Raw genomic sequence first — 60,948 nt, forward strand, 5'->3', positions numbered from 1 at the left:
TTTCCCTGTTTCTGAAGTAACTCAAATTCTTCCATTTTTTACTACCAAATATATAAGTCACAGTAATCTGTTTTGAGAGAGAAAATCTTTGCACTGTAGGTTTCTACTTTAGTAAAACAAAGGCTCCAGACATAAAGATACTGCCACCCTTGTAGACAAGGCAACTCAAAACTCCTGTGCTGGAATGCTCAGAAGGAGCCAAGTAATCTCTATATCTGGCAGTGAAAAACAGCAGGAACCTGGCCTCAATGAGAGACCCAGGAATTTTCTACAATCCTAGTTCTTGTTTCTTGAAATTTTCACCTTACTCATTTTCTTACCTGTTGGTAGAGGAGGAGAACTGTAATTGTCAGAAACAGTACTGATACCTGGATCATTCTGAAGTGGATTAGAAGTTAATGGCTGTCTGTTCCTCTTTTTCTGATTGAATAATGGCACAGGCAAACAGCCTACATTGAAGGTACCAATAAATTAGTATAAATCAGGTAAGTATATCTATTTCTAGACTAATTACCATTAATAATATGTAATGATGCATAGTTTGTCTACTTCTATATGCTAATATGCCAGATATATTTATATGCCCTTAAAATGATTTTTATAATCTTTTAGAAGTCCTAAATAGCTCACCAGTATCTCTAAAGTCCTTTCTTTTTCTATCTTATCGCTTTAATTCTTACTTTTAAGCAATTCTCTGTTTTTATCCTCAAACATTTCCCAAATCTACTTCTCTTCCATATTTCCCTCTTCTGCTTGTCTAATTTCTTAGCAACAGCAGAACACCTACAGAATATACCAAAGCTAAGAAAGAAGAAACTATGAACCACGTTTTCCAAAATTCTAACCATGTTTTAGTGTTTGACAGCCAGCTTCTGGGGCCATAGTCATCAAACTTCAGTTTAACTAAGATTTTTTTCCTAGAATTCTGATGGAGGTGGGTCTTTATCTATCTGTTGCTTTCATTGGTTAAGTAATAAAGAAACTGCTTGGCCTCTGATAGGACAGAAAATTAGGTAGGCGGAGTAGACAGAACAGAATGCTGGGAGAAAGAAGCTAAATCAGTGAGTTGCCATGATTCTCCCACTCCAGACAGACGCAGGTTAAGATCTTTCCTGGTAAGCCAGCTTGTGGTGCTACACAGAATATTAGAAATGGGTTAGATCACTATGTAAGAGCTAGCCAATAAGAGGCTGGAACTAATGGGCCAAGCAGTGTTTAAAAGAATACAGTTTCCATGTAATTATTTCAGGTAAAGCTAGCCGGGTGACGGGCCTCAGCCTGCCGCCACTCTTTCAACAGAATTCTGATTAACATGTGGGTTCAAAGGTTACAATTCCCAGTGTTGACAATTTTATCACAATATATTTAGTCTGAAACCCAAATTATAATTTTAACAAATGTCCCAGCTATCTATAATGATATTTTTCCATAGATCATTTTGAAAATGTCTTAGATAGTAGCTCTCAACTTTCCTAATACTATGACCCTTTAATACAGTTACTCATGTTGTAGGAATCCCAGCCATAAAAATTATTTCATTCCTACATCATAACTATAGTATTGTTACTGTTATGAATTGTAATGTAAATATCTGATATTCAGGATATCGGATATGCAATCCCCAAGGGGGTCACAACCCACAGATTGATAATCACCTTAATTGCCTTAAAAGAATGACAATACCCAATCCAAATGAAAATAAATACTATCACCACTTCCTCCAGATCCCAGAAGCAGGTTCTCCAGTCAAAAATAAATAAGTAAGTAAATAATAAACTTTAGAAGCTACAAGGGAATTCACAGACAAAAGACATCTTCAAAGCAAGAACTAGAAATCCTAGATAGGGCCCAAGATCTTAAGTCTCTAGTCAGAAACTCTTGACACTACCATTGTCTCGCTGCCCCATTCTCATTACACTGCAGGAGAATACTGACTGTGGAAGCGCTCTAATGAAAAACTAGAATCAGGTGGGCTCTTGAGCCAGGCTGCCAACATTAAAACTGTGCCTTCAAAGTGAATTTGAAAACAACTTCAAAGTTAAATGTGAGCAGTTTCCTTAAACTCTTTGTGCCCATGATACATACAGAGAAGCATAACATGATGATTAGGATTATGGAATCTAAAATCAGAGATTTCTAGGTTCAAGTCCTGTTTCTACCACTCAGTAGATTATTTAAGGTCTTTGTACCTTGGTTTCTTATCTAGAAAACAGAGGTGATGGTAAGAATTAAATAATACTTCTGATGAAATGTATAGAATACGGTATGCCCACCATAAATTATTATTATGATCTTCATTGTACATTATGATCACTTCCCTAACTCTCATCATTCTTGACTTCTGTCCTTATATTACCTAATAATTGACAAAATATAAATACAAAATATTAGAAAACAGAAATGCTTCTAAAAACATTTTGAACAAGTCAATCACAAAACCACAAAAGAATGTATTTGTTTCCTGCTTACAAGCATAAGTAAATCAATCACTTACATTTTGGGGAAAAAAAGCACCAGAGGAAATCTCAATAATTTTCATTCTACTCTCAGCTCTACACTACTAAATACTGTACCTTCACAAACCTCTTTACCTCTTTTGGATATGAAAAGAAAAGAGGCTAAACTAATGTTTAATCTCTTTAAAAAGTTCCTCCCAAAATGTTCCTAGAAACTATACACATCTTATGTGGTATCTGAAAAATACCTAAAAATTGAAAGGCTGTTCAATACCTGCTGTACTTCGAGTTGAATTTTCATTTAGGTTTCTCTTCATTTTCTTCAGTATCACAGCTTTGCACTTAGCATCACAAAATGAAGCTGACTAAACTTTCAAAGAAAGAAACTTGTAACTCATTATTATTAACAAGACCAAATTTTCAGCCTATTAAGTATGGGCATTATGGTTTAAAACTTTCTAAAGTGACCACTTTAGGAATTGCTTTATGACTAAGAATATGAAACATATCCCATATTTCCAGCTATGTTCAAATAAGTTAAGATGGGTGATATAATAGTTTCCTAAATATATACAGACTTTTTAGACAGTCTAAGTAATCTATTTTAGAATTAAAGACCCATTGTGGGAATTCTGGACCAAAGCTTTAAGGAAAAGGGACTAAAGGCAATGGCAAACTTAGAGAAACAAGTAAAACACTGTTTTCATTATATTTTTTTCTGCTTTTAGCTTCCTAATATATTTATATGTTAATTTAAGTTAACAAATACTTGCCCATGAAAAAGGCCAGACATAAACCCAAATAATTTCTGCTGCAAATTCACTGCCCAATGAGACAGACTGATGTGAACACAACTAAAATATAAATCAAACAGGTAACGCTAATGTCCAAAAATTATCCTAAAGCTGCGACATGTAAGGCAGGGTTTCACAACCAGACTTGCTTAAACTACTGGTTTTGCTGGGTCTCTACCGCTGAGGGACAGGAGCTACAGGCGTAGACCACTAAAGCCTCAGCTGCCAAGAGATCCTGCCTCAGTAGCATGTGCGCGCGCGTGGGGGGGGGGGGTGTATGTGTGCTTGTGGGTGTATGTGCGTCTGTGTGTGTGTGGTGTGTAGGGGGTGTGTGTTTGTGAGTATGTGGTGTGTGTATGGTGCGTATGTGTGCTTGTGGGTAGATGGGTGTGGTGTGTGCGTGCGTGCGTGTGTGTGTGTGTGTGTGTGTGTGTGTGTGTGTGTAGCGGGGGGAGGGGGCTACCCAACCCGCAGACACACCTTCCCTAACACCTTGCCTCACGAGGAGGAGGCCAGACAGGGCCTGTCTGGGGCCCACACTGAAGGAAGGGTTACATTTTCCTGTCAGAATTCATGTTCTCCCCCAACATCCCTCCCCCACCCCGCCACCTAACACAGCCAGTCAATGGGCCACGGTATTTCCCTTCTGGAACCCCCGCCAACACCACGTACAAATGGAGCCCTCGAGTAAACCTCGCCTCCCTCGGGGGCCGCGTGCTGTACAGCAACGCGGAGCAGGAAGGCTGTGCGCAGGCGTGGCAATCTGCGCATGCGCAAGATCAGAGCGAGGCCTGCGCTTGAAGGTCTCGCGAGAGTTACAGGAACCGCTGAAGTTTCTCAGCCAGAAAAGTCAAAAGCGACGCCCTTGGCGCCCTCGCTTGTGAGGTACGCAGCCGGCACAAGCATGACTCTGCCTCGTTTAGCACTTCTGTCCACAGAGAGAAACGTGTTCTGGTTATGGACGAGGCCGAGGGAGAATCCCCAGCCCAGCCAGGCTCTGCCCCAGCTATGTCAGGAAATCATGGCCTCTCTTTCCTTATGCCTTGCCCATTTTCTAGACACTAGATATTTTCTAAGATGCTGGGGGCATCCTGGGCTGTGTCTAGAAGAGAATGATTTCCAAGGCGTCAAAACAGGATGTGCCTTGCCTACTCTGACAACGCCATGGATCAGGCAGGGAATTGGTGAGCTGAGGCCAGTTTCGAACTGACCCCTCCGTCCCCGCAAAAGCAAAGAACAGAAAGGCAGAGCCAGTGATCAGTTGTCCGGGAGAGCATAAGAGCTCGGAGGCCCCAGAGGGACTCCACAAAGGAAGCTGGGTGGTAGGACAACCTGAGGCCTGAGCGCTAAGCCTCCTTGCCTGGAAAAACTGGGAGTTCTTGACTCTGTGACTTTGGGCAACTTATCCTTTCAATGTCTACATTTCCTTCCTCAATAAAATAGCAATAACAATATTTACTTCATTGCCTTAAAATATTAAAAGGTATTAAACTGTCCCAGCTCACAATAAGTGCTCAATAAAGGTTAATTCTTGTTTCAAACCGTAGCTTCCATTTTTTGGTTACTTTTAGTATAGAGCAGGTATTTAGATATCTGGGCTCAAAGACCATGTCCTCTTCCTGCCCTGTCTTCTGGCTGTGTAACATAGGTGAAGGGAAGAAGTTGGAAGTGCAGCTATGGAGGGATGGTTATTAGAAAAGGTCTACAACTACAAGATACTAAAAATAGGCTTGAAAGTCAGTAAGTAAGCGTGGTAGTAGATACTAGATTGCTAAACTATAGCAGAACTTGAATGACAGGGTAAAGAATAAACTTTGAACATTTTTAATCTGGAAAATGACTTCAACAAAATATCTGGAAAAGCTGAGTGGTGATGGTGCACGCCTTTAATCCCAGCACTCAGAAGGCAGAGGCAGGCAGATCTTTGTGAGTTCAAGGCCAGCCTGATCTACAGAGTGAGTTCCAGGATAGCCAGAGCTACATAGAGAAACTGTGCCTCAAAAAAAAAAATACGTTAATTAATTAAATCAATCTGGAAAAAAAGAAAAACTGTATTCATCGTGATTCCAGATAAAAGACTTAAAGACATGAGTATAGTAAGCTTCGAAGAAGTGAGCTTTGACTTCATATATGCATACATAAACACATATACAATATATAACCAAAAAAATAGATTTCTCATTCTTAAAAGAGACAAGAGATCAGGTATGGCTCAGTGGTAGAGAGAGTGATTGCCTTAGAATGAAGCCCTGGATTGGATCCTCAGCACAAAAAAAAATTACAGCTTTAGCTCTTCTGAGAGCTAAATCATCTAAGGGAATCTCAGGGGAGGGATTGATCAAATCAGATTGGTCTGTAGCCATGTCTCCTAAAAGATGATATTGATTGATAACTGATGTGGCAAGTCCCAGCCCACTGTGAGTGGTACCAGCTCTCCCTAGGTGTGTGGCTCTGGGAAACATAAGAAAGATAGCTGACCAGAGCAGAGAGTGAGCCAACAAGGATTCCTCCCGGGTTCTGCTTCAAGTTCCTGCTTAAATTCCTGTCCTGACTTCCTGAAAGGATGGATTGTGACCCAGAAGTCACTTCCTCCACCTAAATTGCTTCTGGCCAGAGTGAGCATTCCATCACAGCAACAGAAAGCAGACTAGAACATCTTCTGACACAGTTTCAGAACAGTCTCAGCCTAAATTTCCTTCCTACAAAATTTCTGGCTTGGCTTTGATTGGCTAGCCATACTATGAAGTCAAACTTTGCTGTCTCTTTGTTTTAAACATATAATTTTATTAAGAAATTGATCATCTCAGCACTCAGGAGGCTGCAGCAGAAGGCTCACAAACTCAAGGCCAATCTGAGCTACATAAAGAGTTTGAAGCCAGCCTAAGCTATGTGGCAAGACCTGCTCCCCCCCAAAAAAAAAAATTTATAGTGCTGCAAGTAATGCTTTAGGGGGGAGGATGTATTTTAAACATTTGTCAATAGATGATGTCAGCTAGGAAGGATTTCACTCAATATGTTATCAGTTCTCTAAACTCTCAAAAAGTAACTAATAAAAAATGAGTGGTTTTTTGCCAGGTGCTTTGGGAAGCAAAGTTAGTGCTTTGGGAAAGCGGGAGTTAAAGCCCTCTTGGAAGTTAACTTGGTATAAGAGGGTGAAAGCCTGTGTTGCTCCAGTTCTAAGCAAATGCTTTCGCTTTCCAACAAGGCTTTCTGCAGGAGACAAACTGTACACAGTAAACGAGGTAAGGATGAGAATTGCTGCTGTTCATTAATTGCCCAGGAAGTTACTCATTCATACACCTAACAGAAGCTCTAGGAATGTGAAAGTACTTCCAAATGCCGGCCTGTTAAAATTCCAGAAAACAAGCCTCAAAGTTCGAGTCACTGGTGCCTGCCACGAGTAAGTTACTGAAGTGGCGTCTCCAGAGAGAGACTAGGGCAAAGGGCAGAACACACCACAAGTCAGCAGGAAAGAAACAACACGGCAGAGTGGGAATGATTCACTGTGGTGTTCTCTTTACATTTGCCTGCTCTCATCCTCATAAAGTGTTTATGCCGAGGCAGAGAGAAAACCAGCAGCTACAGGGACTTTGTCTTAGATTATGGCAGTAATTTTGATGTATAAGCAAATTGACTTTGCTTTATATCTGCGTTATAATCTCTTAAGAATTGAGGCATTGTTTTATTAAATATTATGCAAACATTTTGTATTTTCATCATGTATTTTGTTTGTGTGTTTTGTAATTCTACACTGTATTGGCTGTTTATGTGAACTCTGAAAGAGCAAAATTAGAAGTTCAGAGGAGTCCAAGAAAAACAGAGGCACCCTGTTGTCCATGGAAAACACTGGCCTTAATGAGAAACATGGCTTCCAGGCCTAGCTCGCTTTTATGTAACTGTGGAAACTTAGTCAGGCTGCTTAGTGTTTCTTTCCGTTATCCTTGCCATGAGGAAGTCAGCCCAACCTGCTATATCTTATAAAGTGGATTTATGAATATATTAAGCAAATGTCTGTAGGGAAACATTATAGATTAGCCTACCTACCCTGTGTAGGAATGATTGCTCTATTGTGTCCAGACAACCTGGTGTTGCTAATATAAATATTCCCTGTACTTTAACATTCTTGGCCTTCTGGGTGATTGAGCATAAACTCAATATTTGGCTCAGAGTCATTTCTCCAAAGCCATATAATCATCTTATTCTGCATAAGTTCCCCTACTAAGACCCCTGCATAACAAAGCATTCTAGAAGACAGTTTTTAATGCTAGTAAATGAGATTGCTTCCATTAAAATATATGTGTAATGTATGTGTGATATATGCATATGTTATTTTTATATAGTATGTTGTAAGATATTTTCAGGCATTAAAAAGACTTGAAAATTACTAACAGTTGCTTTTTGCTTGATATTTAGACAAAATTTTTAAAAAAAAAAAAACATAGACTTACCAAAAAGTTCCTGAGAAAGACGTTAAAGATGTTTCAGGGTCACTTTTTAAAAATAATTTTAAGTTCATTGTGCCATGTCACCAAGCCCATCATTAACTGAGTTTTTGTGTCTCTGACTGCAGAAAGAACGCTGTTCAAGAGGCAGTCTGAGCACCTGTCCTTGACTGTTTGTAAAGAGACTCAAATGTCTTCAGATCGTGAAAAGTTGCTTACTTCAGAAATGTTTTTAAACATCAGTGGAAACATAAACACTAAATAAGCCACATTGTTATATTTGGGAGGACTGGGCTTGTTGCAGTATTATTATTATAAATAACCATCCTGGACAGAAAACAGAATTTTTATAGCAGGAGATGCTAACACAGTTGTACTTAGATCTGCTGACCATCTGAGGGAGTTGGAAGTTAGCAGTTGCTCTCTAGTTGATCTTTGCATATTTTAACCCAAATATGGTAAAGGGAGGGGCTACAGAAGGGAGTGTCCATAGAATAAACAGGCTCGGACGTTGTGACAGAAACAATTGTTAAATACTCGAGGACTCTGTACTTTGCACTTCTTGCTTAGATCTAAACTTGGAAACTTTTCTGAGGAGTTAAGCGTCCTTTGACCTCCTCTCTTGTGAATTGCAGAAATCAGACCAGTCTACTTGGTAAAATGACTGCTTGTGTTGCTGAAGAACCTATTAAAAAGATTGCTATCTTTGGAGGGACTCACGGAAATGAACTGACAGGAGTGTTTCTAGTTACTCACTGGCTAAAGAACGGTGCTGAAATTCAGAGAGAAGGGCTGGAGGTGAAGCCATTCATAACCAACCCAAGAGCAGTGGAGAAGTGTGCCCGATACATTGACTGTGACCTGAATCGTGTTTTTAACCTTGAAAATCTTAGGTAAGACTGTGATCTGTATTCTGTGAGAGCTTGCTTGTGTGAAAAGCAGTAGTCACTGGGAGAGAGAACATGTGCTTGCTCGAGTCAGTGGTCAGACCCGTACATAGAGCATCCTTAACCCATAAGATCACTTTCGCTTTTAATCATGCTGCGTTGTGAATTATGCAACTATCCAAACTCAGCATTCACATGCTCCACTGTAAACTTTTTACAGCTCCAGGCTTCGCTGGTTATTCTTTTTTTTTTTTTATTGTATGCCACACAGTATAAAGCAACAAATGGGAAAGATTATTATTTCTGACTCATGTCTTGAAAGACACAAATATAATAATCCTATGCATGAAATTTGTGTTTGGGCAAGCTTGGACAATGTGTGAAAATAAAAATAAGACTCGAAATTCTTCTCAAAAAATAAGAGTAAGTCAATGTTCGGTCATTTTGTAAATTAATTTGGTCACTGTAAACATGCTGTTTGTGGGAAATTCACCACTGTGCTTTCTTGTAGGGTGTGTTTATGGTAAAGTTCTAGCTGAGAAAATGATGACGCTTTGATTGATGCTTGTTGAGTGGAAGAGTGAGTGAGCATCCAGAGCCTGAGCGCATCAGGGCAGTGCGCGGCCGGAGGGAGAGATGTGTTCATCTCTAGTGGTGGGGTATCACCGCTGAGAAAAACGAGAGCTGAAGACACCTCCTCCGACCTCTCTGAATTTGGGTTACAGCTGATTTATAGACAGTTCCATGTGGTGTGTGTGGTCACCACACTCTAGGTAGATAAATACCAGCTTTTTCTTCCCTTGTCTATATCATAATATTTGTTATTGTATATGCCTTTAAGTGTTTTTCCTAGCATTATTTTTTAACTTAAAAATATTGTTAAGCATCTACCAGGTGTTGCGGACATCAGTGTACATGATGGTTTTTACGCTCGGCTGGTTGGTAGACTGCTAGCTAAGACGAAAGGCGCCCAGAGGAGCACCTAACAGCTCTATGTGCTTGCTTTCTTGTCTTGATGCACTAGGTTATGGGAGGCACTGTCCGTGCAAGTACCTAAACTCTTGTTAGTTTTTATTTTGAGACAGGGTCTTACTAAACTAACCAGGTTGGCCCTAAGCTTACTCTGTAACCTGGGCAGGCCTGAACTTTCGACCCTCCTGCCTCACACTGCCAAGCAGTTGGAATTATAGGCCTGTGCTAGCAAGACTGGCAGTACGCTTGTGTGTTGATAAATGCTAGTTAGAGAATTCCTCAGCCCAGTCTTATCACAGAACAAAAGAACGTAGATAAAACAAAATTCATCTTTGCAAAATATTTGCTTTCCCCGGAAGTTACACAGCAGTGCTATTTTGTTCACCAAATAATTTTATTAGCAAAATTTAAATTGTAGAAATACTTTTATCTTCATGATTGAGGTTATATTGGGACAATTAATATTTATTCACCTAAAATAGCTATTAACTAGCACATATATGACAAGTAAGATTTGTTGAAGAATTAATCCTTTAACCTGTGTATTAACTTTCCAGTTAGCTCTGAAGTGGATTGGGGCGAGTTTTCTTACTAAGAACAGCCAATAGTACCTGTTCAGTGACAGGTTCACATTCTCTTTCTTAGTCTTAACAGTCTTCAGAGGTTAGACAGCTCTGTCTCACGGTGGCTATGAAAATCATGAGATAAATAACCAACGAACCTCTCCGCCGTCTTCTAGGCAGCTGTCCTTTCCTACATACCCCATTTCAGTGGTGGCACCATTACCCACAAGTGCCTCACAGAGGCAACCTTAGAGCCGTCTCTGCTCTCCAGCCCCCTTGTCTGGTGTGGTAAGTTCTCCCACATACTCTTTACAGAACTCCACAGAGCAACCAGGCCTGAGTTCATAGATCTGTAATCTCTGCTACTCAGGAAGCTGAGACGACTTATCAAGATCCTTCTTTAAAATAAATAATTCAAGAAGTGGACTGAGGTTGTATCTCAGATGGGAGAGTACTTGCCTAGCATGGATAAGGCACTGGGTTCTCTCTCATGCTATAAAAATTATATATATTTTCATTGTTGTTATGATGATATATATAGGCACTCCACAAAGCCAGCCTTCCTCTGTGGACAGATAGTATAGCCTCTTACAGGACGTACATGCATCCAGTTTAACCCGAGCTTCTTCCCATGAGTTCTTCATGTGGTGACCATAGCACTGCCCCTAGCATAGAAATCTGCTTTCCCTTGCTGGATGCTCTTTTTAAATCTACTATCCAGAACAGATCTATGCAACCTACTGTTGCAACACAGCTATTATAGCAGTGTGGCTACTAATGCCACCCAAGGTCTGCCCCCTGTCTATTCTTGCAGTCTGGTCCTGTGGGACTCTTCTTATGGTAACTGGACCCCCCCAGGCATGAGAATTCAGAGTGTCCACTATCTTTCAAAACTTAAAACCTTGACTCTGAACATCTGAGTGGGTAATGGTGTCATTTATCCAAATGGAAATAAATAAATTCTGGAGTGAGATAATATGAACTAATCTTATAGGAACTAATCTTGAGTTAACTTTGAAAACTGCCTGTGGGGTGTGTGTGTGTGTGTGTGTGTGTGTGTGAGAGAGAGAGAGAGAGAGAGAGAGAGAGAGAGAGAGAGAAATAGATCACATTAGGAACTGTATTTGATTGCAAATAGAAACTCAAGAATAGTAATCTAAACTTCTTGTTCATGAACTTTATATGCAAATATAGGTGGCCCCGGTGCAGTAGCTCCCTGATGTTACCAATGTCTTTGGCTCGTCTGTTTTCCCACTGTACTTTTCTTCACATGCTCTGTTTTATTCCTTATGGTCTTGGCTTCATTATCACAAAAATGCTGATGCACCTTCCTGATTGCAAATGAGATTTCCAAGCAGGAAAGACTCTGATACAAACTATTTTTTTTAAATGGCCAGGTAATATAAATATATAAAATTATGTAAAAAATGTATGTTTGAGAAAAAATAGAGAAGTATAAGTTTAAGCCATTATCATGTATTGAACACCCTCGGGGCTCTCTTCCGTAGTCAGACTGAGAGGCCGGGTGAAGTATGCTAACACAAGCAGTGCTGACAGGCAGGAGGGGAGGAGAAGAAACGAGTGAAATCATAACAACGATGAATAAAGTAACAAAAACCTTTGTGAATTCTTGAATCTCTAAAATTGTAAATTTCATTCAGAAAACTGCAGCCCTATAATTCTAGCTCCTTGGGAGGCTGAGGCAGGAGGCAATCCTCCTCCCTTCACTACAGAATAAATGTAAAGCCAACCTGAGAAAATTAGCAAGACTGTCTCAAAATTAGAAAGAACAAGAAGGAGGTGCTAGGACTGTAATTCAGTGACAGAGCTCTTGCCTAACTAGATGAGGCTCAAAGTTCAATCTTCAGCACTGTAAAAAGAAATAGTAAAGAGAGGGTGGATAGACCCGTTTGAGAATATAATGATCACCTATCAACCCTTGTTCCAGAAAAATTATGTAAGTATGTTTGGTAAGTTTTGTACTTTGGGAGGGTTTGTGGTTTGTTGTTTGTAAAGCATGTCCTAAATCATACCCAATCTTCAATTTAAGATCCCAATAAAGACATAAGCACCTGAGTTGAACTACGTCTTTGCACGAGAACCACAGTGGTGGTGGAGAATGAAGTTTGGACCCATAATAAATAAACAATGCACCATAACTACAAGGAAGTGCTTATCAAATTAAAGACTTATGTTTTTTCAAAGTTGAAGACACGTGGTAAATTCCACTTGCAAAGCCTTACCCAAGACCAGCCACATCAATAAACCTAGCATTTTTATAAGCACACCAGTGCAGCGCCAGATATAGGGGATCAGCAGGAGAAAAGGTGCAGTTTTTCATTTGCAGAAGTTTCTGATACATTTTCATGTTCTGCATGGGTCTTGAATATACACATGAGGTTTACAGTTTGTTCTATGTGTACTATCCCCATTGTGTATTTATATTATTGTAGCCATAGATGACGTTATTCTTTTTCTTTCTGCTAAAACAGCAAGGAGATGTCAGAGGATTTGCCATATGAAGTGAGAAGGGCTCAAGAAATAAATCACTTATTTGGTCCAAAAAATAGTGACAATTCCTACGATGTTGTTTTTGACCTTCACAACACGACTTCTAACATGGGCTGCACTCTTATTCTCGAGGATTCCAAGAATGACTTTTTAATCCAGATGTTTCACTATATTAAGGTAATCTCAAAGTTATTGATGTGTTAGGATCCTTTCTATTTAAGTCATTGTAAGATGTCAGGAAGGGGGGACAAAGAGAATTGGATTGTATCCCATGGCCAAATGTGAGGCTTGATAAAGTGCTACACAAAGGAAGAGGTGGTGCTGGCAAGAGAAAAAGAAGTAAAACAATAAACACAATGAGGAAAATATTTTTTTTCGAGACAGGGTTTCTTTGTAGCTTTGAGGCCTGTCCTGGAACTAGCTCTTGTAGGCCAGGCTGGTCTTGAACTCCTAGAGATCTGCCTGCCTCTGCCTCCCAAGTGTTAGGATTAAAGGCGTGCACCACCACTGCCCAGCAGAAAATAATTTTTAAAAAGTCTATAAATACTTGACTATACAAAGTTATAAATTTTATCTAGATAGTCACCAAGCATGGTGTTTGGTAAAAACCAAATAAAATTAATACCAAAATTTAAATGACACAGTTGAAACATGTCAATTGAATAGCTTTAGAAAACTCAAAAGATCATTCAGGGTTGACTAAAGTGTAAAAATAAAGAGTCTTGGTTGGCCTCCTAGCATCTTACCCTGGGCCCCATCTGGTGTCTGTGACTGAAACACCTCTGCTGGGCAGTGCGCTTCATGAGAGCATCAAGACTTTAGCCCAGGCAGCTGGGTACATCCTCACACTCACTGGAGCAGATGAATGCTGAGCGTGATGATGTATGCTCAGCTACAAGACGAGGCTCAGAAATCTGCAGAATGAAAAATTCCACCATCCAGTATCTACAACTAGAGAAAAATTTGCTAGAACAGCAGCACTATCACAAATACTGAATTATCTGTTTATTACAATAAATATTCTTCCTTCCTGAGAGCTGGTATGACTTAGTAGAAGGAATTTGACATAGATGTCCAAGAGAACCTGAGTTCGAATCCTGACTTTCTTATTCATCTCCCCAAACCTTGGTTCCCTTATTTTATAAAACGGGCATGATAACACTTAACCTCATGTAAATGCTAAAAGTCTTCAATGCAAAGAAGAGTTAAAGCACTTAGCTTATGGTGTAACTTATAGCCCTTTCCTATGATTGGCAGTATGGAGGCCATAGATGCCTGGAGTTACTATAAAAGATATTAACCAGGAGTAATTTGTCAGAGCTCTGGCAGCCTTCCTCAAAAAGTCCCCAAAAGGATGGACACCGTCAAGCTGGCCAGAAGTGAAAAGCTTGCCCCTGCAAGGAGAGCTGCTTTTATACATGAGCTTCTCCCACAGCACGGCACCTGTACCTCCATGGTGGTATGGGGTCGGCTCCATGACCGAGATCTATGAAAGACAGCAGAGAAATGGTGTCAGGCCCAGCCACTTCAGCAGAGGCTCCAAAAGTCTGGCCAGCTGGTTCCTCCAAGCACTGGAGAGGTCAAAATGGTAAAAGGGAACAAGATGGGTGCTACAAGCTAATACCTCAGGGACAGAATGATCTGGATAGGAACACCAGACAGGTGGCAGTTGCCAACAAGAAGCATTAGAACAAAAGATGCTGGGTTAATAAATGTCAAGATTAGCTATTTCTTCCTTTCTCTTGAGTTTTAACAGTGACTACCTAGTGCTTCTGGGGTCAGAATGGGGGTGAGGGTGGGAAGACAATAACGCAGCAATCTTTTTTGCTCACTGAAGAAAAAATTGGATGCTTTCCTTACTGTATGTGAAACCACGTGGCTTATAATTAGTTATGAAAACCTAGAGGCTAGTCCAGGTGTCGTGGCATAAACTTCTAATCCCAGAATTCAGAAGTTAGAGGCAGGTGTGGGTTTGAGATAAATTAACTCTACGTAGTAAGTTCCAGGCCACCCAGAACTCCATAGTGAAATTCTTGCTTCAAATTGAAACCTGGCTCAATTTCTCATTGAAATAAGCAGAAATTGTGGAGGAAATTACCCAGCAGCTGTAGAGATCTGGACCATAAGTAGTAACAGAATTTAAGGCCAATACTCTGCTGAAGAGTAAGTATAAACAAAGATGTAAACAAAATGTTTTCAGAAGTAGAATATTTATTTCCTATTTTTAGTTTTCATCTTTGGGTATTGTTTTATGTATCTTTTGCCCAGAAAACTAATATATTTTGATTTTATATATAATTCATTTGCTGGTTTCAAAGCTATAACAGTAGGTTCTAGAGACTATTTCATAAGGCTGTCTGGCTAATTTTAATTCTGATATAAAGCATATTGAAGGAACTATGGACTCTGTAGCAGCCAAGAGAACAAAACATACTTTGCATACTAAGAACGATGTTTTCAATTCTGTTCAGACTTCCTTGGCTCCGTTACCCTGCTATGTTTATCTTATTGAGCATCCTTCCCTCAAATATGCAACCACTCGTTCCATTGCCAAGTATCCAGTTGGTAAGTTGTACTTCCTGCTGGCGCAGGTAAAGGAAAATACAACCTAACTGAAACACAGAAAACATAATCTAGCTACCTCCCATATCATTAATCTTATAATGATCGGGTGAACAGATTAACTGTAGGCAAACCCTAACCATACCTAATTTCCTGAATTTCTCTGAGCAGATCTCTGGATTTATTCCTAGTATTTTATTTGCTGTAACACTCAGACTCTCAAATTAGTCTGATGTTCTCCTCATTCTCAAAACTCAAGTGGAATAGAACCGTCTCTTACTCCACCAACTGTATCGCATACAGGATTTGTATATTCCATCGATATTTGTGTGTTTGTTGGAGATCAATCCTGTGCTAGGTCTTTAGGATGTAGCAGTGAACAAGACACGCAGTCTTACCTCAAGGAGCCCAGGGTCTGATGAGAAGATGGGACTGTAGACAGATAATCACTCCATAGTGGTGAACTGCTATAGTAGGGGGTGGCTCCATTCTGTTTCCTGGGAGACCTACTAGTATAATTCATTATCTACAACTACACTGTAAGAATAACTGTTACTACAACTCAAATCTATTTTGCTAGCTCTCAGATATTTTAAACAAGAGTAATTTGAAAGATACTTGAAAAGTAATAGAAGCAAATAATTTTTAAAAATAACTCTGACTCTTCAATTGGTAGGATGTTTTGTACATGGTTAAAGTAATTTATTATTATAATTAGAGAACTATATCCAAATATATGCACATTATATAGGCTAAATATCCAATAACATTACATAGTTTAAAGAAACCAAAGCTTTGGCCTGAGGCTATAGCTCAGTGATAGAGTCCTTGCCTAGTATTCTAATACTTCAAAATATATAGATAGATATACAGATAGAGCGACAAAAATAAACACAAACCGGAGCCTAAATGATACAGGATAAGGCTGCGTTTGCATAGCATGTATGAGGGCTTTCATCCAAACGCCAGCACTGCAATAATAATAACAGGACAGACAGCCTGGTTCCATTTGACACTGAATAAAAGGGTAAGACTTCTGAAGTCTGACAGATCAGGATTGGTCTACAGTATTTATGGTTGGTACTTTTTTCTAGTTAGAACAAATGTCTGCTGATATGTTGTTTCCTTGCAAATAGAGCTAAATTTTCAAACATTTTAACCCAAGGAACTATAAGTACATTATAACTAAGAAATGTTAGTGTGTTCTCCTTCTGATTTTGAAACTTTCTTTGGAGTTTATTTATTAAATGATGAATAAAAACACTAAAGATCAAGAGAAAGAAAAAACTTTTTATTCAACATTTTATAGTCACAAAGAGTGTCCATACAAACTTATTTTAGCTGCTAACAGTATAAGGACCATTCTAATGCCAAGTTGCCTCAAGTCTCACAGGATCCTTCTAAATAAACTTAATTGCAGTTTGCTGCAGCCAGCCTGACAATCAAACCCAAGCATACCCATTCACACTCCCCACCCTCAACACAGATGAGTAAGTAGACACAATCTTCTTAGATTCTAGGCATAACCTCATCTCAAATTTAGCACTTTTTATAACCATTGTTTCTTCCTTTCCATCCTGAATGTGTCTTGGTCATATCCTATGGATTTAATGACTCTGCACTGATGAGAGATCTTGGGCCGAACTTAATTTTGGTTTTGAAAAATATTCTCAACTTGGGAAAACAAACATGATTCTTGTGCATGAAGTATCCACCTCTACCACTCTGTAGCCCTGGCTCTCCATGTAGATCTATCTACTACACCACATCTTCTGCTTCCCTCACAACAACATGAGGAACCAGCATCTTTTTATTCTTCACATCTTCTGCCTCCCTCACAACATCGTGAAGGACCAGTAGCTTTTTATTCGTCTGTTCCGCAATCTTGAATGTGTCTTTACCATGGTCACAAGACATGCACTGTAGTTCTCTAAACATCATTAAATAAAGAGTGTCTCAGGTCTCCCCTGCACATCTTTTATTTGGGGCCTTCAGTCACTAGAGTGCTAGGATTACTGTAAGTGCCTTAAGCCATTCAGCACTTACTCTTGAGCTGAAAACAAGGTACTTTTGCCTTGTACTGTGGATGCACAACTAAAACTCTGATTCTGTTAGGATGAAGAAAGATGACATTGAGGTGAATAAACAACCTCTCCTACAATACACAGACATATGCAGAAACATATTTTTCAGAGTTTTACAAAATATTTATTCAGAAATAAATACCAAGACCTATGATACCACGCATGTAAAGAAAGGTCTATTTATACCCATAGGAAAAATAAGCACAACAAAGATTTTACATGAAGATGATAAAAATATGTTTTTCTTTGTTTGTTGGTTGGTTGGTTGGTTTTTGATTTTCCGAGACAGGGTTTCTCTGTGGTTTTGGAGCCTGTCCTGGAACTAGCTCTTGGAGACCAGGCTGGCCTCGAACTCACAAAGATCCTCCTACCTCTGCCTCTCAAGTGCTGGGATTAAAGGCATGCACCACCGCCTGAAAATATAAGAAGTTTTAACAGACTAGGAAATAGTAGAAATGGGTGAAAATCAGATGAGGGTAAAGGAACTTATAAGTTTTGTGGAATTAAATGATGGTGTGTGGTATTAGAATTTGCAAATGGTTCAAAGGATGGAGAAGGTGGTGAGTGAAGGGATGATTTTGTGGGAAGCTGGGCAGGAGAAAGGGACTAGACAAGTGGTTTAGAGAAGGAACATTCTGTAGTGCTGAGCATGGAAAGACATGATAGTACAGGCACAGTTTTACTGGGATACAAGAAATGAATCTAATTTTTCAGAAAATGAAGAACAAACTTTGCACCATCTTATCAGTAAGTTATAGATATAGTGTTATAGTAAAGGCAAGAATGTTGCTCGAAAATCACATAAACTAAACCCAAGCTTAGTTAGATAGATTTCTGACTACATAGACATATTTCATCCTGCTAAGTTAACTATGAAGTCCATGACAGTTTCTCGTTGTGGTTACCTATTACTTATCAGCCTCACTTGGTCTGCATTTTTTACTAAGTAGTAAGTTTTTAATGTTTTGATAATACTGAAGGGCATAAAAGAAAAAGATAGCCCTGAGTTCCTACATCAGCACAGCTCTGTGGGTTTCCATGTTCTGTATTTACCTGACATTGTCTCTGCTTTTTTCCATGATATTAAACAGTCACAACACTGGGATCCTAGATCTTTATATTTTAAATGCTTATTCTTTCAGCGTATTCTACTACTTACATAAAAGTGATGTGTCTGCTTCTGTACATAGGTATAGAAGTTGGTCCCCAGCCTCAGGGTGTTCTGAGAGCTGATATTTTGGACCAAATGAGAAGAATGGTTAAACATGCTCTTGATTTTATACACCATTTCAACAAAGGTGAGTGTTGGGTGACAGTTGTTTCCGTATGTTTGTGTACATGACTTACCCATGGGGGGTGTCTCTATGTAAAAGTTAACCACTAAACATTGAAATATAAAGAGAATCTAGGTCATAGTTTGTAATAGGAGCTGCGGTCCGTTTCCCACCGCCCAGCTCCCACATGGCTAGCTTTACCCAAAATAATTACACGGAAACTGTATTCTTTTAAACACTGCCTGGCCCGTTATATCTAGCTCTTCTTGGCTAATTCTCACATCTTGCTTAACCCATATTTAGTAATCTGTGTAGTACCACGAGGTGGTGTCTTACCAGGAAAGATTCAGCATGTCTGACCTGCGTCCATCTTGGGCCGGAGCTTCTCGCATCTGCCCCAGAGAGGAAAGGCATGGCATCTGGCTCACTTCCCTTCTTCCCAGCATTCTGTTCTGTCTACTTCACCTACCTAATTTTCTGACCTATCAGGCCAAGCAGTTTTCTTTACTGATTAACTAATGAAACAACAGATTGACAAATGACCTTCCCACATCAATAGTTATCACATTTATGATCTTAACTAGTTAGCTGTGTGTGTGTGTGTGTGTGTGTGTGTGTGTGTGTGTGTGTGTGTGTGTGTTTTGCCTTCCCACTACCTAGGCTGGCCTTGAACTCTCAGTCTTCCTGCTTCCAAGGGCTGTCATTACAGATGTGTGCCACAGTCAGTTCCTAGAGTGAAAACTATCTTTTCACTTGAACAATTCCTCAAGGAATAACCAGTAGAAACATTTTTTAAAAAAGCAGCTCTCACAATAAAGCTCCCAAATCAAGCCATTTTCCTTATCCCATTAGTTTCCATTTTGAACAAGACAGATGAAGCCCACCCTGCTGTGAGGGTCTAGAAGGCTAATGGATACTGGGGAGACATTTTGTTCAACAGCATAGCCACTAGTCAGCTGCCCATGCTCCTGTAAATTCCCTTGCCATGCTTCTGTAAGCAATCCTAAGGAAACTTACTGGGTTAGAAGAAAGACACAAAGATAGGAAGGACTGGGTGGGAAGCAGAAAGTGAGTAACAGGAGTGGTGAGGGGAAAGGAGAGAATAATGGAGCATCAATGTGATCAAAACATATCACCTACACATTTGAAAATAAAACCCATCACTGTGTACAGCTATATATGCTGGATAAGAATATAAGAATGATTAGAAAGTTCACAAGTTCAAAAAGCATAAGATGTTCAGGATCATGAATAATCAAAGGAGTACAAAATGCTTTCACTCATGAGATTAAGAAAATATTCAAATCTGATATTTCTGATACTAAGTTTTGGCAAAGCTGTAGGAAAAAAAATATTCTCATTCCTTTCTGGTGATCATGTAATTTGGTAAAGACCCTTTAGGGTATAATTTTATAGTATTTTATTTTTGCTTGTCTATTGTTTGTATAAAAGAGTGTGACCTATGTATATGGTATACAAGCACGTGTGTGTCAGTGTATTGCTGAGCCATGTGAGGACTTCGAGTGTCCTGCTCTACAACTCTCTGCCATATTCCTCCAGGACAGGATATCTCACTGGATCTGGAGCTAGGCTGGCAGCCACAAACTGGGCAATCTTTCTGATTCCTTCCTTTCAGTTCTCTATGTTACAGGCACACATGGTCACATGTGGCCTGTTATTTCAGTGCTGGTGTCCAAGCTCAGGTCCTCATGCTCATCCAGCAAGCACTCTCACTCTTACTGAACCATCGCTGCATCCTCAGGACATCCTTCTTGAAATGCACAAACCACAGGATCCAGCAACTCCGTATCTCAAAGAAGCACCATTGCATGCACATCCAGTGTGTTACATAAGAGCTGGCTGCTGCAGCTTCGTCTCCAATCATAAAACAATGGAAATGACCCAAATGTTCAATGGCTGTGAAGAATTAATTAAACTAAAATTGGACTAGTCTTCAAAAGTGTTAATTTTTCAAAATCAAGCTGTTAATTTTGGAAAAGCAGGATAGCTGAGTGGGTACCATCACTTGATCTGCAAGCATGAGGACCTGAACTTGAATATTTAGCACCCACATAAAAATCCAGGTGTGGCTGACCATTCCTGTAGCCTTGAATGCTGAGAGCTCACTGGCCAGCCAGCCTAGCCCAAATACCAAGTTTCCAGTTCTGTGAGAGAACCTGTCTCAAAGCAATAAGGTAGAAAGTGACAAAGGACAACACTCAACACCCTGCTATGACTCTCACATGCATGCACATGGTGCTCACAACCACATACCCACATGCAATGCACACACACACACACACACACACACACACACATTGTAAACCAAAGCATACAGTAAACAAATTGACTTTAAAATAATAATAGTAAGCTAAGTGTGATGGTTTGTTCTGTAATCTAAGTTCTGGGGAGGCTGAAGTAAGAGGTAAATGAGTTCAGTGTTCAAGACTAATCTGGGCTACACAATGAAACCCTGTCTTTACCATAATTGATTTATTATCACTTTCCAGAAATGGGAGTGTGTGTGTGTGTGTGTGTGTGTGTGTGTGTGTGTGTGTGTGTGTACATATATATAGGAAAAGCTCTAGAAAAAAAGCACACTAAGCTACAGCAGTGATTACTGAGAAGAGGGCTAAGCGAGGCTAACTTAGTTATAGTGGGATGATGTTTTTATGTATTATGTCTATAATTAACAACTGGATGGTGATTGGTGGAGAGGTGGGTGAGTGGATCTTCCACTTAATAAATCTAAAAATATTCTAAGTACAACAACTATACAACAATTTACTTTAAAATTTAAGAAAACTTTAAAGGTGTCATAGACATCCTATGTAAATAATAATCCCATTAGGCCGCATTGAGGAATTATAGTTCTGATGATGTAACTAAAGTGCAACTCAGGCCCTGTGACAGGTATTGTCCCTTAGCCTCAGGGAGCATCTCCTTTGGCCACAAGAGCTTCTTGTATGTGGGAGTCCTTTGACCTCCAGGAAGTCATAAAACTGAACATCAGTTCTTATCACCCTTGTCTGAGGGCAGGTCTATGCTGTCTGGTGGAACTGGTGTTGGGAAGATCACAACATACCCACAACAGGCCCTCAGATGCCAAGGGTCGAACCACAATGTGTTAAGAAATTAAACAACCAGGTGGAAGGCACAAACCTGACGGAAGACATGGTATCTTAGCCAGTGTTCTATAGCTGTGAAGAGATGCCGTGACCATGGCAACTCTTATAAAAGAAAGCATTTGATTGGGGATTGCTTACATTGAGAGGTTTTTGTTCATTGTCACCTTGATGGCGGGAAGCATGGCAGCCTGCAGGCAGACATGGTGCTGGAAAAGTAACTGAGAGTTCTACATCTGGATTGTCGGGCAGCAGGAAGAGAGAGACACTGGGCCTGGCTTGAGCATTTGAAACCCCGAAGTCCACCACCAGTGATACATTTCCTCCAACAAGGTCACACCTCGTAACCCCTGTCCAGTAGCTCCACTCCCTAATGACCAAACATTTAAATATACGAGCCTTTGCGGACCACCACACATGGTTTACAAATCACGGTCTGTATTCCCTGTGACATGGATGTGGGGTGATGACTACAGAACACCCCTCTGCATCCTTGCATCACCCAAGCTGTTCTTCCCTTCTTAAATCTGACTTGGCCATGTAATCTGTTTTTATGCCCCAGAAGCTTGAAAAAGACTAGCACCCTGGAGCTTGTTTTCTTACTGTTCTTGGGAACCCCTCTTTCCATACTGATAGGAAAAGGTTACAAGATGAAGAGCTCAAGGACCCCAGCACACAGTCACACAGATCAAGCTGCAGCCTCTCAAATGTCAGACACGAGAGTGGGGCTATCCCATACCATTCAGCAGCCAGAGGACCTGCCAGCTCACCTCGCATGTGCCATCGAGACAATCAGAAATCAGTCAAAGCCAGACTAACCCAGAGGAGCTGCTGGTCACCTACAGAATCACAAGCTCAATGCGTTAAGCTGCTAAGTTCTAGGCTAGAACGTTGCGCAAGAAAAGTCAGCTAGAAGTGATGACCCATCTCCCAATTCCAATTCCACTCCAAGGAAAGGAAGGCTTTCCTCTAGGCTTCAGCCACAGCACACTATAGCCCTCCATTGGACACCGGTTCCAGTGTTGGCTCAGAGACTGCTTCCTGTGTCTGTGAACTATTGCTGTTAATATTTCTTGGCACTGGGTTGTTTAGTTTTGCACCATCTTTGAGGGTTGCACTCCACTGTTGAGCAGACTCCCTGCATCCCTAAAGGTCCCTCCTCCAGGGTTGTCAGATGTTTAGTGTCCCATTATACTGAGTTACGTGCATTGTCTCATTATGCTGAGTCAGGTGCAATGTACCCATTATGCTGAAGCCAGCTAGCTTGCTGGATGTCTCCGTGAAGACACACAGTCGCGCAGTGTCAGAAGGAAGGACTCTGCCTTAAGCTCGTCCAAACTTTCGTCTGACAGTTAATGAACACAAGCCTGCAGAAGGCCAGCGAGTTGCTCAAGAACACACAGCCAGGAAAACCAGAAGAGAACCCGACGGCTCTCTTGGTCGTTGTCCTAGCAAACACTGAAATGTGTACCTTCTGTTTCTACCTCTGTCTCACGCACTTGTGGGGAGTATACTGACAAATAATCCCAGAGTGTGCTTGGCTTCTTGACATTTTTGAGACTGCCTTGCGGCACTCTTCACTTCCTTCCTTAAAGGGCCAGCTTCCGTTTTCTAGGACATTTCTTCCTAGCTGTGATTAACACATGCCATCTCTTACCATAGGAAAAGAATTCCCTCCCTGTGCTATTGAAGTCTATAAAATAATGGCGAAAGTTGATTATCCAAGGAATGAAAGTGGAGAAGTGGCTGCTGTTATCCATCCTAATCTGCAGGTAACATCTGTTTCTTTGAAACACTGAAAATAATAGTATTCTACTTTGAGGTATAATTTTACTTCCATACAGCATTTTGTGCCCATTAGCTAATTTATTAGTATTTAAAGTAACATATCAGTCAGACTTTCATCACTATAATGAAATAAATGACAGAAAAAAAATCTAGTAAACTGAACAAGGTGTAATTCTGCTCACCACTCTGGAGGTTTCAGAGTGGCTGCAGTACTTTAGGGTTGTAGCAAAAGCACATGGTCAAGACAACTGCACAGGTAAGGACGTGAGCATTTGCAGGACAGGACCACAGCCCCCTCCAGAATCCTCAGTGACCTAAGGGCTTCTCTCAAAGAACCATTTCCTTCAGATCCACATCTCCTCCTGATAGGACCACTCTTAGGAACCAAGCCCTTAACACCTGGACCACTGGGAGACACTACCCACCTCAAACTATAGCAGGGAGGGCCCCAGACCCTCTCTGGGTATTTGCCACATATAATGTGTGCTGGCTCTAAGGGCACATCCATGAGTGTGGCCTATAGTCTTGTGTGATAAATAGTCTGGAAACACTGAAGTCCGATGTACTATCTAGAAATGGTGATAGCCAGATACTGTAACCTCATAATGGGGGGGAGAGAGACATCCAAACAAGACTTCCAGAATTGAAAATGCCTACCCATGTGCAATTGTAGGGGAAATTATATACATTTTATTTGGCTTTTAATTTTTTTGAGAAAGGGTTTCCCATTGTTGCCCAGGCTGGCTCAAAGTCATGATTTTCCTAACTCAGCCTCCCAAATTTGGGATTACATTAGTGTTCCACCACAACTCGATGTAGTTTTTAATTTCTGAGCCCTTATATTCTTATATTAGAATAGACATTGAGCATGGTATTGTGGTGCATGCTGATAATTCCAACACTTGGGAAGATGAGACAGCAAGATTGCAGATTTGAGGTCAACCTGGGTTACAGTGGGAAACCTTATCTCCAACAGAGAGGAGCTGGGAAGGCATGAGGATGGAATGTCAGAAGAGAAAAAGGAAAATCAGAACTGTCCCATAGAGACACAGCTATGAGTGACAGATCTCCAACTAATGTTCTCTGCCGCTGGCCACATAGTTGACACCTCCCTGAACTTGTTTTTCTGGGGCATTCCTGACATGGTCCCATGACTCTCCTCTGAATCCCAGTATCACACCTTGCCTGGTTTAGTCAATAATGCCAGTGAAGGAGCTCTCAGGGCAGTTAGGAGGCTGAAGTCTGGAGAGGTCAAAGGACATGTCAGGGAAGAAGAGCAATCTCAAACAGCTGCAACACCCACTCCATCGTTAGACCTTGGAGTGAAAGAGGTGAAAGGGTGAAAGAGACCCAGAGGGCTGTGTGATGCAAAGCTTTTCAGCCACGAATACATATCACCTAGAGAGCTTTCTATTTTTAAAAAAATTAAATTCCTATAAAATACATCCCTACTACAGTTTCTACAGTCCCCCACACACACTTCACTCTTCCCAACACCTCTACCTCCCCTCTACCCCAGACATTTCCCTTCAAAAAAGAGAGCTTTCTAAAAACTAACAGTGCCAAGCATGTCAGCTAATCTGACACTTTGGCTTGAGTATCCGTGGTTGAAAACCACTGATCTGATTCAGATCCCTACGTAATAGCTCTAATAGCCATCAGGCAACCTCATAAAGTATCCTGCCCACAAATTCAGACCAATAGAGCATATCCTGCCTTTAGCTTCATGGAAGCCAAATGGAAACCAGAGGAGCCATGAGCAATGGTCTCTAAAGCCAATGTGGGCTAGAGAGGAAGAAAACAAGCTCAGGAAACAGGCAGCTGACAATGCCACAGCAGCCCAAGCACGGGCCTATTCAAGTGTGTTCTCCTCAGTGACATCCTTCAAAGATGCAAATGCAGTCCTGTGGAGGCTGAGAAGACAGGATGAGGACAGTAACCAGCTTGATTAATGTTGGGTCCCAAAGTCAGGAAAGATCATTGGAATTGCTAGGCCATAAGGAAGGATTCAAGTTAGGTCCATTGGCACAAGCCTGTAATCCCAGCTACTTGGGGAGGCTAAGGCAAGAGGAGCACAAGTTAAAGGCCTTTTTTGGTCATAGAGTGAGTTCAAGGCCAGCCTGAGCAAACTAGTGAGACCCTGTCTCAAAGAAAGAGATAGAAAGAAGGCTTGGAGTATAACCCAATGGTAGAGCTAGCATGAGCAGAACTCTAAAGTCAGTTCTCAGTACCATTCTCTCTCTCTCTCTCCCTCTCTCTCTCTCATTTCTATAAGAGAGATTGATAGATTGTTATCTCAGTAAATACGTTTGAATATCTACTAAGCCTGTTCTCCCTGGGATGGAAGATTCAGGCACCTGTGTTTCTGAGACGAGGCTAACTCCTCTCACCGGTACCAGAGTATGCTAGGCTCCCAAGTGATTCTGAAATGCAGCGGTGGCTGAGAAAAAGTACCGTGGGCGGCTCTTCTCAATTTCAGTCAGTTTATTCACACGAAGATTGTTTTTCAGTGGGTCTCAGCAGGGGGTGGAGTTCTACTTTCTAACAGCCTCACCGGCAATGCTGATGCTGCTGTAAAATGTTAGGAATGCAGAGGACTAGGCCCTGCCCTGGCCTAGACAGTCATCTTAGCCAACTCCCCAGATGTTTGCCCAGCACAGCAATTTGCTGGAGATGCTCCAAGGCTCCTGTGGTCTGAAGCATTAGTGTTAGAAGGCTCACATACATCTCAACGCGTCCCTCTTGTGTCTTTTCAATAGAGAATGTCTTTTTTAATGGACAATGTTAGTCATCTACAGTCTGACAGAAACAAAGTAAAAACAGGAGAAAAGCCAAATGTAATTAATTAATGTATTTTGATGTCTCCTGAGAGGATCAAGACTGGAAACCGTTACACCCTGGAGATCCCGTGTTTGTGTCTCTTGATGGAAAGACTATGACACTGGGTGGAGACTGTACCGTGTACCCCGTGTTTGTGAATGAAGCCGCATATTATGAAAAAAAAGAAGCATTCGCAAAGACAACCAAGCTAACACTCAACGCAAAAAGCATCCGCTCCACTGTGCACTAAAAATCACTGCCAGCTCACAGTTCCTGGGAGTCTTGCAAGCCTTCAGGACTCTGTAAACGCCCCAAGAGCAGAGATGTGCCTTATTCTAGTTCTTTCCCTCAACACTTGGTCCCATGCCTCAAGCAGTAAGCATCCAGGCCAGTTTCTGAAAGAAAAGAATAAATTAATGAATGTCTTTCAAATATATTCTGAATGAGTTACATACTGCTCATTCAGGCAAGTGTGTTTCTGGTTTCTGTGTTGCATTGCATTCTGGTAGCTTTAACATAGCTTCACATTCAAAAGATAACACTGAAATCAATGCTACGTGAAGTTTTCCACATAGCAAGACAGTGAGATAGATTGAATGTGCATTTTTAAGTAATGCATAAGTGCTTCTAAAAACTAATACTACAGAATAGTTTTAAGTTTTGACTTCTTTAAAGCCTTCAGAATTTCTAATTATATGCTATCTTGTTCATGGCCCTGGTACCATGAATGAGTGCTGTCTAATTAAATGTGATTTTTTTTGTTTTACATGTATTTATTTATTGTGTGTGTGTGTGTGTGTGTGCGCGCGCGCGCGTGTGCACACTCACATTCAAGCCACTATATATATATATATATGTAAAGGTCAGAGGACAATGTCCAGAAGTGGGTTCTCTCCTTCCACCATGTGGATCCCAGGGATCAAACTCAGTCAGTCATGGCTATAAGCACCCATACCTCAATAACAGTCTGTAAATTTTTATGTGTATGGGTGTTTTCCTGCATGTATGTTTGTACACCACATGTGTGCCTGATGCCCTCTACAGCCAGAAGAATGTGTTAGAATCATGAGCTGCCATGTGGGTGCTGGGAATTGAACACAGGTCCTCTGGAAGAGTAGTCAGTGCTCTCAAACACTGAGCCATCTCTCCAGCCCCAGGGTAAATTTTTTTTTATTCAAAGTTGTCAAATACATCAAATAAGATTCCAGATACGTATGTGCTTTGAGATGTAGACACTACATGAGGGTGATGTGCAATGCAGCATGCTAGCTCAGTCACTGAACGGGTCTAGCAGCAATGCTTTAGACCCAAACCTTATTTTTACCTGTTCCTGTTAAGAAACACTAAGATTTCTAGTTGGTCTTCATATTCCCACACACAATGCAAAGACAAAAGCACAGCCATGGCATGACAAAATAAATATTTATTAGAAATCAAAACTAGCTCCTCAATGAGACCAAAGTAGTTTTCCTCTTTATGATTTCTTAAACATGTAGTTTCACATATACAACACTAAAAGCAAGTCCATAAGTTAAATCTTACAACAATCAGGCACATTCAGCGAGAACAAGATGATCATTCTGTATCTGGAACTAAGATCACAGTAAAAATAAAATAAGTTCAAAATGTGTACGTCAATGCAGAAGTCAAGTATGGCTTACAGACTCTGGTGAGGGCCTGTCTCCCTGAGCCTCACTCAGAGCCACAGGAGACAGTCACCAGGCCCTGAGGAAGGAAAGGAACCTCAATAATACTGTACTCTCTTGGGCAGGTGCCTAAGAGCTCAATGACTTCACAGTACGACTTTTTACTCCTTCCCCTGACACTGGGAAAGAAGGTGAGCAGCTGTGTTATTCCAGACACACGACATAATGTCTAGAATACAGAACTCTTCTTGGGGAAATGTTCAGCTAAAACAGGGTTTACACCTACTGTCTGAGTATGCTCGATCCCATACCTGGAAAATCTCTTCTCCCTACATTACTGAAATGTAAATCATGGAGTTTTAAGATGTCCTGATAGGCCCATAGAGTCAGTGGTGTATATTGCTGTTGCCATTGTTGTTATTTTGTTATTTGTGACTTTAGGCACATTTGACATTCAGACTTGTCATTGGGCTTGTAAAGACAATGCTCACTTCCATGTCATGTGAAGAAAAAAAAACCTAGCCCCTGAATGTGCCAACTACAAAAACACCCAATGATTAAAACTGTGCAGAAGGATACCTGTGGCCCAGGTATCAGGACATGCTAGCCTCACCTGCTCTGACATAAGTTTGGACAAGTCTATGTTCATTCCAGAGCCTGAGTGCCCAGGTGTATGGTGAGGGATTTGAACCTTTTGAGCAGGACGCTTTTCGTTGAGCTTCCCTTCCTTGGTTTGGTGAACCTTCTTAGTTTGGCCCTCTGGGCTGAAAGCCTTTGGGGAATCCCACATTTAGACGAATATCCAGTTCAGAAATGGTTTGCCAACAAATTCCATCCAAATCCACAGAAAGCTGATCTCCACAACACGTAAGAAGACAAAGGTCCAGCTGGTTATTTCTATCTGCCCAACTTCTGCCATCTTCTCTCCAAATGGGGCATGCAGAGCTCAGTGATTTTATCTACCAACTTCCAAGTCAAAGCGAAGCTGGGATCCTAGCTCCCTAGAGCCAGTGGTTGCCCTTCCAACAAAGACATCTGTTCAAGATGACTCAGGGGAACTCCAGCAATAGAATACTGGTTTGTAGACTACCTAAGAACCTTAACTTTACCTGATTACTTCTTCAACATCTTCCCCCATAAGTGCTCAGCCCATTTCTTGAACACACCCAAAAGCTGAAGCAGCTGTTTACCCAACTGAACCACAATGTTAGTAGTTCTCTCACTATTCCTGACCATCAGGGGCACATCTGCTCCTTCTGCCCATGATGTCCCCCTCCAATACTCTCTTTCCCAGGGACACAAACATGCTTTGTCATCTTCCCCTCCCTGCGTGTGATCTTTGAGCACTAGAGATCCTAAAAGTTGAGCAGGCAGTGGCTGCTGCTGGCCAGGCAGTCTGTGGTGCTGTAATCATCCGCCACCTCTCCCCCACCTGGCCATGCAGGATGGCATCCCAGCCTCTCATCTGCCCAGCTGAGCTGGGACACAGAAGCTTCCAGAATGGAGAAACCTGCCACAATGAACGGCTTTACCTGATCTCCAGTCAGGTTAGCTCACCAATGTCAAGTTTTCTAAAGACCCAACTTATTTATGATCCCTTTAACAATTTTTTTTTAAAAATCTTCATAATGATCTGTAATTCTATCTCAAACCTTTCCACGTGAACTCTTTTTACTAAATACCGGAAGAGTCGGGGGTTGGGGGGGACGGGTTATCCCATTTCCAGTCACTGGGAAAATTCTCCAGTCTCCAAACTGACTCTGAAATTTCGAGGAGAAGAAAACTCTGAGGCTGAGGATGTGAAAATAAGCCCCAAGTCAGGCAGGCCTTCTTTCCTCAGAAGACTTCTGCTACAGTTTTGAAATTCACAGTTAACAAAAACATGCACTAGCGGGGCAACTCGGGTGTCTTGCTGAATCCCCGCAAGGGAGACACGGACATGTGCTCATCACCTCTGAGTTTTAAGACCTGTAAATAAATCAGCTGCTATTTCTGACTCAGCTACAGTGAGGCCAGCATGGGGTGAGACTGGAAGAGGATGCTCGCCAAACCCTCCCCCCAGATCACAGCCTGTCTCCCTCAGGCTTTATGTTGTCCTGACTCTAGCTACCCTGAGACCTAGTATATAATACTTACATCCTGTCCAAAAGCCCAAAATCTGGTTCTCAGCTTTCAAAGTTGCTTACTTCATCTGAAGTAATTTTCATTCAAAACTGAAATGTATTTCCTGAACTAAAAATAAAAACCGTGTGTCAATTCACTATTAAAAACATCTCTCAGTTGGAGGCAGTTTTAGCCTTGGATTTCATTCCAAGGATGGAGTCTGGTTTCCTGTTTTCTGGAGTCTCTGGACGGGCATTTCCATAGCTCAGTGCCCTCCTCCCCCAGCAGATCTGACTTAGCTCAGGTCCTCTGCGTATTCTGGTACAGGATCAAAAGTCTGCCACAAATTCAGGAGATGTAGTCATAGTTGGGGAAGTAAAGAAGTCTAGGTTGGAGCTGGCCCAACAATAGGGCCATTCCAGGAAACAGACTACTCACCCCGCTCCTCAGACTCCAGTTCCTCCCTACCCTAGCACATGTGCCTTAGAGCCGAGCCAACCTGCAGGTACCTCACACTGGACTTCAGGAGACTTCCAGACTCAGGACTGCTGGCCAAGAATTAGTACTGACCTTCCTCAAGTCACAAAACCCAAGGTGCTTTCCTTTCAGACCCTGACCGCTGCCCCTCAGCAGCCACCAGTCGATGTGAGGAAGGTCTTGCTTCTAATCCAGCATTCTGCACAGCACCTCAGCCCCAGGACTCGGCCTGCAGCATCAGGACCAACCATGGCGTCACATCAGCTCGAAGCCATGCTTCTACACTGACGTTTCTGGAAATTCCTCTAGTTCATCAAAAGCATAGAGGGTTGTTTTGCTATTGCTCCTGGAAGAATCTTGGATTTTGTTCACATCTGCTACAGGGAGGGAATAGAGAGAGAGAGAGAGAGAGAGAGAGAGAGAGAGAGAGAGAGAGAGAGAGAGAGAGAGAGAGACATGGGCTTAGAAGTTCATCACTCTGTACCTTGTTCCTGTGTGTTAGTGCAATCCTTTTTCCTGGTGGCGCTGAGGATTGAACCCAAGGCCTGAGCTGCATCCCAGCCCCCAACTACTCAGTTTTCAAAACCTGTTCTAAATAGTGCTCTAGAGAGTCAGAGCAGGGAGGACCTCCAGTTACACTGGTGGGAAAAGCACATGATTCACATGAAGTCATATGATCCACAAAAGAGGGTCCCACACCACCTCCCGGCAATTGTACCTGTCCGTCTTATGGGCCCTGGATCTTCATTAAGGAAGGACACGTGTGTTTTCCATTCAGTCCACTTCACCTCGTTGATCCTGCATGTATGACCATTGTGATCACTACTCCATGATCACATCTCATTAAACAAACACATTTGGGATGTCCCAGTTTCTACATAGCTCCTTTTCTGACTGACAGAGATATGGGGATGCCCAACCTCCTGTTTGCTGATCCTGCCCGTCTCAAAGACTACTGCCCCACAGCCCCTCCCTCTTGGTTACCGCAGACACAGCCGGAAGTCCTCATCTGCTACTTTGCACAGCTCTCCCATGCGAAATCTGCTTCTCAGCCATTCTGGTAACATTTTCTCAAACTCCAAGATGGTCCTGGCTCTCTAGGGAGATAAAGAAGCCTGAACTAGCTTCTTCAAGCTTGCTCCGAGAGCCCTACTCCAGAGGAGGGTACACCCTCAGGTACCCCATCTAGTAGCCCACTCCAGCCCTACTCCAGAGGAGGGTACACCCTCAGGTACCCCATCTAGTAGCCCACTCCAGCCCTACTCCAGAGGAGGGTACACTCTCAGGTACCCCATCTAGTAGCCCACTCCAGTTCTACTTGTGCTCAATGCATAGGTCTTGACAGTTGAGGTAATCTACAGAACTCAAACATGGGAAAGCAGGAAACTTGGGGACAGATGGCTAAATTGCTTTAAGGTTGACATAAATTTAGTATATTTGGACACCAGGAGCCTCCTAATTGAAAGGTTGGGGTCCTTGGATCTGAAGGTGAAGGAAAGTTCAGAAGTCAAACATTCCCACACTCTCTCCCAGGTTTGAACTCCATGGAGACTTTCCTGTTCTTGAGTTCAGTCTTCCTAGAACACTGGGTATAATCCAGCTGAAAAGGTTCTGGTAACTGGGAACCCTGTGTGTCAAGGCAAAGCTTCTCTCCCTGTACCCTGTGTGTCTGTCTCTTGCAGGCATCTCTGCAGATACCTGAAGGTATGCTCTCCTCTTCGACCTCAACGTTCAAAAGCCACTTCCTAAGTGGCACCGTTTCTAGTCAGCTCACAGATCTGGCCATCACACAGGATCCACACTAGGAATTGTTCTCAGGAGTTAGAAATGATAACGTCCAAATAGAACAGAACAGAAACGTCACTTCTATTGTTCCAGAACCTTCCTTCTCCTGCTTCAACCTGAGGTCACCTTTCAATGTCCACATATCATGGGTGACGAGGAATATAGCGTCCCCAAAAGCCTGCATTTCCCTGCATGTGCTGTTGTTCAAAACTGAAAGAACCTACATTAAGGCTAAATAAGATTCTCAGAATGTGCCCCATACCCACTGGTGCTGACGGCTGTGCAAGACCTCAAGATGAAGTGCTGAACAAAGTCCCAAGAGAGGCCGCTGTCCACTCACCTGCAGGCGCCAGATCCGCTCACTCTCTTTGGAGACATTTTCCACCGTCTCGCCCATCAGGGCAATGAGCATGTTGAGGAGGAGGACGAAGGTGAGGATGACGTAGGTGATGAGTAGGAAGAGAAAGAGGATGGGGTAGGTGGAGTTCTGCTGGATGTTCAGGTCGCCCAGACCTATGGTGAGCTTGAAGAGCTCCAGCACCGCATCGCTGAAGCTGCCGTAAGAGCTGCAGTCCTTTTTGTCTTTGGAGCACTTCTCAATCAGCGAGGCCAGCGCTGGGGGACAAATGGATGACCTTGGGCTCTCTGGTGGCTGGCTACTCAGAGAACTCACGTGTTTGCATGTGTGCCTCCCTCCTCTGGCAGCTCAGCTCCCATCTCTCCTCTTCTCCATCTCATGAGGCTGGTTTTCCTGCCTGGCCTCCAGAAATCCCTTTCTGTCAACTGAAACCACCCTCTTCTCCCCTCCTCTACCCCCAGCTTGGCTCTCACTCATTCATAGCCTACCATGGTTACCACTTGCCCTTTGTATGAGCCTGGCTCTTTATAGACTAAGGTTCCGGCTCTATGTACCTGAGTGATATCCCCCAAGACCATGAGATCCTGCATCCCCTCTTGATGTAGTGCTAAGAGTTCCCTGTGGATAAGATTGTGCTTGCTTTTCTCTTCTGTGCAATACACCACAGTGGTTTGTTGCGGGGTGAGCAAAATGGGTAGGCTTGTGTGTGAGTGAATGCTTGGAGGAATAAGTGAACAGGTGAAAGGTCAAATACTTAAGCGACATTTGTCCCAGCAAAGGCTTCAGACAGATGAGAGCAGCTGCCTAACCTGACTCAACAGTCACTTAAGGAACAAAAACCACACCCACAAAATTGACATGGAGAAAAACATGCTTAGCATGCCATCTCTTTATGCAGTGGTTAGAAATAAAATTGGGTTATGCTGTCTCCACTGGATTTTAAAAAGTGCCTCCATATCTCTGGTCCCCCACAAACTGTAAGCTCTCACAGAGATATCTGAAGCAAACAGTGAAAATCACAAGATGTAGAGGGCCAGAGGAAGTTACCTCAGTGTACCAGGTTGCCTAGTTTTTGAAGACTACCCATCAAGTTTCTGTGAGCTTTCGTTTCCCCATCTGTAGAATGGGTGAAAACATCTACTGAGTCTCTCTCAGATTATGATGGATGTGAAAGTCTAGGGAAACCACAGACTGGATGGGTAAGAGTGACAGCCAGGAGTTAATCCATGGGGTCACGGGTGATGACACCAGCTTGGACAAGTTGCTGAGAGAAGGGGAAAAAATCTGCTTGGCAACCACCAATGTGGCAAATACTGCATCGTCCCTGCCGAGGCTGCCATGTGTTTTGCCATTCTGATATCCGGATAAAGCACTCTACAAGCACGGGAGTTACTGTTAGTTAGGAAGCAATTACCTACTCCAAATCCAAGTAAGAACAGGATGTAAACAAACAAGAACTTCAGAACATCGTGCAAGATGACCTACAAAGAAATGGACATGATTCAAGTGTGAGGTGCGAGCACACCATCGCTGTGCACCCATACCCTCCTGCCCACCTTAACCCTGCCTTCACTCTGGTCATTCTCCTTCTGCCTTCATCCCCTTGATGCTCCCTGGTTCCTCTGAGTGCCCCATCCCTATCAGGAAGCCTTCTTTCCTGCCTTGTTTCTCTTTCCTCAATCTCACCTCCCAGGACACAGTCTCGCTGAGTCTCCCTGTGACTTTCTCTATGGAGTCTCACATCTGGGCCTCCCTGGGGGCAGTGGCATGCCAGTGCCAGCCCATACCAACGTCTGAGAGCTGATTGTTGAATTTGCATGAGTGTTATGACCGTGGCCATTGAGAAGAACTAAACAAAACATTCAATTGTAGGATAAAGAAGTTCTGGGACTCTCATGAAAAACAGCAAATTGTTTGGTTGAAGCATGCCCAAAGCATAGGTCTCCAATGTTCTGACACAGATAAATGGTAGCTCTGCAACCTGATGGCTGCATTAACTAAGTTGAAATTGGTAGTCACTTCACAGTATATAGCTATACCCAATTCTACACTTTAAATGAACACATATTTTCAATTGTAGCTAAATAAAAGATAAGAAAAAAATTGCAAAACTATTCAATCATTTAAATCAAACTTAGTGGAATATGCCTATAACTCAAGTGTGTTGAACGCTGAGGCATGAAGCCCATGAGTTTATAACCAACCTGAGCTCTATATTAAGAACCTATCTCAAAATCAAATTTTAGTCACATAAATTTATAATTAAGCTACATGTTTAAGATAATATTCAGAATTGAGAGTTATCTGGTTGTTTTCCTACACAACTATCTATGGGGATTATTTGCAGCTCTTGTAACCAGAGAGCAGGAATAGTAGTAACAATGTAAAACTGTGCATCTCTTCCCAGCTGCCAAGAGACACAATGTCAGCACCTGCAAATCCGCTATGGTAAGAATATTCATGCTGTGAAAATTGGCAATGCTACAAATATTTAAATCCTGCTAACAAAAGGTTCCTTGTTTTATTGATGTCTACATCTAGAATCAAGACAATGACCCAGAAAAATGTCAAGGCAGATTCAACTTTAAAATGTGGCCTGTCAGCAACAGAAGGAGGTAGATGCAGAGATCAACAGCTAAACAATGAGCAGAGCTTCTGGAGATCAGCCCAAGAGAGGGAGAAGCAATAATATGAGCAAAGGGGTCATGACTATGATGGGGATACCTACAGAAACAGCTGACCTGAGCTAGTGGGAGCTCACTGACTCTGGACTGATAGCGGGCAAACCTGCATAGGAGCAAACTAGGCCCACTGAATGTGGGGGTCAGTTGTGTGGCTTGGGCAGTCTGTGGGGCCACTGGGAGTGGGATCAGAGTTTATCCCTTGTGCTTGAATTGATGTTTTGGAGCCTATTCTTTTTGGGGAGATGCCTTGCTCAGCTTAGATATTGGGGTCGGAGGGCCTCGGTCCTGCCACAAAGTGATGTGTCAGACTTTGTTGACTCCCCTTAGGAAGCCTTACCCTCTCTGAAGAGTGAATGGGGGACTTGGGTAAGGGGAAGGTGGTGGTAGCAGAAGGAGGAGAAGGAGTAGGAACTGGGATAGGTGTGTAAAATGAGAAAAGATTGTTTTATAAAAAGTAAATTTAATAATAAAAAATAAAATAAAATGTGGGCTGTCAGAAACTCTCAACTGGACAAAATGCAAAAAATTAGTCTCCATGGAGGCTCAGCCACAAATGGGACATCATGTCCCCTCCCCACAAGATTCAGGGAGCACTGTGGAATAAAGAGCAGAAAGATTGTAAGAGCCAAAGGTCAGGGATGATTAGATGGAAGCAGTGTCTTCTGGGCATGCCATGACCAGTGTGCCAAGGAACTGCAACTGTTGCCTGTAAAACAGCTGCGTAAGATCAAGCCAACCTCCATTCCAGCATGGAGTGGGGGCGGGGGGGTCACCAGCAACCCCAGTTGAGAAACTAGTGATAGTTGATGGCTTCTGGGGAAGGGTGGGGCCTTGCTAAGTTGATCACATTGCAGCAGATGACTCCACACCCAAGACTATATGCACAGCACAAATTGGAATCATTAGGCGTGTATGTGTATGTGTGGTTTTATATATTATATATGTATTATATATTCTATACATGTGTGTGTATACATTTGTGATTTTTTTTTTAAGAAAAGAGAACTTGAAGTTAAGGGTGACGAAAGGAGAAGTTTGGCAGAGGAGTCAGGTAAATATGACCAAAATACATAGTTAGCATGCATAAAATTTTCAAAACGTTAGTTATGATATTATATTTTTAAGTATAGGCTATGTCTTGCTGTTACATCATGACTAGCACAGGAATGTTCCCAACCCTTCTGGTGCCTGCTAATAGTTATCCAGCTCAACAAAGCAGTTGCTCTCCGCTTGACTAACAAGCTCCAGGCTAAGTCTCCAGGGCTTCATCTCACCTTGCTGCTTACAAAATAAAACATCAACCAGCCTGAAGGTCAGACAGGAGCAGCGCTCACTTGTCAGGTGCCACCACAGGCTGGTGACATCCTTCACATAGTAAAAATGTATGATGAATGTATATATGTATACAATGTATATACACTTGTCTATGTACCCAGGTAAGCATGCACACGCACATATATCCCAAAGGGCAATTGTTAGATATTTTTCCAGCATGCCGATGCTCAAGGGTCAGAATATTTCCTTCATAAAGTGTGTTCCTATCCACTGCCCAAACAGCTCAGGTGTTTTAAGAGCTGGACATTTAACATCTGACCAAAACCCAGTGAAGACTGTGGCATTTTGGAGAAAGTGCTGGACTCCTGAGTATCACTTCAGATCTTAGCATCCACATCTGAAAAGTGGATGCCCTGGCCTCAAAGAGCTCTCTGTTCCATTCCCAGCATACCTTCTGGATCATGACGCTGTACATGCCCATGGACTGGAAACCTCTCGTGTAGTAGAGCATGTTCGCCCAGCCCAGGGCCATGGCCAGCACGAGGCAGGCGAGGTATTCTTTGTAGGCAAACAAGTACAAGAAGACAGACAGTATCACAAGCACAGCTTGGACAAAACTGTTCAGGAGACACAGGAGACAAGGGCCTTACTTCTCAGCAGCAGGCAGAGACACTCAACCCCAAACCTTAACCTCTCGAAGGGTCACCCCGGTGGCCGATGCTGATGAGATGTATAAGGCTGCCTGTCATCCATTCGGCTGGGTCGGAATGCAGTGTAGACTGCATCACTAGCAGAAAAGCAGGGCCAGTGTGAACTGGTTGTACCTGGCTGGGACTCTGGCATACAGCCCACAGTGCCCGATGACTTGGAAATCACCTACATGTTACAATTCCCACATAGATAGATGTGAGAAACACTAGGGTAGATTAATGATTTAGTAGAAAGTATGTTTTTAATAAAATTACAAATTTTCCAACATTCCTACTCAGAAACTAATCATAATTTTAAAGTCTCCAAAAGCCTACTCTTCTATCATTTTAAGGTATAACACAGCTGGAAAATGACAGTTACCATCTTTCTACTTCTACAAAGTACCCAGTGTGGTCAAAATCAGAGACTAAAAACAGAACGGTGGTTGCCAGAGGGGAAGACAGATGGGGTTAGGGTTTGCTCGGTCCAGAGTCTCAATTCTACAAGAGGATGAGCAACCTAGAGGCTGGGTATACAGCCATGTACAGCCGTGTACACTCCACAGCCTTGAGCTGTGCTTGAAAATGGTTAATATGGAGGCTTCAGGGGCAGCAAGATGGTTGGTGAAGGTGCTTCCTGCCAAGCCTGACAACCTGAGTTTGATTCCTGGAACTCACGTAATAGGAGGAGAGAACCAACTCTTACGTGGTGGCCTCTGACTTCCATATATGGCATGACCTCAACTATGGCATATGTCCTCCATCCTTCCTGCACACACGCACACACACATACACACACAACACACACTTAAATAAGTAGTGTTTTAAAGTATTTTAAAGATAGTAGTTTTTGTGTGAAACGTCAAAAAGTTTTGTGGAAGAGGTGGTAGAATGATTGCAAGAGCCAGAGGTTGAGGAGGCCTCCTGCAAAGCTGTGTTTTCTGAGCATGACAGGGTTGTTATTTATAAGAATCACAGTGGTGAGGGCTGGAGAGATGGCTCAGTGGTTAAGAGCATTGCCTACTCTTCCAAAGGTCCTGAGTTTGATTCCCAGCAACCACATGGTGGCTCACAACCGTCTGTAATGAGGTCTGGTGTCCTCTTCTAGCCAGCAGGCATATATGCAGACAGAACACTGTATCCATAATAAATAAATAAATATTTAAAATAAAAGAATCACAGTGGCTGTGGCAGCATAAACAAGATCGGCATGAGATCAAGACAACAAAATTTCTAGTGTAAGTAAAGGAAGGATCACAAAGCCCCACCCATAGCTAAGGAGCTATTGGCAACTGACGGCTGCTGGGGGAGGAAGAGTGTTTCCTTTGGTAGTGTGGCCTTTGACTGGCTGCCAGCCTTGTCTATATAGTGAGTTCTGAGCCAGCTACATAGTGAAACCCTGTCTCTGAAAAACAAGCGAGTACATGAAATTGGGAGGGAGAGGTGGTAGAGAAATATGGGAGGTGGTGGAGGGGTGATAGTAAAAGTTAGATTTGATGAAAATGTATTATATATGTATATGAAACTTTTCCAAACAATAAATATAGCATGCAACAAACATACATGATGAAAACATCCTCCTAAACAGTGCCTACACTTGCAGTTTGGAAGACATCTAACTGAAAACTCTTGTGCTTCCAATGTCAGACAGTTTCACAATTACAACGCCTCTAACCAAATTGAGGCCACAGCAAGATTGCTTTTCCTGCAAGCGAAAACAAAGGCCTGACTGATAAACCACACTACGGACTGTGGTGAGCAAGGGTGCTCTACCCTCCTCTGCCATCGCAAAACAAGGAAGAAACTGAAGAGAAGGACAAAATGCACCAGGACCAGAGACTGTGTAAACAAATCTTCTCTGGAACTACGGAACCTTCTCAACAATGACAGGCACACATGCACTCCGCATCCCGGGCAGTGCCTAACCGACCTGTCCGCTAACTAAACCTGTCCTTGGGGGATGAGGAACTCAGTTCATATCTCCGGAGCAGTGGTTCTCAACCTTCCTAATAATGCAACCCTTTATTTTTTTTATTTTTTTTATTTTTTTTTTTTTTTTTTTTTTTTTGGTTTTTCGAGACAGGGTTTCTCTGTGGCTTTGGAGCCTGTCCTGGAACTAGTTCTGTAGACCAGGCTGGCCTCGAACTCACAGAGATCCGCCTGCCTCTGCCTCCCGAGTGCTGGGATTAAAGGCGTGCGCCACCACCGCCCTGCAATGCAACCCTTTAATACAACTCTTCGCTTTATGGTGACCCCCAATCATAAAATTATTTTCACTATTATTTCATAATGGTAATTTTGCTACTGTAATTAATCATTATGTAAATATCTGATATTCAGGATGGTCTTAGGTGACCCCTGTGAAAGGGTTATTTAACTCCCGAAAGGGGCTGCAACTCTCGGTTGAGAACCGCTACTCTGGAGGGCAGGTACACACTTAATAAAACTAGGTAGGAGCTGGAGATGGCTCAGCTGGCATAAAACTTCTACATGAGCATGAGGACCTGAGTTCAGATCCCCAGCACCCATGTAAGAAAGCCCCTGTGGCAGTGAGTGCTCACCATCCCAGCCTATGGGGAGGCAGAAACAGGATGGGATCCTCAGAGCTTTTGACTAGCCAGTCTAGCCAATCAGGAACCTCCAGGTTCAGTGACAGACCATGTCTCAAAAAGTAAAGGGTCTCAAACAACAAGGCCAAGACTGATTGAGGAAGATACCCAGCATCACACTCTGACCTACATCCATACGCTAGAAGGAATTGCCTTAATACACTACTGTGTGCAAACACCATCAGGACAGTCAAGCCTCTGTTTCTCTGGGATCCCTGCCATTTGGAATCAGCCTTCCTGTGCCCTCAGGACAGGTTATGTCCTAGGGGCTCCTGATCTTCTTCGCAGACACCTACATACTTCTCCATCTAGAAGAGGTAGAAAGGGTCTCCAGACTATAACGATAGCAGGATGCTTAGACATGGACACAGGCGGTGGGCTGGACAGACCTACTTACAAGACAAAATGAAACCAGGCATCTGACAGGATGGACTGTAGATCAGAGGGTCTCAGCAGGAAAATGGCAATGCCCTAGAGACAACAGAAAAGAAAGGCTTAACCCTCTCCCTGCCCTCACCCAGGGTTCTAGGAAGTACTGTCCTCAGCGGGGATTCTGGGAGGGTTCTGTATGTGGTAGCTCAGCTGGAGTACCGGGGTGACCTGTGTCTGGAGGACATCACTGACCCCTCAGTGAGGATGACCCTTCCCACAGGCTTCTCGCTCCTATCCTCGGCCCAGAAACAACAAAGCCACACAATCACTATAGCTACCCGCCAAGTGTGGCCTAATTTTCAGCCTCTGAGCTTTTGCGCCTGCTGCTCTCAGGGCCTCCTGTCCTGCTCTACTGTACTGCTGAATTTCCACCCCTAACCCCACTCCCAGACAAGTCATCTCCTTCCCCCTAAACACGGTTCTCATCCACCTTATGGTCTCAGTGTTTGTGACCATTAGCTCCCTTTCCCAGCTGAGCTTAAGAAAGGCAAACTCCCTCCCTCCCTGTCACACATGCATCCCAGTGCCCATATACAAAAGGCTCCAAGTCTGTAGGTTGGTTCATTGGCTGATTGAATGGATAACCACGTAGGTACATGAGTGGATGCGTGGTAAGTGGATAAATGGATGGTCACACAGGTGGGGAAACAGTTGAATAAAGAACAGAAGTATGGTGCTGAGGTTGTGTAGGATTTGGAATGGATGACTGAGTGACTGGATGAAAGGCAGGTGACAAGATGGTAGAACCAAGAAGGAAGACTAATAGACACTGATGGCTTCAAGGATATATATACATGGCGGACAACTCGACAGATGAATGGAGGAGGAGATGGAGCCGATAGAATAGGCCTGTCTTACTCATTGTTATCTGTACTATATCTTAGGAATCTAAGGCCTGGAACAGAAATGTCTTCCTAAAACCCCTACAGTAGTGGCAATACAGGCTAGAGTGCAAGCCAGCCTTGCTCCCACCCTGTTGGCCTCAAAGGGCAGTCTAGAAGGGTATAGAAATATACTCACCTCTTTCACGGAGATGCATGTGGCCCAGATAAGAACAAACATCCTACCTAGGAGTTGCAGCCAACTCATCTTGTGTGTCAGCGCCAAGGGGTGTGGGAGGTCCTGGGGAAAAAAGGAAGGGGATGATAAGAATGAGGAATGAGTAGGGAAGGGCAGCACCAGCCCTGAAGGAACTAGGCTGTATAAGCATTCTGGGCCTTCAAGATGGACCAGCAGCCATTGTAGAACCTCATCTCCTGGCCCTGCCTGCCCCACCCTCAATGAGAACCCAGAACTCTGCAGTGAGAGAGACAAGGCTCTATTTGCTAACAAGCCCATTGCTTGGTTCTTTCCAACCACATCCACTATCAGACACTCAATGGGGCCTCCTCCCACAATTCAGTGAAGCCAAGCCGAGACTGCACTCCACTAACAGATGGGAAACTGAGGCCCAGAGTAGTGGGGAAGTCTGACCAAGTAACCTCTCCTCCACCCACCTTCTGTGGGCCTCACAGCAAACACATGTATTCTAGAAAGGGCCTGGAGCTCCTTCATCCCCAACTCTCTCCCAGTATGAACTCCGTAGATCTATTCACCTACAGTTTGGCTAACTATTCTGTGCACTGGGAACTTTGGAGAATAATTGGAAGACACCATGAAAAGGCCTTAGCCTCTCTGGACCTCAGTTTCCCCATCTTCACATGAGGCAGTTCCAAGATCAGACCTTCCCACCCACCACCCCATCCCTAGAACCCACATACCTTGTCCTCCCGGGGACGGTAGTAAGAGACGAGGGTCAAGGTGATGTTGTAGAAGAAATAGAAACAGAAGGACAGGAAGAACATGTACTTGGCGAATTTCTTCCACTTCATATGCAGCAGCGTGTGCAGGGGCTCCAGGGTCAGCATCTCATGCCGGTTCTGGGGACAGAACACCCCGTGGAGATGAGGCGGGCAGAGAAGGACCATTTTTCAAAGGGCCTATCAGGAGCCCAGAGTCAGTGGGGTCAGTGGCAGAAGGCTCTAGTCATCGGAAGCAATGGATCGGCTTGATGGAAGTGTTGGAAGGGTCACTCCCAGTTCCCATGGCTCCTTTAGGAGCAGTCAAACGCTCCGGGGGAGTGGGCATACTGGGGCTTCTTACAGGACGAGCTGATGCACACTGGATTGGAGACTAGAAAGGGGCTCTAGTATCTCTGTGACCTTAGGACATCGCCTGAGCTTTTCTCAGCCTTCACCTCTTCATCTATACCACAACCCTTATCCACCCTGCCGAACAGGCTGCTGTGGGAGCCCAGGGAGCCTCTGGGAAGTAGGACTGTTGATAAAATACAAAGGATAGATGCCTGGCCCTCTGCCTCACTCACCCCAAGAGCAGAAAACTGAGCTGATCCTCGGTCTTCACCCCCAGCTTCACTAGTGTTCCTTCTCCTACCTCCTCCAAAAAGGTCCAGATTGCTCCAGCTAGCGAGCACTCTGACTTCCTGTGTACTCAAGTTTAGAGGAATAAAGGGCTCTAAGCCAGACCACATAGATGAGTTAGGGTATACGAGATACCACACATCTCTTAAATTGCCTCCAAACTGCACAGGATTTGGAAGCCAGCGCCTCAACCTTAACTCTATTATTCATTGTTGCTCAGAAACAAAAGAGCTAGCTTCTGCTTGGACCATGCCCTCTGTTCCAGACTCCACCAAGACAAATCACCAATATGGGGCTTAGGGGACACTGGCACAATTCCTCCAGGCTCCTCAAGCCCTGGTCCACCCCTCACTCCTTGTTCCTGCCAGCCTGCTTGGGAGACCCACGTCAATGTTGGTGTTGTAGACGATGATTTCCAGCACAGAGTTATCTGTCGTGGTGTCTACATTGGTGAGGTCATAGAGTGAAGACGACACAGGCCCATATGCCCAGTCCGTGAACTTCCTGGACAGGCTCCGGAGAGGCTTCTCCTTGATCTCACGACTGAGGATGTACTTCAGAATCTGGGGATGAGAAGAGAGATAATGGGGCTCGGAAACAACAGGGATGGACCAGCCAGAGGCAGGTCAACCCTGAATACATTCAGTATGAGTGCCACCTCTGCCTGGAACCATGACTGTGAAACATGTGTCCTTCCAGCTGTGTCTGTGAAATGGGAGTGAAGTTCGCAATTCTTGCCTTCTCAAGAGGAACCAGAGTATGAGAACCCTTTGCACACTGCAGTCAAACCACTAGCTAGTAGGTCCCCCAAACCATCTGGACTCCAATTCAGCAAGGAATCCAAAACCGACCATCTTTAGAAGTGATCTTTATGAGGCCTGAACTTGAAGCTCTCAGTTGCTCTGCTCCTCCATCCCACCCTCAGTTTAGACTACAGCAGGCTCATCACTCTGGCTGGACTAGCCATGGCATCAGACACCAAAGAGGCCCGTGGAGTCCACTCTGCAGGCCAGTGGTCCTCAAACTCTGCTGTATGCCAGGGTCTCTGGAGAGTTTTTCAAAACACAGAGGCAGCTATTAAAACTCCAGATGCAGGAAGAAACCTGGAGACCATTTTGTGAAGTTCTCTGAGTGGGTCCCCTATGCGGGAAGAGGGGGGTCCCTGCTCTCCGTCTGACCACTTCCTGAAAGCTAAGCCATCAGTCACCCTATACTGGGGATAGAGCATCCGGGGATATGAACCCACAATCCAACAAGAGGGACCTGTTGGGAAGACAGCATCAGTGTGTGACTCTCACTCAGCTCCACAGCCTTCCCGCTGCATCTCCCATCACAGCCAGGCAGACAACTCCTACACCCTAGCGAGTAAACGCCCCAAGGGCAGGTCTGCGACTTCAGCAATTGCTGTGTCCTCCACTAGCAGTATGGCAGCCACGTTGCATGGCATCCAGAAACGTTTTCCACAAGGCATTGAATAAAGGAGAGGACTCGGGAACCTCCCTGGTGGGTACCTCCCTGAGACTGGCCCGGATGAGAGCACTACCCCCTGGAGTAGCAATTCTCCACCTGGGGATCCGTTCCCCCTTGGGGTTGCATATCAGATCTATACATTGCAATTCATAGCAGTAGCAAATTACAATTATTAAAGAATAATGAAATAATTTTATGATTGAGGGTCATCACAGCATGAGGAACAGTATTAAAGGACTGCAGCATTAAGGTTGAGAACCATCACCCTAGAGTATAAGGGGTCCCAGGGCCGTGCCCCCTTAAGATGCGTCTTCCCTGGGCTGGGTAGCAGGGAGCACAAATGAGACACTGGCAAGCAGGGAAAAGCTCACAAGAGAAACGAGACCCACAAATACCCTGACTCTCCTTAGAGCCCCTACAAGCTATGAGCATGGATAGCAAGACAGGGGGGTCAGACATACAATTCTCCCTTTGTTAAAGTCATTCTCCATCTCCTCCTCCCCCACAAGGGAATATAAAGGTCCCTTGTGAGCTCCAACCCTGGCCTGACCTCAGTGCAGCTGACTAGGAGAGGTAGAAGGGTACACAAACGGAATTGCTGAGCAGTGCCAACCATCACCCTCCCACAGCCCCCCAGGAGCCGCTGTCCCCTCCCAACATCAATCCCCTGAGAAGAAACTTGATCTCAGCCAAGCCACAGTTCCAACCACAGATAAACAGAACACATCAGCCTGGCCCAGCCTAGGTCCTCCCAAAGAGCCCAGATGAGCCTAGAGTTCTTTGACCACATCACACAGGCAAAGGGGCCTATATAGCCACACTGCTAGAGAAGAATCCTAACCAACAGGCCAAGGTCCTTCTATTGCCAGAGAGCAGACACCCATTGACTGGGAACCCAGAGCAGCCATTCTGGAACCACAGCCCCAGAAGAGGCAAGCCTGAAAGACAGACACACAACCTGTGCTTGAGCATCACCACTTGGGAATGCTCAACCACGAAGCACCTGAGATATTGCATCACCTTGGCCTTAGGGATTCCCCAATCTGGCCCCACCTAGGAAGTTCCAGGAAGAGAGACTGAACTCTGGAGTATGTGACTGACGTCCTAAGGATAAAGCACGTGCTGGATTCAACCGAGCCACCACTGAAATTCCAGGCCTAAGCTGGGACCTTCTAATGTTGAGGCCGGAACCTGTGTGGAGTCCTCAGACAGGCCCCAAGCCGACAGAGCAGCAGCTGTGCCTCCCCAGTCCCCACCCTCGCTGCCGGCCCTACCTCAGCCTTGCCCATCTTGGCAGCCAGCTGCAGTGGCGTGAGACCATCATTGTTGCGCATGGTCTCCAGCTCCCAGTTGCCACTCCTCAGCAGGATCATGTCGTACATGCGCTTAACAAAATCATTCTGGGTCTTGAAGTCCTCGGCCACTGTCACCAGAGCGTGCAGGATGTTGTTTCCCCGAGAGTCCTGGGAGGTGATATCCGTCTGCTCATTCTCCATCAGCAGCTGCACGATTTCGGGCTGGTTGGTACATGCTGCCAAGGCCAGGGGTGTCTCGCCTGGGGAAAGGGGTGTCAGAGCTCAGTCCTTCCTAGGCCAAAAGCAACAGCCTTCAGGCCCCAGGACCAGAGTTCCAGATGCTGCTCATCACAGCAGCACTGATCCCTGAGGTGCCCTGACCACCCCCCACTTCCTCTTGCTCAGTGAAAGCTGAAGCAAGATCACACCAATACTCACCTGCTTCCCCTGCTCCCCACTGACTTTCCAACACTGCTCAGCAGGGGAGCAAAGCAACCCAGTTAGGTCCCTGCTTACTCAGGGTAACAACCCGGAAAGCCTTCTAGGTTTTGAGTTCTCATCCTCTCAGCCACGCTCACACCTCTACAGGCACAGCAGCCTCCTCCCTCCAACATGGGGCATTTCCCAACCTTGGGGCCTTTGCATAAGCTGTTCTGGCTTGCTGTAGATACTCTGCATTGCTTATCCCCATCTTGGTTCAGATCCCACCTTTTCGCTGACTCACTTTAGCCACCCTATTTAAAATTTAGAAATCCTCCCACTCACCTGGACAAAATTCCTGCTTCCTCTTCCTCTGTTTTACTCCTACCTGTGCCCTCTCTTTATTCCACCCAACAAATGTTTCTCGACACTGGATGTAATTAAGTCCTATGCTGGGCAATGGGGACACAAGAGTGACTGAGCAAGAGGCTGTCCAAAGAGGCCCAGACTCATTTAGACCTACTGATTAAAAAGCCAGAGGTGGGGGTTGGAAAGATAGCCCGTGGATAAGATTGTTTTCTGCACAAGCATGAGGAACTCAGTTCAAATCCCCAGCACCCATATAAAAAGCTGGGCGTGGTTGCTATGGGGGCAGAGTCAAGCAGTTTGCAGAGGCTTACTGGCCACCAGCCTAGCTTCAGGTTCAGTGCGAGACTGTCCCAAGGGGAAAAGATGAAAAGTAATACAGGAAAACACCAGATAACCTCTGGGCTCTGCACACACACATGCACACACACCACACACATAACCTCAAATATAAACCACACATACACAAAAAGAGAGAGACAGAGAGGGAGGGAGAGAGGACGGAAGGAAAGAATGGGGAGAGAGAGAGAAGAGGAAAGGAAGGAAGAGAGAGGAGGAGCTGGAGGAGGAGGAAAGAAAGTTATAGCCCACACCTTTAATCCCAGTTCTCAGGAGGCAGAGGCAGGAGAATATCTGTGAGTTCAAGGCCAGCCTGGTCTACCAAGCATGTTATGTTCTAGGACAGTCTGGGCTACACAGTGAAACCCTGTCTCAAAGAAAAACAAAAAACATAAATTAAAAAAAAAAGTCAGAACAGTCACAGTCAGGCCCAGTGGCACTTCCTATTGCCTGTCCTTACTGTGATGGGGGTAATATATTTATAAAAACAACAGAATCTCACACTAAAGTGGGTGGATTTCACTATAACTAAGTTACACATCTTTTTTTTTAAACTCAAAGAATCTGTAAAGACAATATGAACATTGTCAGAAGGGGGGAAAGGCATTTGTGTCTTTCCTCCCACTAACAACACCAACACACACACACTACACATATACACACATGCACAGCCTCACATACAGGAGATATACACATACAAACACACACAGAGACACACCAAAGAAAAAAAGAAGTAAATAAAGCCAGGAGGTTGTCGAGGAAGGACATTATAGGCATTATAGCCAAGCAAGAGTACCTACCAAAAAGACTCCAGAACCTCAAGTCTGCAGAGATCACACCCTTACATAAACAGCACCCCTGTAAGGACATTTATCCAGCACACACAACACAACTGCAACTGCTTCTGGATTTCTGAGGGGTCAGGGGTTCTCCCCACTCACTCTGCCAGTCCGCACAGATAGCACCCATCTCTGTCTTACTGCTCTAAAGCAGGTCCCTTTCCTCCTCAGCCCAGTGTCCTCACAGGTCCTTCACGCCCTTTTACACACACACACACACACATGCCACCCCAAGTTTGCTTCCTGCAGATGTGACCCCTTCAGCTACCAGATGGCACTGTCAGGCAGGCTCTTCTACCCCAGTGAGCCTCTCTGGAGGTGGCACCGGATGGATCAGCACCAACCCAGTCCCTGATCTGCAGAAAGGACTCTCTCTCTCTTGCAGCGCCCCCATGTGGCAAGACCGGTCACAACGGAGCTCAGGGCAAGAAATCCCTTCTCCTCTCCCCATTCCGCCCCTTCAATGTCACCTACCAAAATAGAAGCCTTCATGCTGGTTTTTAGGATTGAAGAAGATACCCTTGGCGTGCGCATTGACGTCAGCGCCTGCTGCTATGAGCACTGCTGTGATGTCTCCCTGGCGCCGCTCAATAGCGATGTTCAGCGCCGTCTGCCCTGCGAACGGAGCCGGCATGAGCACTCAAAGGCCTGGGATAACTTAAGCTGACCGTGGAGCCCCTTGACCCCAGGGAGCAGTAGCTGACTGAAAACACTAAGGGTATAGATATCATGTGAAAGACACCATGTTGGTAGCCGCCTTGGTTCTGAGAAAGCAAGGTCGAGTGGTTCCCTGCCTTGGAGAAGACCAGGGCAAGGACCTCCTACAAGCCTAACAAAGGGCTTGGTGGAGAAATCAAGAGGCTAGGGGAGTCTGAGAAGGAAAAGGACTTGTGACCAGGCCAGAGAAGCCTTACTACAGGGATGGATAAGGTTGATAAGTTCACTCTCTCAAAAATATGTTTAAAAAAAAACCTCTCCAGTGTGGGAACCTCAGGACACCCAGGAATAGACTCCATCCTTGCCCTCAGAAGAATCTTCCAGGCAGGCCTAGTGGCCCAGGCCTGTAGTCCAGCTACTCAGGAGGCAGGGAAAAGACGATTACAAGTTCAAGACTATCTGGACTGTGGAGTAAGCTCAAGACCAACCTGAGCAACTTAGTGAGATTCTCTCTTAGTGAAAGCTGGGGAAGCTCTCCTCAATTGAGCTACATCCCCAGAGCACCCAGTATTCCCACTGTCAAATCCGCTATGGCCATGCTCATCCTGGGGCTTTTCCCCTGAGCTTGCTCCGGCTTCTTCTCATCAGCTAGGCTCTGGGTCAAGGTTGCCATTCTACAGTTACTCAGCCCGGTCACTCGCTCTCACGTTACATCGTCACTGCCGTTCCTAGCACAGTCTGTCTACAGTCACGTTTTCAGAGCATCCCCGTTTCCTGACTTGTCCACCCCTGCTCAGCATTATTCATGGGAAGGATGAGCAGCCTGCCTGCTGTGTATCTGGCTTTCATGGCCAAAGTGCCTCTGTACAGCAAGACTGGCAAGGCTGTGTAGCCACACCACATGGGCAATTCCCGCCTCCGCCCTTTGCTCTTAGGTAGCCTCTGCCTACAGGTACCTTCATAGGCCTCTTCTGTGTACTCGGCATTGATGAACCTGCCCAGGATGCCGTTCTCCTCGGCAAAGGCCAGCAGAATCCGCACAATCTCTTTGGTGTTGGGGTTGATGTTGAGCAAAGCCTTCATCAGGCAGGTCTTTCCTGTGTCTGAGGCTGTCAGCTTGTGCATGAGGAAATCTGCAGATGGAGTCAAGGATAAAGGCAAGGCAGGGAGGGCTGGTTGCCCTGGGCCTCCCAAACAGAACAGGGTGTGGGAAATGGCAGCCTGCACCTCAAAAGCACACCCTCTATCCTGTACTAGGGGGACCTCAACCCTGTACTACCTGGAACTCTTCCTTCCTCTCCTCACACCCTCCTCCGGCTCCCTGCTTGGTTTGCTGTTCACAGTCTCTACCACCTATGAAAGCCTCATCCAGCACCCACTGCACTTTGACCTTTGACCCTTCTCTCTGGAGGAGAGATAATGTCACCTGCTGCCCGGCTTCCCACTGGCCATATTTGTGCTGAAATCTCCATCCTAGCCCTTCTCATGGCCTAAAAGTTAGCTCATTACCTCCCCATCAACCCGTTCCTCACCTTGTTCCCCCTAATCCTTCAATTCCTGCCAGTGCCTGAGGAACTCTCCAGAACTCTTCCCCCTCTCCCAGGCCTACTACAGAGTTCCAACCCTGTTTGAATAGCAACTCTCTCCAGATTTACCCCATCCCATAGCCCGTCCATGGTCAACACATGCCTTAACCCACCCATGACTCCCCATGGCCCTTTAAGTCAAGCTCAAGGCTGCTATGTCAGTATCCAAGGTACCTCACGCTCCAACCCCACAGGAGATGGAGCAGAGGCCAAGCCAAACCGACCAGGGTCCCCAGGGCCTGCATCCCATCAGGGCCAGGCACTGACCAGACACGTCCAGGCCACGGCGCCGTCTGCACAGCTCCTGTAGTTCTTGTAGCAGTTCCCGTAGCTCCCCCACGCAGCCCTCAGACACGGCCGCGAAGATGCGCTTCTTCAGCCTCTTCTTCTTCTGCCTCTGTTCTTCTTTGGCCAGGTTTGCGCTAAGACCAGAAGGCAGGCATTGAGAATTCACCCCACATTCACCTCAACTCCTACCCTCTTCCGCTCCACCACCAGAGTTCCTGGCCTCCAGCTGCTGCTCCAACTCCTGTGCCTCTCATGTCTTTTAGGGATGTCCATGTTTGTGCTCCGTGTTGTCTGATCCTGGTTCCCTTCCTATCTATATGCAATCACAGTGATCAAAACGCACCTGTATACACACGGAGATGATCAAGAAGGATGTGTAAGTTATTACTTTGAAATATGGATTTTATGGAGGAGAAGACTCCCTTTCATCTCCCTATCTGAACTTTTCCCTCTATCCCTCCCTGCCCCCACATTCCCAACAGACCTTTGCTGTAATATAGATTACGTCCTTTCATTTGTATGTGCTATTGCAAAAATGCATACTGATGTTCTATGTGAATGTATTTTAAATTTATATAACTGTGTAACTTGTGCTAAAGTCCTTATTCTCCTGTCATTGTTTGGATGTTTTATAATGAACAAAACCATTTTATAATTTACTGATATTTCTCTCCTTTTCACAAAATGTCACATGCCACAACCATGGCCCAGGCCTCCAGACATTTGTCCCAGCTCCCCAGGGATAATGGTTTCTTTCTCTCTCCTGTGCAGCCAACCCTGCAACATCTCCTCTTGCTGAAAACAGTGACATAAGGAGGAGCCATACTGACCTTGGACTGTTGGGATTGGATGGGGTCTCTGTCACATCATCCTGAGGAGACTGGGGGGAGTCCATGTCATCACAGTTGCCAGACATGCTGGCAGCAGAGGAGAGGAACGAGAAGGAAGAGAGCAGGACAAATTTAGAAATGTACAGTGCTGCCATGCCACAGCCAGGCACAGCCATGTGTCCAGGCCAGCAGCCAGTACTCACCACTGCCGGATGTTGGAGTCCATCGGCTTGGAGAAGATGGGAGGAGAGGTCTTGGTGACTGTGGGGTTGGGCTCAAATCCTTCTATCTCCAGGAAGAAGTGTGCACTGGGGAGACACCCAATCAAGGCCATTAGAGCTGGGGTAGGGTCTATGTGTCTTGCAGTCTTGCTACAAGGACCCACCCATACTGAGCCCTCAGCCTGTGTGCCATGTGTCCTAGCCTATTCCTCATGGATGGAGTAGACCTTGGGTTCTAAGCTGAGTCTGAATGGCTCTTATCTCTAGAGTACCTTGTGGATGAACCCAAGAGGCTCACTGAGGATGGCCCAACACCTGAGGATCTGCAGTTGTCCTCAGGTTGGAGACTTTTCACGTATGGGAACAACATGCAGGTAAACACCAATGCACATTCGAACAGACACACACATACACACACACACACACACACACACACACACACACACACACACACATCAAAGATGGGAAGACAGCAACAGGAGCTGGGTTTCCCATTGCCATCCAGCTGCTCCTAGAACCTAGACCTGAAGGCAAAGCTTTTTAGAAGGGGTCCCTCAGCTCAAATCCATGCAGGCCTTACAGCAACTTAAGCGAAAGGGCCAGAGTCACCCTGGCTGCTCTCACTGCCCATTAGTCCCTTTGTCATAATGGACTGAGAAAGATAGGGTAAGGCAGGGAGAACTCGAGGGACTGGCAGCCTAGGCTGAGTATCCCCCACCAAGAAGAAACACCCAGACCAAAGATGGGGGTCTATGCCCCTAATCTCATCACTCAGGAGGCTGAGCCTGGAAGATCATAGGTTCGAGGCTGGCCTGTGCTACATAGCAAGATTATCTCTAAAAAATAAAATAAAATATAAAATATATCATGTGAGAAGAGCCATCTTCAAGCTAATAGGCACCAGCAAAGGTGGCGAGAATGGGGGGAGGGGTGAGAGAAGAGCCCTTACATGCTGCTGTAGGGAACATGGAGCAGTGCAGCCTCCGTGGGAGTCAGTATGAAGGCACCACAGAAAGTTTACAATAGAACTTTCCTGTGACCCTGCTGTAGAATCTGTAGGTCTGCAGCAAAAAGAGCCCTACAAGGACACCTGTAGGTGTGCATGTTTCCTGCATCACTGTTCACAATAGCCAGGTTACAGTCAGCCAAGCTGCCCACCCACAGGTGAACAAATAAAATATGGTACTTTATAAAATGGTGTTCTAGTCAGCCCTGAAGAATGAGATTCTGTATCATTTTTGAGAAAATGTATGGAGCTGGAGATGAGCCTGCTAAGTGAAATAAGCCGACTTAGAAACACAAAATATCATCTTTCCCTCACATGTGGAACATTGAAAAGGGACATAAAACTACAAGTGGAGGCCGGGCGGTGGTGGCGCACGCCTTTAATCCCAGCACTCAGGAGGCAGAGGCAGGCGGATCTCTGTGAGTTCAAGACCAGCCTGGTCTACAAGAGCTAGTTCCAGGACAGGCTCAAAAAAAAAAAACTGCAAGTGGAAATGCTGATAAAAGAAGGAATAAGAAAGAATAAGAAGAATGCAAGAGAGGTGGCTCAGCAGCTAAGAGCACTGGCTGCTCTTCCTAAAGACCCAGGTTCGATTCCCAGCATGCACACAGTGGCTCAAAACCATCTGTAACTCTAGTCCTATGGGACCCTGTGCCATCCCTCTTCTGGCTTCTGTGGGCATTTCACATACATATTTCACACACATAAAATACAGACATACATGTATGCAAAACACCAATACACATAATATATATTCACATACAAATAAATGTTCAAAAATTATGTTTTAAAAAAAGAAAAAGTAACAAGAGGGGAGAATATGATCAAAGTTCATTATGTGTATTGCATGAATGTCAAAACGAAGCCCCTAACTTTGTGCAATTGATATATACTAGCAAAAAAAATGAATTAAAAATGAAAAAGAGCCGGGCGGTGGTGGCGCACGCCTTTAATCCCAGCACTCGAGAGGCAGTGGCAGGCGGATCTCTGTGAGTTCGAGGCCAGCCTGGTCTACAAGAGCTAGTTCCAGGACAGGAACCAAAAAGCTACAGAGAAACCCTGTCTCGAAAATCCAAAAAAAAAAAATGAAAAAGAAAGGATAGGGAGGCTCAGAAGACATTTCCAGGCAGTGAAGAAGAAAGACAAAGCCATGGCCAGCTTTCTCCTCAGACATCAAGGGAATGGAAGACACACACTCCAAGATATGCCAGCCACACCCACAAATGTGGATACACATGACCTTGAATAGCACAGTCACTCACTGGGAGATGAGTCTTCTAGTAACGTTAAGGTGAGGATCAGCTGAGGGTGAACTCAACTGCACAACACTCAACCCTGCAGCTGCTGCAGCTTAGCTGCTGCTGGCCATGTGACCCACCCAGAATGCTGGTCTCCTGACTGCAGGCACGCAGCATTTTCTAAACACCTTTCCCGGGCCCAGAAAGGCGGATGCTGCAAGGTGCAGCTCCTCCCGTCTCAAGTTTAGAGAGAAGAGCAGCTGGGTGTGATCAGGGCCCCAGTCTGTCTACACAAGGCATCTGAGGCTAAGGATGAGTAAGCACCTCCCCCCAGGGCAGACGGGAGTTGGCCATAGAACCTGCTTCCCGCTGTCCAGGCTAACAAATGACACAGCAATGCACACTGTTCTGCTCAGTTTAGTCCTCCGGCCCTGCTTCCAGCTGAATCCACTGCAGGAATTGGCTAAAAGGAGGCTACCCAATCGGGACTGGCAGGAGAATCCTGGTCCCTCTCCCCACTTTAGGTACAGACAAGCCTAAAAGCTTATAATAATTCCATAAATAGGGCAGAAGACACACTGGTCCTCTCCCTCCCGGCTTCTGACCACCAAAGAGAAGCCTTCTGCCAGGCACGGAAGCTCACACTGTGGAGCACTCAGGAGGCTGAGGCAGAAAGATTTTTCAAGGACAGTCTGGCTAAGAACCTGTTGAGGAGAACAGGGGAGAGAAAAAGAGAAAAAGGAAGGAGAGAGCATGTGTATGTGTGTCTAGCCTCACCTAAAAGCAAATACTTCAAAACAGAAGAAAAACATCAAAAGAGAGAAGACAAAGGGAAGAGAAAATCTTTGGCTGGGATCCAAAGCTTGGGTTCTGGTCAAGCTCTGCCTCTGCCTCTGCCTCCAGGTGGGTGCTTCCATCTTTGGACCAGAAATCCTCAGCTGATGGGATACTGGTTGGGCCTAATAATTCCCAGCCAAGGTAACGCCAAGACCATGCACTTGCAGACTGTCCAGCTGAAGTGGACATTGAAGGTAACCAGTCAGGTTACTATATACCCTGGTCTACCACTCTGAAGCTGCCCCACTCCACTGTAGCAGCAAGACTCAGAGGTTCCAAGCACATCTCTTAAAGATTTGGCCTCAAGACAGCCTGGTTGAGAATTGTCAGATTTTCTCCAAGCAAAGAGAGCCCCAAACCCACATCCATGGATTTTCTCCAAGAAAGTTTGGTCTGGTCCTCTCTTCAGCCTACCCTGCTACTGAGACTGCTTCACTCAACAAATACTTATAAAGTTCCTACAGTGTGCCAGGCACTGGTCCTGCAGCTATGATACAGGGCGACTCCCTTTTTTTCCAGATCTGCTGTTCCAGTGGGTTGATCAAAACTGACTCCAAGGCAAGACCAATGCATAGCACAGATACGTCATTTGGTTCTTTGCTCTGGACAATACACTATCATTCAGCTGTAAGTTTCCCAATAGCAAGGACTATAATAACATCTGTGATTTTCCAGACTAGACCTTGGTTTCCTAACGGTGATCCTCGTACTCAGAAGACCCCTCTGAATGGATGCACGAAAGGATAAGTGATGAATGAAACATATTCAAGTGGAAGGAATAATGGCTGACTATGAAGAAGGACAGATGAGTTAATAGATGAACAGTGGGTAGATGACAGAATAATGGAAGAACAGATGGATGCAAGATGCATGCATGCATGCATGGATGCACGGATGCATGGATAGATAATAAATAGTCAAGTAGGCAGATAAGGTAGAGAGGTCTGTGGATACAACCAATACTCAGACAGATCAACCTTAAACTGTCAATGGTAGAGGCTGAATCCTCCCTGTGACTGGCTGTGACCCCAACTGCTGAAAGCTCTCGCTTTTTTACACCCCATCCCTTTTTCAGTCTCATACACAAAGCTGAAGTGGGGTCTTTTGTGACTCTGCTACCGAGTCCCCTCTTCTCAAGGGCTCCTCAAGAGATCAAGAATGATACAGAAAGCCACATCACCACATCACGTAAGTATTCAGCACCCAGGCCTAAATCTGAGGGCCTCACAGAAGGGAGAAAGCATCATCTCACTGTGCAGTGATCTGGCTGGGCAGCATCCTCACTGTCTCACGCACTCCCCTCATTGCCTGGCCCCTCACTTACTCCTCCACTTACTCAAAACTAATTAGTTGCCCATGTATGAAACTGAGGGACTATGAAGGTGACAGTCACCCCTTCCAGAGACCCTATCCTCAGAGATGTCAACTAGGACTAACACATTTGTCCCAGTGACCACATCAGTCTCTTCAGGGAGAGGCTGGGATTAGAGGTTCTGTAGGTGATAACTGGAATACAGACTGGATATTGAAATATGCCTCTGGTTCTAGAAAAGCCCTGGAGTAGAGAGAAAGAGAAATGCTTCCTGGGCTAGAAAGGAAGTCTGTCTTGGAAAAGGAAAGTTTGGATCCAGAGAAAAAGATGGGAGAGAGGAGTAATGACAGCCAGGCTGGGGAAGACCAGACAATTAGGCAAGGGCCTAACTCACAAGGCAGGGCCTGACCCATCCCTGCCCTACTTGGCATTAGACAGCCACATCCCAGCCACTATCATAAGCACATGGGAGGTCTGGACCACATGACAGCCTGGCTCCTTCCTGCTGTAGATGCTCATTGTTTATTCCTTTGGTCTAGGCCGAAGGGTGCAACCTGGGTGTGGTTAACTGGGTGCACACACAGCTGTATATTACTTCTCCACCATTTCTGTCACTTTCGAGAGAGCCCCAAGACCAGGAAGCAGGGCTACACAGGAGCTTGTCTAGCCATCTACTCTGATACAAGAAATGTCCAAGTGTCCAAACTCCCCAAGGCCAGCTCTCTGACCCTGGATGTCCCCTTGCTTAGGGCCCAATAAGGAGGTCAATGTAGCAACTTCTGAAGGATTGACATGGTGGCTCAGGAAAGCTCCCAGGTCCAAAGAGCTCTCCCCTCTGTGGACCTGTAGGCCTCCGGCCTTCAATTCTCCCATGAGCGCGTAGCCCAATCGTTCATAATGACTGCCATTGTACTCTGTCTTTACAAATAATTTATTCTTTTTCTTTTTTCCGTTTAGGGAAAGTCTCAAACCTTCACACGAGAACCCCTCAGAGAGTCTGCGGGACTACAACTCAGGAGACAAAAGTCACACCTCATATCCTTGCCTGGGCCAAGTAGCCTGTAACTAATTTCAAGAACAGACATGGGCTTCAAAAACCGCAGTTCAGATGGGCCTTATGTGAAAGAATCCAGGGTTTTCTTGAGAGCCTGTCCACAAACTACCCAAACCTCTCCTCGGAGTAAAAAGGAGATCCAGAGAGATGGACCATATTGGCTTAGGTTAACTGTGTCTCAGTTACTTCCTGCATGGCCCATGAAGATCCAGGCTGCCCCCAGTTGCATTCCACCTGTCTCACCTTCACTTCCTCCTGGCTTTCTTTCTTGAACTCCAGGGTAGAAGCTCTGCCTGGGATCTTCTAGGCCCTCTTAGTTGGTACTTCACAAATGACCTCGACTCCCCACGCCTGCCCTTGCTCCTTTAGTAGGCTCTTGGCCAAGGCAATCCTCCATCCTTCTGAGTTACCCCACCAGAAGGGTGTATCTTCTGGCTTTTCCTTCTCCTTCTTGCCCCTAGAAGATCCCATGACTAACTCCACTCTCATCCATCCCTTCCTCCTTCCCTGAACACTCAGGTTCAGACCTTATCAACTGTCACCTGCTTCCCAACAACTTCCTCCAGGTCTCTCTGCCTTCAGTGCCCCTTATAATGCATTGTCCACATGGGTCACCCGGAGAAACATTTTCAAAATTCCTCTCTCCCTGTACCATCCATCAGGAAATCCCCTGTGCCTCCCCCACTCTCCACAGGATCATTGGTGTACTTTAACAGATCCCCCAAGACCTGGCGCTAACAGAACTTGTCTCCCTGTGACTCTTCTGCCCTCGTGGCACTTCGGCTACTAAAATCCTCAGCCCCCGCTCTCAGCCTTCACTCTCAGGACCCTTTCCCATCAACGTCGCCTACCAAAGCCCACTCTAACGTCACCTCCTCTCTGAGGAGCTCCAGAGTGTCCGCAGGCTCAGAATGGCCTGCCTCTTCTCAGTCGTCCTCTGTCATATGTTTTTTACTTACTCCAGACACTTTTCAAATTCCCCTTTGTGCCCACCCCTCCAGGCTATGAATAAAAGTGGGTGTTCTTTATCTCTGTGTTAAGGTGTCTATCCCCTAATACACAAGAAACCTCAATGATTCTGACTTTAACCAACAGGTAGACAAAACCAAGTTCTCCAATGACCCAAGAGGAGGGTTGGGGTGGAGGCAGAGGAGGAAGGGCAAATGAGACATCCTAGACTGTGGACCAGAACTAGCCTCTTGGTGTAGCTTGGCTCACTTGAGAGGTACCCAATCAACCAAAGAGATCATCTGTGGACATTTAGAAGTCTGTTCTCTGTCTCAGCATCCTCAACTTAGAAGTGAAACAAAACCACTCCAGCCCTACCCAGCTCCCAGGAGCCCTATACCGTCAAAGCACTGGCTGTGCTAACCACGTTGTCAACATCATGGCAATTAACTGTGTCTTATAAGCTGGTTCATTAGTAGTGTCATCTTATAGAGAGCCATCTTGACACAACTATAGCCATTTTGATCATAATCTCCATTTTTCCCACCAGATGACCATGCCATGAATCTAAAGACACATAGTCATTGCAGTAACTGAAGCTGAACATGGGCTTGTGCATCCATAACCCCAGCACACAGAAGGTGGAGGATCCTAAGTTCAGGGCTCCTTGGCTATGTATCAAGTACCAGACGAGCCTAGGAAACATGGCAAGATCCTCTCTCAAAAGAAAATACTCAAGCGAAAGCATTATGTGCTGAGCTTGTTAATTGACAGTGGCCATGAGAAAAGCTGGTATATTCTGGTTAGTTACAGCCACCTTTATCCAGCTTAGCCCAAAATATCCACCTGCTTGCTTGCACGCCAGGATTCTCCTGTTTTGCCGCCTCCCAAAATACACTTTTTTCTGTAAGTTCCCAGGAATTTACATTTTGCACAATACTGAATCCATCTTTCAGTACCTTCTGCCTCCCCAGGTTTCCTCAATACAGCCTATTATACAGAGTTGATTTCATGGTAGATTGAAAGCTACTACTTGTGTAGGTGAGAAGAACATGCCCAGCTAAGGACCAAGACTACTTAGAATGACACCCACATTTTTACTCCTCTTCTCAAGAACCGCTTTAGCAACCCTTACACATCCAAGAGCCTTCCTGAATGTTCTTGCTTCCGTTCCCCCATCCCCTCTAAGGAGAATGCATCCCTGTGCCAGTTATGAAGACATCAGCAAAGGCACCTGAATATGTAGTACTGGTCCCCACCCCCAAGTTACGCCCAGTCTGTCATCAGGCCACTCCAGATGACACTCAGAGTCTTGAGTCTATGGGAGACAAGGGATACCTGGAGTGGGTACCTTCAGAGCCCCACACTGTACAAAGCTCAGGCCCAAGCCTTCAGCCTTACCTCTTCTTGGTGGGAGTGAGATCTGCTGGCCTCTTCTCTGTCAGCACAACAGAGTTCCCGCTGGGTGCAGTGGTTCTTCTGCCCATGAGGGGCACCATCTCCTTGGAGTGGGCATTCATTGCTGGAGCCCAAGACATATGCTGAGGTTAAGGAGGGCATGGGGTTGCTTCTAGGGGGTTTCAGACTCCCGTGGGGGTACCATCTACCTCCTGCTTGTACCTCTCCAACAGGAAGTTCACTCCCTATCTTTCCAAACGGTCAGCCTTTCTTAGGCACAGGCAAAGTGTTCCCATGGTTTCTGTATCCCCTGCTTCTGCAGTCAGGGTACCGACCACAATTTAAATCATTTTAGATAACTCACTCAGATATGGAAGTAACCCCCAGCCCTTGCCTACATCCAGATGGGTGCCCTTTAAAGTTTGACTCTACCCAAGGCAATCAATAGACATACAGAGCTGAAAAGGCTTTGCCAGGCCAAGAACAAAGGTAGACAGAGGTGTGCCTCACCCTCCCCCATCCTCTGGTTTCCCTCCTGAGAAACAGTTGAATGGTCCCCAATAAACCTGTGCCCCTGACACCAATTGCCCCATCCTTCTTGGGCTAAGCTCATGAGTGTGGGCTCTTCCGAACAGCTGGGGCAAGTGGGGGTCAGGACAGTCTGGACTCGGGCTCCAGCAGCTATAATTAGCTCCTGAGTCAGCCTGTACGCCTTGCATCCTCACCTGTTGGACTCTCTCCCTGCCCTGGGATCCAGGTCCCTCACTCGGGAACTACCAAGTCACACCTGCCAGGGACCTAACACTGACTGAAATGGTCTGACCTAGGAACACAGACCAGGCAGAGGCCACAAGGAGATCCTCCATATCTACTATGTCAGTATCTGTGAGCAGCTGGGCCCTGCTCCCCTTCAGTTCATCACATCTTGAACGCCTATCACATCCCTGCCATGGAGATTCCCATCCCTAAGCTAGTTGAGGGAGACAAGCCCTAGTGTTTCTCTTTCCTTGGGATTCCCAAACTTCAGGGAAAAGTTCCTGGACCTGTCTGAGCCTGCATTCTCTCTGCTGCCTGTTGTCAGGGCTGGCATGGCTTTTCTTTCCCCATACTAGAACCCCAGCTCTCCCCACATCTTCCTGAGGCCTCTAGGCCGAGGACAGACATAGCCTGGAGGATCCCAAGCCCATGCTATAGTCTTTCTGGGGGATACCAGCTTCCCTAGGTGGCAAGGACTTACCTGGAAGGTTCCAGGTGGTGGCGGTGGTAGCCCTTGCTTTGAGATCACGGCATGTCTGGGGCCAAAAACACACCGTCAGGAAGGTGGCTGAGGAGGCGAGAAGCTCTCATCATAGGCACGGAGATAGGTGACAGCTGGAATGAAGCATCAGAGGCAGAACTGGCTGGGCCACCTGCCCTTGGCGCCAGGCAGGCCACACCCACCGCCCACGTGCCCTACGTGAGTCACCCCCACACCCACAGAGCAGCCTCACCCCACAGGAGAAAAGGCAGGAAAGGCACAAAGCTGAAGGTCTGGTCCCAAGCCTTCCCTGTCTTATATGTGATGCTCAGCAGACATCAATAGCCTCAGTTTCCTCACTCGGGAAATGGGACCCATGACAGAGAGCTTTCTGATCGAGGATGTTATGCACGGAAAAAGACGATGGAAGTAAAGAAGTTCCACAGGTACCCTGCTCTGATCCAGGAAGGAAGGCTGCAACCGAAGGCTGTCCTGGTGCACCCCAGGGTGAACAGCTGTAAGACTCGACATCCGTCTTTCCAAAATAGTTGCTGGGATCAAGCCCCTCGCAGACAGAGGAAGTCCAGTGTTTCCCAATAGTTATTATGCATCATGGGCCTTTATGTGCGACAGCCTCACCACTTCCTGCCTCTGTGATCTTGGGCAAGTCATTTCTCCCAAGCATGGGTTTCCTCACCTGTCGAGCACACATCACCCACCGTGGAAGGAAGAGAATAAATGAAGGAGCAAATGGAAGGGGCTCGAGCGAGGGCCTAGGGTGCAGAAGGATTCATAACCTATGACAGCTGGTCGCGCTGTTGTCACCCCGTCTGATCTCCCAGCAACACTGT

The 60,948-nt window shown here is 45.0% G+C and overlaps 3 protein-coding genes across 3 annotated transcripts in view; 1 reads left to right on the forward strand and 2 right to left on the reverse strand.

Moving 5' to 3' along the window:
- Nucleotides 1-2,820, reverse strand: part of Spata22 (spermatogenesis associated 22) — a 14,047-nt gene extending 11,227 nt beyond the window's left edge. The window contains exons 1-2 of the mRNA XM_075942379.1: nt 2,731-2,820; nt 321-449 (exon numbers count right to left, since the gene is read on the reverse strand). Of these exons, the coding sequence (XP_075798494.1) occupies nt 321-449; nt 2,731-2,773 (172 nt within the window). The 5' untranslated portion in view covers nt 2,774-2,820. The remainder of the gene's footprint in view (nt 1-320; nt 450-2,730) is intronic.
- Nucleotides 2,821-8,201: 5,381 nt separating this feature from the next.
- Nucleotides 8,202-26,714, forward strand: Aspa (aspartoacylase). Its single transcript, XM_075991716.1, has 6 exons — nt 8,202-8,585; nt 12,607-12,802; nt 15,097-15,190; nt 18,462-18,569; nt 23,333-23,442; nt 26,331-26,714. Exons 1-6 carry the CDS (start codon nt 8,353-8,355, stop codon nt 26,526-26,528), a joined length of 939 nt encoding a protein of 312 aa, XP_075847831.1. The 5' UTR covers nt 8,202-8,352; the 3' UTR covers nt 26,529-26,714.
- A 979-nt stretch (nt 26,715-27,693) lies between these two features.
- On the reverse strand, nt 27,694-60,220 carry Trpv3 (transient receptor potential cation channel subfamily V member 3). Its single transcript, XM_075991717.1, has 18 exons — nt 60,098-60,220; nt 58,864-58,984; nt 51,050-51,154; nt 50,847-50,933; nt 49,996-50,150; nt 49,099-49,275; nt 47,960-48,100; nt 45,501-45,781; nt 43,143-43,319; nt 42,097-42,255; nt 41,357-41,458; nt 40,302-40,375; nt 37,058-37,223; nt 34,062-34,128; nt 32,630-32,904; nt 31,489-31,601; nt 31,223-31,302; nt 27,694-30,881 (listed from the first exon to the last, which is right to left on the reverse strand). Exons 2-18 carry the CDS (start codon nt 58,980-58,982, stop codon nt 30,784-30,786), a joined length of 2,376 nt encoding a protein of 791 aa, XP_075847832.1. The 5' UTR covers nt 58,983-58,984; nt 60,098-60,220; the 3' UTR covers nt 27,694-30,783.
- Between the last annotated feature and the right edge of the window lie 728 nt (nt 60,221-60,948).

Source organism: Microtus pennsylvanicus, chromosome 11, assembly GCF_037038515.1.
Source record: "Microtus pennsylvanicus isolate mMicPen1 chromosome 11, mMicPen1.hap1, whole genome shotgun sequence".
Lineage (NCBI taxonomy): Eukaryota > Metazoa > Chordata > Mammalia > Rodentia > Cricetidae > Microtus > Microtus pennsylvanicus.

Excerpts from the sequence above, each read along its gene's own strand:
- Aspa (XM_075991716.1), top strand. The coding sequence starts at position 8,353 with ATGACTGCTTGTGTTGCTGAAGAACCTATTAAAAAGATTGCTATCTTT. Across the intron at positions 8,586-12,606 it reads TTTAACCTTGAAAATCTTAG|CAAGGAGATGTCAGAGGATT; the intron begins GTAAGACTGTGA and ends CTGCTAAAACAG. Across the intron at positions 12,803-15,096 it reads AGATGTTTCACTATATTAAG|ACTTCCTTGGCTCCGTTACC; the intron begins GTAATCTCAAAG and ends AATTCTGTTCAG.
- Trpv3 (XM_075991717.1), bottom strand. The coding sequence starts at position 58,982 with ATGAATGCCCACTCCAAGGAGATGGTGCCCCTCATGGGCAGAAGAACC. Across the intron at positions 42,256-43,142 it reads TCTACAACACCAACATTGAC|AACCGGCATGAGATGCTGAC; the intron begins GTGGGTCTCCCA and ends TTCTGTCCCCAG. Across the intron at positions 32,905-34,061 it reads CTTACTTGGATTTGGAGTAG|CGCTGGCCTCGCTGATTGAG; the intron begins GTAATTGCTTCC and ends TTTGTCCCCCAG.